Below are 72,089 nucleotides of genomic sequence, written 5' to 3' on the forward strand. Positions count from 1 at the left end.
ATTGTCACTGTACTGATATTGATTGCCATGCAGAACATGAATTGCCAGGCCATCAAATTGGTTATGGTTGGATGTGCATCAAAGAGATAACAATATTTCCATAAACTCCACAATAATTCAAATTCTTTGCAATAAACAGATTTTTACTAATAATGAATTGATTGATCCACCGTTTAGTTTCAGACCTTGATGAAGCATCGACTGGTAGTGGGTTTCACTTTCAAGAGGTCACGCTTGAATGCCGTTATGACGAACACATTTATTGCAACTTACGTTGGAACTGAACTACAGACCTTCAAACATTGAAGAAATCTAAATAAAATGCAAACACAGTAATGTCACGGTGATGACGTAACAGCTAATCTTATCATGACGTCACAATAAAAGTCTTCATCTTGTTGAGTCCTCACGTTACGACTGTGATGTCATTTCACGAACGAAGTCATCAAACTGTTTGAGCACTTGCAGTCTTATGACGTCAACAAAACGTAAGTAACTTCTTATCTTTGGTACTCTCCCCTGCTTTCTTGAAGATCATTGCACAATGATGACGTCATAGTGACGTTATTGCATCACAGACTCCTGTTGAAACACAGCTCTGCGTAAGTAAGAGAAATGTGCAAATTAATTAACATTAGTCTGTACGTTAAAAAGTAGTTTAGGATTTGTTTCATATGTTAACAACTTTCGTTACGTCACAATGGCTTCATACGTCACAACTTACGTTATAAGCGGAAAACTTCATTCTCTTCTGCTTCTGTCTCTGGTTGCAAAACCAGACTCGAACCACGTTCTTCTTCAGATCCAACTTCCCGGCAATGGCCGCGATCTTCTCTGACGACGGTCGAGGCTGGAAAACAATCAGATTGTCAATCGCCATTTGCACCAAGTGTTATTATGATCAAAATGAATCACACCAGTCTGTGACGTCACACTGGAGATTATGATTGACAGGTCAACAACCAAAATAATTCAAAATGTTGAAGCAGAATATAATATCGCACTAAAACATAACCAAGTTTTAATGTCGGCAATGGAAAGTTTAGCCTCTTACAAGCACTTTTATAAGCCTGCTCGTTGGTGTGGCCTGCACGTTTGTCATTTATTGATTCCAGCAGCGATACGTCGAAGTCTATTTCGTTCAAGTTCTATTCGCTGTAGCTAGTGTCGTTGGTAATCATGGTTTTGCTAAAGTAAATTTCTTGTCTTCGCTTTCAAAGCACATCAATATGTCTTTGCTGTTTATATTGAAGTGCACATAGGCTACCGAGTATTGCTCGCTGCACATAAGAAATCCCATTTTTAATTTATGTTTGGAAATTCTATTTTGCTTGGAAAAGTCTTTGTTGATTGAAATCGTAATATATGAAACTAAATATTATTTATTTCAAAATACCTGCACTAGAAAATATGCTTCTAGCGACCGCTTTTCAGGAGCAGCTATTGATGTCCTTTTCCGCTTTTTATCCCCAAGAGCGGCACTTTCCATCTTCCGCCTGTGTTCTTCTTCCGCTTGCTCCAACCACGTGATCAGAATTGGCTTCAGTGCCACCATGTTGTTGTGGCTTAATGTCAAAGACTCAAACCTAAAAGAAAATTTTGATTAAAGAAGTTGGCAATACCAGTTATGAGCTGCTGTTGTTACACCACATCCATTATTTGCTTTCACTATTTTTCACTCTGAGTTATTTTAAATTTTTACTCAAGAACACAGCTGGTTATTCTGTCATAAAGTGACAAGAAATACGTTACAGTATGAGATTATACTAAAGGTTCTCATCTTGTCTCATTGATGGGACATTGGTTGTGCGGACAAGAAAATACAAAAGTTTGATTTTTCCAACTGTTTCATATTCTCTTCATTTAACTTCGGACTAAGAAAGCTTGCGATGTTTTCTTTTTGAAAGCTTTCCATACTTGGGAAAGCATTCCAAACAACTCAAAATAACTTTTAAATGGTTTATTCAAACTAATGTTTAATGTAATTATTATATGATGTTTCTTAGTTTATATCAGACACCATATTAGTTAAGGTCGGTTAAACGAACCAGCACGCCCCACCTGCAAATTGTGCTTTGACTTAACGAGCCAACTCCAGGCAGTTTGAGATTAGCTAATGCTTGTCCAACGTCATTCTGTGTGACTCCAAGTTTGATTCGTCTTTGTTTGAACCTGAAGCAAAAGTTTGAAATTTCACATTGTTTTGTAAAAACTAGTGTTCTGTCCAAACTAAAGACACAGCATATGAGGTTTTACAACATCTGAAAGTGTTTTGATTATTTTGCGCTTTTATGTTTTAAACACGCAAAACAGTTTCTAATCGTTTCCATTAAACACGATTGTATTTCAATTGCATCTGGCCAACCAATGGTTACTGTTGGCCCCCAACAACGTTGAACATGGCAAAGGTGCCAGAGATGTGTCTTTCATGATCCTATATTGCTGTATAAGAAGTCACAAATTTTAGGACTGCGCACAGTCTGTTTACAACATCATTGAAAGAGACCACATCACTGAAATAAGAAGTAACTCGATACGAATCCGACATGTTATGATTATAATTCACAACATACAACTCTCACAAAAGAAAATTATAACTTTTACCAGACGATGGTACAAGAGAAAGTTAATTTTATTCAAACTTTTATATATCAATAAATATTACCTTTCTGCAAATGCTTCCAGCTCTCTTGGGTCGGCCTCAATATCGCTTGGGTTGAAGGGGGGAAGATTTAATGGAGGAGAACCTAGAAATACAGTACATGACAAAGTTGTTATAGTATTATTATGTTATTATCAGTTTCCACGTATATGTTACCGCCATCAAACCTTCTAGTATATTACAGTTTCAGTATTCCACATTTTAATTGTGTTCAACAAATATCATCAAAAAATTGATTGTAAAAAGTTAGTCAGCTTCAAATTCAACTTGAAAATGTTGTTGCTACATAAGAACAATCAAACGATCCCGAATATTTATGTTGCAAATAAATGCTCTATAATAAAAATTGATTTTAAATATGAGTTTTCCTTAGACAGTATTGAAAATGATTGCTGGTACAATCGTGTTCTTGATTTATTGTTTTTGAATATTCTTGTTCAGTTGGACACAATTTCAAAACTCACTTGAGCTTGTGCTGTTTGGTACTGAGGCTGGGGGCGGTGGGATAGAAGGGTGTATTGCTGACGTCACTGGGTGGAAATGATTGGTAGGGTTGTAAGTAGGGGTGGGGTGGGTGATGTAGTGGGGCTGTGAGTCTGATGAAGGCATGACAGGAGAATTGAATGCTGGCGGTTGGTAGGTGGTCAGTGAGCTAGTGAAAATAAATTGATAAATTCATTTTCAATACATCAACCAATTAGTGCCAATTACTATTGCATAATAATAATAATAACAGCATTTATATAGCCACAGCCAAATATGCTGCTGGGTGCTGTACATGACAAGCAAAGCAATTGAAGAAAAAAAAAAACACAATTAACGGCGAGCTTCCAAGTCTCTTCCATCTGCGATCCATCTGCGATCTAGGTTGCAAGTTATGAAATTATTAAACTTCATCACCACAGCTTCTTATTCACATGAGTGGTCTCGGTAGAATAGAGGGATTCACTCACTTGTCAATATGTTGTACCAGGGCCTGATTAAGGCTCACGGGGGCTCGAGGCACAGCTAAGTGTAGGGGACCCTATTGGCAATCGTTTTCGATGCAGAGCAGCAGTGCTCAACTTTTGCCTAGCATAGCCAATAACTTCGCCAAAGCGTGACGATTCGGAATCGTTATTCTATTTAGCAATCGTTACACAATTTGAAATCGTTTCTCAAAAATAACAGCTGTGCACACACTGGCACAACAGCGTTCACTACCTACGCCTACGGTAATAATGTAAAAAAATTATGAGGCCTGTGCCTCCTATGCCTCATGGTTAATTGGGCCCTGTGTTGTACAATTAGTTAGACAGCAGAGATATGCAACAAAATCCTCAAAGTTGTTTGGATGTAATATTGGGAAAACAGGCTTTTTAATGTTCTCTATATATCATTAAAAAAATGTACCCGGAATTTGTTTTTAGTTTTACGTGAAACAACTTTGCTTTGGACATTTAGCTTCAAGACATTTTATGAAAAAACTTGGATTTTGCATTAAAAAATTTTGAATCATATTTTTCAATGACTACCTGTGTGATGACCCCAGCTGATCGATGACGTCATTGACTTCCAAGGAGTTTTGTAGCGCGGCCGTGTGGTGGAATGGGGCTGGTGGGTGCATTGTGCTGTAGACTGAAGTAGAGGTAACAATGAGCCATTTCATGCATTTTTTAAATTTTAAAGATATTGTTTGGCAATCGTGTGATTGTGATGTCACAACTGCATATCTACATAACACAAGTGACATTGGACTTGCGAAGTGCAGCCAAGTTAAATAAAACATTACTTAGGTTCAAGCAGTTTAGACTTTGTCAAATAAGGAATTTTATATTAAACATACATGGTTCATGAAAAGCTACCATTTCTTCAGTTATTTTTTACACTTTATAAAATCTCTATTTAATAGTTCTTATGCCACAACAAGCACTCAGTGTTTTACAAAAATCAAAATCCCTCTAATTAAATGCCCTTTACCTGGAGGAGGTACAGGTGGGGCAGGGTGCTGTTGGTAGTGGGACACTGAAGAAGGGTAGTAACTGCTGCTGGGTTCCGGTTTAAACTGGTTCTTGCCAGTATAATCTACCGCCGCTAAAAGTTCCGTTCTGGCAAGAAAAGACTCTTCGAACCCACCGAAGATATTGCCCTGAAATAAAAAAAAAACAGTGAGCATGCAAGATTTTGGTGAAACATAACAACTGCGTCACCTCAAGTCAATCAAAGTCTAAAAACAATGTTCAAGTAAAGTCATCATTTCCAGCCATGCTTGGATCTCCATTCCAACCTCATCGAGCCTGAATGGCATTTGAAAGGTCTGAATGTCTATGACGTAATAATATTGTTGTCGTTTTATGGCAGTTATTTTTACAACACTATATCTTCTCCCTTATCATTAATTATTAAGGTTTATACAGGAAGAAGAAAATATTTATCGATTGTGGACAGTTCTTCAAACAAAAATATCCATTCAGAGCTGTCTTCATGCATCAGAAAGTCTTCAAAAAATTGAAAACGTCATAAAAACTAAATTGAAAGAAGAATAGTGAAGTGGCCGCCATTGTCAAGTAACAATTGCACGATATGCAAAAGCATGTTAGCTAAAGCAAAATTTTAATAAAGTTTGAATCTTGTCAATATGTTACCAATGAACGATTTAGAGATATGGTTTGAAGATTTTTGTTAGTTAAGACTTTAGAAAATAAAATTTAGCTTGATTTAAAAGCGCTGAGGCAAAGAAAAATTTCCAACATCATGGAAATATCTAAATCGCGTAAAACGACGTTGAAACGATTTAAAATGGCGCCCAATCACGATATTATGCAGCGCCGCGGCGATAGTAACGAAATTACACGGTGGGCGGCCATTTTGTGACTGAACAAGCGACAGATGTTGCAAAAATTAGCGTAGTAATGGACAGCATTATCTAATTATAATGCCTTGTGATTTATAGAAATATTTCTATATTCGCTTTAATGTAAAATCGAACCTTGGCGAAACGCAACATATTGAACTAAATGTTTTTAATGCGCTTCTTGTGACACGAAAATATCTTTTGTTATTTGCAAATTTGAAGATTGACAAATAAGTATCTGAATGCTTTCACGTATTTTTCAAGTAAAGTGCAGATTGTCAGAAGTCTTTTGATAAAATTTTCATCTCGATTGTCGCATCACAAACTGTTTTTTTTTTAAAACAAAGGGTTTTGACGAAAACAATTTTATTGTTTCTTGAATTGATCTATCAACAAAAAACGCTAAACCGCCACAATGACGTCTTTTTGCTGATTAGATTCATAAAGTGGCGTTGTGATATTTAAAAAAGATGCAAACAAATTTTCTGTACCATAAAAATACAAACAAAAACACCAGAAAAATCCATCACTTTACCAACAATTTGTACAAACTTTCACTCGCATCATCAGATGGGATATAAGCTACCAAACCACCCAGACAAGAAGTCAGTCGTTTTTTTACATTGATTCAACGTTTAGACGTTGAATCAATGTAAAAAACAACTGATTTGTTGTCTTGGTGATAGAAAATCATAATTTTTGAAGCAAAAACTATTTAATTACCGAATAAGGTGACGTCATTCTTCGCATTGCGTCTGCGGCGTTGTGCAGCGGTGCATATTTCTGCTCGGTGCTGTAGTTGCTGCTGCTCAATGACGTCATGGATGACGGTGGGGAGGGGGGGCGGTGATGGGGGTGGTGGGAAGCTAACATGTTTGTGAACATTTTGAAGTTTTTGCAACTGTTCAAAACTTAAAACGATGAAATGTCTGAAAACTATTTTTACAAATTTTAGAAAAATGCAGCAATAATGGAAAAGTTAATGATGAAATAAACTGAAATGATAATATACAGAAATATACAGAATTAATGTTTCAATACGAATCATGTTAGCAGCAAAGAAAAGAGACTGCCACCGCATTGTTTAACCAGAGGTTCATGCAAAGAGTAGTGAGTCCCAGAAACCAAAGTTTAAATATTTTATCACATAATGCAATATTTACTATGAACGCTGTTCTTGGCTTTAATTCTTTCTGGATCTAAATCGAAATTAAGACTAAAATAAATAATTAATCTCAGCTTTACCCTTTCTTAGCTTAACAAATTAACTTTTAAACAAATTCATTAATTTCCAAGACTTTATTGAAATATGAATATTTTATAAAATCACTGAATTCTCAACGGGCTAAAAATATAATGAATAATTCAACCGACCGGCCTGGCTATCTGCGCTGAATGAGAATAGACGAATGCATCTTCACCAGTTAACTTTTGCTTTCTTCTTCGCCCCTCTTTTGTGACGTCACACGGGCGACGGCTCTGTCATCTGTCTTGTCAAGGTCACGTGATCTTCCACCAGGTGTTTTGTGAGGAAAAAAGTTCAAAGTTTTTTCGAACAGTTTTTAGGTCTTCAAAAGAATCGTTGTTGTTTCTTTGAACTCTTTGCACAAAACGTCTCATTTCGTGGATAGAATAATTTACATTCAATTGGAGTAGAGATAGATTAGTAGCGGACACTTCACTCTTTCAATCACGGTGTCTAAACCTCCGTCCCTGGTTCAAACCCCTGTACACTCCACAAGTATGCGGAGTTATGAGCCTTACGCTCAGAAAAGGCTTCCGCGTTCCTGAGGTAAAGCACTTAACCAAGCAATAAAGTCTATTGTGGCATGCGCAAGACTTTAGATTTTACGATGTGGGAGCAACCCCTTTTTTGGGAAAGCACCTTCCCAATACCTTATTTACCATTGCGCTGTGACCGCTGCGAAATAGTGAAAGCATAGCGGAGTTTCTTGAGGTCTGTATCCTGCTTGTGATGTCACAGTCATATTCAGACATTGCCATTTTGCATTTTCAGAACATATGTGTTCATGTGTGTTTTGTGAAGGAAGCCCCATTGTTACTTGACAATCGCGAATTAAAAGCAAATCTGACAATCAAAACCCATTCTTCTTGTTTGCAGCATATGCCTCTTGTCCTCAACATTATGACGTTATTAGGAAACTTTGCAAATGCATTGTGACGTGATCAGATTAGTGTGACCATATGTGACGTAATCTCTTTTCATAGTAACGTCACAAGGCAATGCTGACATTAGATTTGTTCATCAAAAGAAATTCATTAAAAATTAAGGACCGTGTGAAAACAGAATATTTAATAGCACCATTCATAAAACATTAATTATTCCAATACCAAAGACAGCTCCAAACTCAATAGGGGTTTCACCAGGTAGGTTACTACAGGTCGTGAAAACTTTGCTCGGTGTTCTGCTACGATTCCTTGTTAAAAATTATTTGAAATTTTTAGATATTTTAACTTTCAGAAGTCTATCAATTTAATACCAGGGTTGTTCGAAGCAGGCCCTTTTGATCGAAGCAGGTTTCTTTGCAACGAATTTAAAACTTCGAAAAGAAACAAAACTCAAGACAAGGAACTTTGTACAAACGAAACGAAATATTTTTGCTTCGACCAATTATACTCAAAGCATTTGGTTCTGATGTAGGTTTCTAGTCTATGATTGTATAAATTGAAAGCTTTTCTCTTTAATGTTTTGTATCTGAATTAGTTTTACTTTTGTTGTTGCTCGTTCATGTAATAGAGTGATAGACAAAAACCTTGCCACGAGATAAGGAATGAAATGGTGGAAGATTGAAGCCGGAGAGACAGCGGATCTTTACCTGACGACAATCAACTTAAAGAAGATGACAGGAGCCAGGGACCTCAATTAGAGAGAGTTTTGGGGTTGTTTACAAGTTTTAAATGGGATTTAGTTCGCTGCCTTCTAGAAGGTCAGTTGCTCTCACCCTGATCTCCTGCTCTTTTTTTTTTATTCACGTCACAAAGACATTGTTTGATCACAATGAGTCGACAACCGATTTCTATAGAGACTACTTCTACCAAGCCGTAAAGAAGAATTATTTTTGAGTCGGGGACGCAATGTACGTTTTGTATCTTAAAGAATGTGTTTATGTGTTTGAAGGGAATAAAATCTTTGGAAAATATTGAAACAAACTGGCCAGAAAACAGAACAAATTCTGATGAGGATTAAAATCTTACTGTTCTGGAGCAGGAGAGTGAGAAACCCCTATGGTAGTCATTGTGTCTACAGTTGTTGAACTTTTTTGATTCTAACAAAACAGCTTGATTTTAATTTGCGGAAGGATCCAGGGTGCTGAGCCACTGTGACATGGCGCTCGATTCTCTTGTACTGTAATTATGACGTCAAAAATTCCAACTGAAATAAATTATTTATAAAGTCACGTGCGTAGGCTAATAATAAAAATGCTTTGTTGTGTTGTTCGAGAGATATGTCCTTATAAACCATTAGTGTGGAAAAATTAAACAAAAATTATGTTCTGTCAAAAAAAGTTTTAAGAGACGCTTTGTAAACAGTTTAATTGTTCTTGCATAAATAATAGTTTTAATTCCAAAGTAAGTTAATCGATAAAACTTCTCTAAAATGTGGCTTTGCTCAACATCCGGGACTGTAGTTCTACTACACACTATCCGGGACTCTGAAAAAATTACTCTGCTTAATATCATTATAACCTACTGTAGTGACGCACTGATTATAACGAATTGTTGTCACAACAACCGAACAAAAGTGTTTGTTTATGTTTAACCCCCATCGTTGATTTGCGAATAAAACTTGAATAATCTACAACAACTGGGTGGTAAAGACCTACAAAGAAAAGATGATTTGACATTTCATCAGATTTGTACTTTTCCAATTGAAGTTTAAGAACTACACGATTATTTTTAACCCCATGCCAAGGAGCAAGGTCGTTATGATAATTCATGGGCAGTATCAATGAGATCTCGTGCTCCAAATCACTTCTAAGTGGCATTATATTCAAAGAATAGGTAGCAATTATCCTGGCTCTTTGTGAAGGTTACTAGCTCCTAAATTCATCTCTGGTCCGGGTCCTAATGTATCCCCCTGAAAACGCTACTGTCAAGGAGTGCTGGTTTGTTTGCGAATGGATCAAAACTGGCCACAATTTAAAATAGATTAGCATCATTCCTTCTACAATCTTGAAAACGAGTTCAGAATAAATGAGGTATTGATTTTTTGTTCCATCTAACGCGATCCATTCGCTTCGTGGCGCCCTGATGATTGATTGGTGAGCTGCTGCGGGCCTTCTAATCATCATTGACTGTACGCTGCTGATTTATGAAACTTAGGGAACGTTCAAATATTACGTAACGCCTTCGAGGGGGAGGGGGGGGTTATGCAAAGCGTTACGTTAGCGTCACATCGGGGGGGAGGGGCTTCAAGCAAAACGTTACGTAACGCTTTCGAGTACGGAATGGTAGTTTTTTGTGCTGAATTTGTAGTGAAAAAGCGTTACATGGGGGAGGGGGGGATTGAAAAAAGCGTTACGTTGGCGTTACATGGGGGAGGGGGGGGGTCAAAAATTCGGAAAAAAAGCGTTACATAATATTTGAACGTTCCCTTAGACCGGAAAAAAGAAAGTACCATGCAATCTTTCTCTATTAAGTTTTTATGTTTAAGTGTCTACCGTACAATCAACAGAGCCCAAGCTGTCACAGAATGCTTCTCTCCTTTTTTATGCAACTTCGTTATTTAAAAAAGTCCAAAAGCGAAACCGCATCGCGTGAGCCATCGCCAGCTTGTTAGAAAGTATAGCCTAAATTAGCACAGTTACAGAAGCTAGGGGCTCAAACAGATGTCTACCCCCCAAGCATCACCGTATTCCGAGAGTTTGAAACGACATCTTTTCAATGTGATCCCGAGGGGAATAATTGACATAATTTTAAAATGTTTGACTCTTCCGTATTTCAAAAGTAACATAATAAAATGAATTAATTTCGAAATGGAATTTGTGTCTTAGAAACATCAGGTTTTGGTTTCAGTATCATGAAGCTTTGTGATGTTTATAGAACTCTTCAAAATGTAGGCGATGCGCGCGTGTTCAGGAGTGGACCAATCGCCAACTCACTGAGAGCTAACCTCGCTGTGTCTATGACAAGGTACTCTTGCCCTATGCGCTTCACGAAATCGCAAATTCCTCAATATCTTTATGGATTGAATGTTTATCCTCGGACTGAGAAAGCTTATTCCTGGCACTTTCGCATACTTGTAGATACTTTAAACCACTGACTCAGCGTCGGTTACCGAGATTGACAGAGAAAAGTTTTCGATTGCCGTTGTCTGTAATTTATTCCGTTCACTAGGTGCCGTTGAATGGAGAGCAGTCCTGACCTGCGTTGCTCAAGTGTAGGCTACACCCAGAGAGTCGAATAAGCGCCGCGTGATTTTGAAAGTTCTTCATTGATGAATGAAGAAGTTAGGCGCTGAACCAACAGAGCTACTGATTCACGTGGGAACTGGCTGCTGAGGAGAACAAAGTGGTGGCGATATCTCAGGGGGGATCTGCAGGGTGTTGGTTCGACACCTGTCTCAAGCGCTTGGCTGTGTTTTAGGAAGATACGCCATGCCAAAATGAGAACAAAGCAGCTCACTCGATGACCGTATGGTTTATCGCTGCTTCTACTTGATCGTTATGTCTGCCAGTGCGCGATTGCATTGTATTAGTATTACGTTGTACAAACAATGACCTCACTTTCTTGTCAAAAAAGCAACTGCTCAATAACATCTTCAAAACAATCCTCTTGTACCATCTAGTGGAAGTAAATACCGAAATATATAAACACTTGGAGTCCTTTGCTGGTGGACAAAAGGCATATAATTTGCTACTGATCACATTATTATACAGCTTCGAAAATAAATTAAAAAATGTAATGACGAACAACATCTGAAAGATTCAATGCGAGAAATGACTGCAAAGCAGAGTTGCCAGATGCGCGAGTTTACTCCAAATAGTTGGTGAAAAGTGAAGCAGTCGCGAATAACGAGTTATTAACCAACAAAAATTTTATGTTGCATATGGACTACTAAGAATCTCTGTGGATCATTGAAAATTTCAGGTGGACCACCTGGACTACGTTGAGAATCACTGCTACGAAGATACTTGAAAGTTACAAACAGATTTGATGAGCTAAGCCATTTTGTAAATTTCAGGTTCAACACAAATTCATGGCAAATGCCTGGAAGTTGGTGGAAAATCTGGCAACACAAGTGGATTGGTTACGTAATCTGGATTGGCTGCAAAAGTGCAACAAAACATCAAAAAGATGAATAACCGCTTTTATGACGTGTACATGACGCAAAAAAAACGTCATAATACAGGGGTGTGTAGTGGTGCATCGAAGGGCCTTACTTTGAACATAAAATACAAAAAAATCCACTGCATAAAATTTCTTGCTCAAAACATTATGTAGACAGAGTTTTAAGACGTAAGCAAAAAGTTCCCAGAATGATTGCGCATGCAACACACCCCTGTGCTGTTCACCTGCACAATAGGGCTTCTGTGTATGAGGATAGTATAAAAACAATCTTGAGCTTCACATACAAATACATCATACAACAGTAGCACCCCACCAACGTCTCCAATGGTTGTCGGAACGATATGCTACGTTGAAACAGCGTAGAAAAATACAACGATAAGCCACTAAGTTTGTCAGTTAAATATACCAAGCGCTTGGTTAATAGAATCTATATGCTTCTATACACAAAAATAAATAAAAATCGTTTAGAAATATAACGGGGCATTTTTACAGAGCGACTCCAGTCTACCACCAACCTGGGCCGATACAAACGACGTCTAGTAATCAGGGATAGCCAGGAGGAGAGAATAAGGCGGGTATTAAACCACAATACGAGCCCCCTATCCCAGTAGCTACAAATCTCATAGCAGCACCATTCCAACAAGGTCCTCAGTCATTGAGCCTCATGATCGAACCGGCAAGGTCGGTGTCTCAGGTACAACTTAATTTTCCTGTCAATGTTTCCTTGGATTATTTTGTCACTCTTGATATACACTATCGTGTGAAGCGACTTGGGCTGTATAGAAACTGAACATGAAAATACACTAATAAAATATTATCACAGCACGCATGACCCATCCAGTGACGCATTTTGGCGACTAACTTGGTTGACATTATCAGCCAGGCAACTGGTAAACACCTCCCCGACCTTGTTGGAGATCAGTAAATAATAAAATTTCTACAAGGGGGAAATAGAAGTGGCGGATAGATGTGATCACCCAGCAGCAAACCAGTTCTTTTTACGTCGAATCAATGTCTGTGGACGTTGAATCAACGTTAAAAATGATTTGCTGGATCAAAAACACAAAAACAGCAATGTAAAACATTAGAACCACAAAATAAAACAAGAATATAAATATCCCTCTGACAAAGTCACAATACAAAAACTTTACCACGTACAAATCTCACGAAAGCTTTTGAAATCAACATAAAACATAGCAAGGCATCTACTGCGTTGTAAAACTGCGTTGGGTTGTAGATATCCCATACATGACTACAGCTGTCCTTTCCTATCGCCTCACTTGACTCCATACGTCAATGGGTTGCATTTTGACGATCATTAATAGATTTTAATCCCTGAAAAGCAACACATTCAACGTATGGAAAACAAATGCACAATAATCTGTAATTATCTTACAAGGCAACATGCGTTGCCTTATTTGCAGCCCCCAGTCAGTGCAGTGCGTAAACTCTCATCCAACAAGATGAGCCCTTTACGTGATAACAACATGTGCTACACATAGAGCTACAGCAACAATACAGATTACACTCCAATAAAAATGATAAAGATAAATAAAATATAATTTGCATTAAGAGGCCACCTCCCTAAGAGCATGCGAGTAATGACCTTCGTGGATCACATTGGGAGTTTTGCATATGGAAAAAAGTTATTTAAATGTAAATCTTTCAAAAAGAAATCACCATGTGGCTCATCAGAGAATGGCCCACAAACGAAATAAGCCACGGTTTGTTACAAATGAGCTGCGCAAGGCTGAAATTCAGCTAGAAGCGGAAAGAAAAGCACCGATTGAGAGAAGACCTTCTCTTTTAACAAAGGAAAACTTAACTATTCATTTAGTCTACGTCAATGGAGGTAAGTCATTGCCCTTGGAAGCTTTTTGCATCCAGGAGCGCACAGTCTGCATGATGCATCCTCCTAGAAGCATCTGAGTAGGATGATAGATGAGGAGTGGGATGGAGAGAAGAGACAAATAATCTGACCCCAAATAGATGATCTTAATCATTGGGATGCCTGAAAGAACATCAAAAGAAAAAACGTTATTGTTGTGAGCAAATGGGGATGCGAAACTAGATCCGCTTTTGGCTTATCCGCAACACTAGAAGGGTTACGTTTTTATTTCTAATTTACAAAATAATGTACTTTTTATTGGTTATATAAAAAGAGTGAAGTTGGTTTTGCAGTAAATTAAGGCTTTTAGTTGAAAGCAAGTCAGTAGCAAAGCGTAAAAAATGTCAAATTGACAGTTGACCCTTCCAATGTAGCCAGAACAGCGGAGTTGCGCGTCCCGTAATGTACTGTTCCTATTGCAAAGAAATGGCTTAAAATATTTCATAAATGCCACTGTACGTACTGTAGGTATCACCATCGTATCCCCAAGAAATGCGGTGGCATAATTACGCTTCAGAATCAGAGATAATGAACAGCAATAACATGGGATCGATACCTACCCAAAGTGAGGGACTTGTGGGTGGAACAGAACATGGCGGCGACCGTGTCCTGAGGACGGAAGTTGAGCCACTTCCATCGCGTCGTGATGAAGAACACCAATGAAATGTTGAACATTTGGATGCACAGCACTGAGGGAACAGAGAATTAATTAGCAGTGACACTAAGCGCTAACTTAATTTAAAACAAAAATTCCTTACACGCATATAAAATATTATCAATCAAAAAGTCTTCCATAGCACTGCCTTGCACTAAAGACAGCAAAAAGTCGTACTCACACCCTGGGTTTTTTTTTTCGCTGAGACTTTTCCGTCATTTGTCCAAAATGACTATAATAAATTTGGTCATTTTTTATTTATTTCGGTCATTTTTTCTAATGAAAATCTTTCCTTTCAAGTAGCTGATACCAAGCCTCAAAATTCGTTTTTGTTGACGGCGGACAAACGTGTTTGGTCTGAGCAGCTATCTTGGCGGACAAATGAAGTTTCACGGCGGACACACCAGTTTTAGCGTCGATCGTCATGTTTAATCACTTTATCTTGATAATTTTTCGCCATTCGAAAACTAAACCTATGGTTTAGAAGGCTTTTTAAAATATCAGTGAAGTCACTCGGAAAGGCTTTCATCAGACCAACGACGTGCGCTTGAAGAGTCACAGCGCCGTGTATCTGCTTAAGCTGCATAACTCATTAACTTCCACCGAACGAGGTCGTGTGGCTTCTTGCGTCACAATGCTCTGGGCACGAGTCGAAAAACTTATACACTAACGCCACTATTTTCTGCTGTGCAAAGTTTCATTAGGCTTTTTTCTTTAGGTTTATTTTTTGCGTGTCTTGTGAGCGAAAGTGAATTTTCCATGGGACTTTTCTTTTTTATTGTACCGGTAGTACCAAAACTTAACAAATTTTGCTGCATCTTGCTGTAATATAGCCTACTCGTATAATCTAATTTTGTAATCAACCTTGTCTAATCAATATTACTGGGAGATCAAAGCCAGACACAGACATTGTGACGTAAAACTTGAACTAAGTTCCGCGTGATTAGTGCAGAAGTACCGGTATTCCCATCGATTCTTAGCAAATAATTTGCCTTTGTTACACTGATTCAATGTCATCAATCGTTGAAGCAACGTAAAAATCAAAAGTTTTCTTTCTTGAATGGAAGCTAAGAGATACAGTATTCACATTTTCTAGATGCGCGGGAAATTATATTCTCGCAACAATTGTTTGTGCTATGCAATGACGATTTGTATCCGTAGTTCCTGTGTTATTTCTCGGCGGACAAATATGACCGATCTAGACCAAAGGGTACTTCCCGCGGACATCACATGCTGTGACGGCGGACATGTCCGCCGTGAATTTCGAGCCCTGCGATACAAACCAAAATTTGCACTTCCTGACTAGCTACAACATTAAGTTTCGCTGAGAAACGTTGTTGTGTTTTATCTGAGAAAAGTTAGAACAGACAAACGTTTTTTCAACGTTCATCAGCAATACTCAAACCTTTGACATTTTGACCGAATTGACTATATATTTTTTCGGACATTTTGACCGAATCGACTATATTTTTTTCGGACATTTTGCTAAAAAATCGGTCAATGACCGATAAATGACCGAAAAAAAAAAACCCAGCTCACACCTTAATTCTTCAAAACCTGCACTTTAAACAAAAAGGGCGCAAACTTGACATTTGGACATTCGCTTGCTAGAATGTTCCGACATGACCTACCAGTAGGGCCGTGGTTCCGGCATATGATTTTTGAGCAACCAGAAGCAAGAGAATATTTGTTGGCAAATGTCACATCGATGGATTTAGCATTTTCTGTTCGACACTTTCGCATCAGCAGTGAGCAAGTTTGTGGTTGTTTTGGTTTGATTTGTTTTCACCGCAGGTGGAAATTGTTTTGAATATCAACAAATTGCCAACGTTTTCAAATTAATCGCGCGGTCCGATTAACGATAAACCTCAAAACAAAGATAAAAAGCCAAATGTGAAAAAGTAAACAAAAACACAACTAGAGATTGAACTCTGCTTGTAGCAACATGATCTTTGTTTGTTTCGCAAATATAGATGCAAACAACCTGATGCATCAGGCCATGGACTTCTAAATAGTAGCATCTGGACTGGAAACGCAGTGACCAACAAAAGGCCAAACAGTTGGTACAACAGTTTGCCAACAGGGTTAGTTACTTGGCTGTTGGCCCACTGTTGGCCAACTGTTGTACCAACTGTTTGGCCTTTTGTTGGTCACTGCGTTTCCAGTCCAGATGCTACTATTTAGAAGTCCATGATCAGGCTGACCAGGTCGTTCGTATCTGTATCTGAGAAAAGAATTTATCAAAACCTGTCAAAGCAGATCACTTCGTTAGTATCATTAAAAAGTAGACTAGGTTTGCAGTCTGGATAACCCCGACCACCAGACAGATGGAGCTCCACCACTAAGATGCAACAAGCACGGGTAAGGGTGAAAGCGAAGGCGATGAAATCGATGTGAAGTTGTAACTAACCTATTACGGCCACAGAGAGTAAACTGAACTTGTCGATGTTCAGTTGGGTGTTGGAGAAAGTATCACAGAACGTTGTGTAAATGATAAGGAGAAGGATGAAGCTTCCAACAGTCCCGAATGGAGGTTTGGTGCGTTCTAAGAAGCCCTTGATGAACTGGCGGACAATCTACCAAAGCAACGTTGAGGATGAGTTTATGCATACTCAGATTATAATAATACGCTACAATGAAGCCATCTGAGCGGCAAACACAAACACTTTTGAGTAGAGGCGATGGCGTTTAATGAACTTTCAGCAACTTTTTATAGTGCTTTTGTATGAAAGACTGAAGAGCTATTAACCGATAACCATTACATAGTTAATAACACAAATTCTTTAGCTTATTCTGAAACACAAATAGACTACAGCATCTTCTAATGGCAAGATGGGCTGATACCAGCACTGCAGCAGGCAAGGTTTGGTATGTTAAGACAAGAACAGAAATGCTAACCTGGCCGCAAATGATGGGAACAACAACAGTGATGAACAAACTTGTGAATATATCGATGAATGGGACCGTGGAAGTGGAGCCCATCTGTAATGTTGGCAGTGATCATGTTGTAGTTATTGAAGTCAGTTGGCTAGATGCTTTGACAATTTATAAACGAATAAGCAAATTACACTAAACACAGAGTCTTACACGTATAATCTTATCACAGAAATAAAACATGCAAGCAGTCTTCCAAGCAGAAACTTTATCTTAGCGTGGCTAGAAGGAATTGTCGTTGTCAATTGTGCCCGACCCGACAATGAATATGGGATATTAGCCACGTTTTGATATGGAATAATCTGCGATCATACCAAAGACTGCCCTGGAGCAACAGATCAAACAGGAAATCTCGTTGTTTGCAATCACCGCATGAACGTCTAGATTTTTCACCTTGTTTAAAAAAATAGTTAAACGGAAGTTTTTCTAATAAAGGAAAAACTCACAAACAAGAAAACCAACGCAGGCGAAACGAATATCCCGAGGAAGCTGCCAAACGCCGAATTAAAAATGGCGGCCGCATCATTGCCTCCGACTGTCTTTGTGAATATCACAGCAGAAGACACAGGGGGAGGCATGCAGCTCACGATTTGCAACCTGAAGAGGCAACCTTGTTATTCTACGGAAGCTTGTTCACTTTGGCGACCACCGCAGAGGTGACGATCATAAGCATAACTGTTGCAATTTTAAACAATTCTGTTGTTTGTTTATTGAAGAACCTCAATCAAATGCTGTTTTGTTCAATACAATGTTCATTCACCCCCGACGCCGACACACGCCCCATCGGCCTGACACTACAGAGACAGGCATGGGTGCGCCTCAACCGTCTCCGTACGGGCGTCGGGCTTTTCCGCTCAACCATGCACCAATGGGGAATGGCTTCTTCCTCCTCCTGTGAATGTGGTGCCGAGGAACAGACCGCAGACCACATCATCAATGACTGTACCATCTTCAAGCCACCTAACGGAGTGGAAGGTCTGCGCGTCATGGATGATGAAACTAAAGACTGGCTGCTCTCTAGCAGCCTTCCAGTGTAGTCCGGGAACATCGTGAATCTGGGGTGGTAAAAGGATAGACCCTCGGCCCCAGAAGCTCAGACGACGACCGATATGTGGGTCAGACGGAGATGATGTTATTGTTTTAACTGAAATAACAACTCTCCTAAACAACTCCCCTGAATGTACGGTTGATAAACATATATATATGTAATAAACATAAAGCACAATTGGAATTTCTACAAATTGCTCGACACGATGCGGCTGAGTGTCGAGCCAAGGACTGGAGACTCAAGTGCTAGGAATTTGTTGACTGAATCATTTGCTGATCATTGTGAAGTAATTGACAGCATGTTTGCCAGCAACGACATACGAGAACAGCATATACCCAACCTGCTTATATCTGAGAAGTGCCTGTATTATGCTTACCCCTGCAACAGGTATACATTGATGGACGTCTTCATTAGAAAGCGAAGAATCGACCACATGAAGCACGGTGTGAATAAGAGGGTGAATGATTGAATAAACACGTGCAGTCGCACCTAAACAGTTGAGAAATGTGGTTGCAGACAGACAAACGGATAATACTTTTGTGTACAGTATATTGCCCATAGAACAGTATTTCTCAAACGTCATTTCGACAAGATTTAAATTTCATTTATTTTTGTAAAAACAACGTTTGCAGCCCACTTGTGATCTCAAATTGCTTTTAGTTTCTTGCAATTAGCACCTTTGTCATTAAAATCGATTCCTCTGTAGCCACAGAGTAAAAACTAGGTTCCTAAGCGGACTAGAAGATTCGGTCTTACAAATTCTTTGTATTATCTAGTAAACTAAAACACTGTTCCAAAAATATGTTGCTTCTTCCTAACAAACAACTCCAGCAGTGAGTAACGATCAAATCACATTCCGGTCAAACCTGCATGAGAGCTTTCTTTAACTCTTCAGTTTTCAAAGAGAGTCCACTATTGAAAAATATTGTCGAAACCGCTATGTATTTGACCGTGATCTCTGGCTTCAATGGACCTTCAATAGAATAATGATGCAGTTTAGTTTTGCATCAAGTATTCTGGTATAAGGTAACACATCTTTCCAGTTATTTTCAGTAAGAAATAGTGGTCAATACTCAATAAATTATTCTGCACAGTTTGTAAAATTAACGCACATGTCATGTTTCTGTGAAAAACTTTCCTCTTAAAAAACATAATTTTGCAAGGTTTAAGAAAAAGCGATGGATTTATTGAGGATTTGAGGAGTGGCAATGTAATGGGCATAGTTGCATCAGAGCTACGCATCCAACCGTAGCCTTCCTCTTCTAAGAAAAGTAACTCCAGTGCTTTGCAGCTCTGCGCAATGATTGCAATGGGCGTGAAGACGGAATGATATCTCACAATTATTAAAAGTTTATCTGTTTTTGACAAACCGTTTCTTTGGGAAAGACTATATATAGTGTTTTTATAGTTATTGGTGGACGTGATAGTCCATCTCAACAAGACGCTTGCATAACTGGTCAGTGGTCGCCTTGTACATACCAAGGTGGAACTCATGAGAAACTTTATTTAGCCAGCAGACACAACAGATTTAAAAAAAATATGCAGATAATTATGTTTTTACTCACAAAACAAAAAACTTAGCTATAAAAAATTACCTCCTTTGATGCCTAAACTGGGATTGAGTCGGGCCAACATAATGACTGTTACAATACCCAAAATGAACCAATTCTGTAGCAATTTATCCCGGATTGTTGATAAAATTCCAGTTCCTGCCGCCATTTCCTTAACGTAAGGCCGTTCCTTTGTCCACAGCATGAAGGTTTTAAATCTACAGCAATGTTATATTTTGTTACTTGAGAAGGGCTAACTTGAGTATGGCCGAAAACGTTCGTAGTTTATAGTTTTATGTTCACTCTAATTGTAGGATGTTAAATGCTGTGTGGTTGCTTGGTTTTATCTGTCTATGGTTAAAGAAAGTCACCTCTCGACCAAAATTGTACAATACAATAAGACAAACAAAAAAGTTTTTGAAAATCATAAAAACATAGGAGTTCAACACAAGCAATGGTTGGCCTATTGGATAGGTTTAATAAAATCGCTCTCTCAGAAAATACTCACTAATTAAATAAATTCGTTAAAACATTGTTTCACTGCCAGCTACAAAGTAAGTGTAGTTCATCTGAAGTTTCCAGTATAGTAAATTATGTTCAACACCCAAATAGATGTGATTTGAATGGTTGTATGTAGCACTTGAAGTAATGACTATTTAATGGTTTTGAAGCTGTGAATATAAATTTTTTATCAGTTAATAATATAGCCTAGGCCCTTAGTGCTATACTTATTCCAAAAAATAGTATACACAGAATAAAGTTTATAAAATATAACCTAGATTTTGACATCCAACAAATGCTGGTAAAATATCACAAACTTCTAGATTTACATCAAATACCTTTTCAATAGAACGTCCTTTGACTGAAGCTTAATACGAACTACACCAAACTGCAGCATAGAACAAAGAATCAGGCGAAGATATTTTGAATTGGCAGAGAATAGGGAATACAGGAAGCATTAAACTAGGAAGCAATTATTCAAGCATTAGATGCATCACAAAATGTATGCAAACACTTCCTTACAACAAATCTATGATTGATTAATGAAAAAAAAGCTTTAAAGAATTAGATCAAGTGTTCTAGGTGTGATAGGTTAGGTGTCATACACTATCAAAAATGCTTTTTCTGGAATGTGGACCTTTTTGCAGATGTTATTTGCATAACTACCTTATGTTTTGAACATGGTAATACGTATGATTGTAGCATTTATAAGATATTTTGAGCCATGATTTCACGAGCAAACTAAATTTCTGTGCTAGTCAAATCTAGTTAATTCTTGGCTATAAAGCTAATGAAAAAGCAAAAAGTGGAACATCTCTGTTTAACAGTTAAAATTTCTAGAAAGCGGGTACCTGCCTAACAAAGTCAAACTCATTTGAAACAATTTAACAACAAAGCAGAAACAAACATTCACATAACATGGAAGAAGACAATGGAAGAAAAATACAAGATTCAGGTCTCTAAGCTCCTGACGGCCATTGCCGCTGTAAAGTTATAAATGGCCTCTACTGCTACTGCGCCGGTAGGCCATATTTGGTCGCTGGCTTTCGCTAGCTAACATTTCTCACTTTGTTGATATTTCAAACTTGTTTTTTTCCATTTGTGTTCGTATTTTAAATTTTAAACCTTTTTCCCCACTTATATTTGGATGGCAAACTTTTTTTTGTTTAACTTGCATTTGTAACTATTTTTCACAAAACAAGGCAAAGTCCCTCGCACGCCGATGAGAAATAATGATGTTAAAAATTTCGCAAAAGTTTGAGTGTCCACCTGTAAAACCTCAAAGACTAGCTCTACAATTATATACTTAGGAAACAGTTTATTTAAATACAACTGCAAATATGTTTCAGGCTCTTTTTGCATTGATCTTATCTGAGTGAACACAAAAACTCAATATTAATCAACAAGTTTTTAAAACTACAAATTCTTTGAAAAAAAGAGAATTTCGACACTTTAAACCCTGATTAACGTAAAGTCAATAGAGGATCCGCGTAAAGCAGATACAAAAGCATCTAATTTAGTGAAAAAAATTGAATGCAGTAATATTGACATTTGACAACCTTTTAAAGTACATGTAGTTCAAACAGAAATAGAAAATGTTGGGTGGAAATTTAATGTTCATGACAAAGTCCAAATTGAAATTCTTCTGTTGCAGATCGCGATTTCGGGTATTGAACCCTCTTCAGTACAAATATATTAGCTCATAGTATCAGTAAAATTTACAGCAGTTCACTTAAGTGAACTGCTGTAAACTTTTTCTAAGTGAACTGCTGTAAATTTTACTGATACTATGAGCTAATGATACTATGATACTAATGATACTATGATACTAACTATACTAATGATACTATGAGCTACTGAAGAGGGTTCAATACCCGAAATCGCGATCTGCAACAGAAGAATTTCAATTTGGACTTTGTCATGAACATTGAATTTCCACCCAACATTTTCTATTTCTGTTTAAACTACATGTACTTTAAAAGGTTGTCAATATTACTGCATTCAATTTTTTTCACTCTACAAATTCTTTTACTGACATTTTGTTTTGGCAGCCGGGAAGGAGCAGTGGTAGGTCTTAGGTGGCAGGAGCTACACGGCCTGATGATTAAATGCAATAATCAAGATAACCTTTCAAACCCCAAAGTCTAACCTGTATTTAGTTTGGCTTAAACACATAACACAGCCAATTTCATAAAGTTCAATAGAAAAACCTATGTTCACAATTGGATCAGTAGGACCAGTAACTTATGTCACCATTATTTGATCCAAAAACATATGTTAAGTAAGAAGCAGGCCAGTTGCAGTCTTCAGTGGGCCTATTGTTAGTACTGTAGGCTACCTAGAAAAATGTTCTACAAAACTACTGTAGCTTATATTCTCAGATTTTGAAAGTTCGATAAGGTAACTCGACAAGGGTGCAACCTAATTCGTACCATGAACAATTCATACCGTCTGTTCATACCTTGAAAAGATCGAGAGAAAAAAATAAAAAAAGCCGAAGTCGTTGATCGAAGTTTCCGCAAGGTTAGGGTATCGGAGTATCGGTATCCGCAAACATACAAACTAAAAAGATCGAGAGAAAAAATCGACATTGCTGATTGCAGTTTCTGTTTATCCGCAAACATTTTAAAATTTCCGGTAATGATCCTAAGAGTTTGCCGAAGTCGCTGATTGCAGTTTCCGCAAGCATTTTAAAAGGGTTAGGGTGTTTCTGCAAACAAACTGAAAATCTTAATCGAGAGAAAAAAATAAAACAAAGCCGAAGTCGCTGATCGCAGTTTCCGTTTTTCCGCAGTTTTCGCAAACATTTCAAAATTTTCGGTAATGATCCTAAAGAGTTTGCCAAAGTCGCTGATTGCAGTTTCTGCAAACATTTTAAAATGGTTAGGGTTGATCGGAGTTTCCGCAAATATTTTAAAAGGGTTAGGGTTGATCGGAGTTTCCGCAAACATTTTAAAATTTCTAGTAATGATCCTGAAAGTTTTTGTTTGTTTGTGGAAAATTTTAAAATGTTTGCGGAAACTGCAGTCAGCGACTTCGGCTTTTTTTATTTTTTCTCTCAATCTTTACGAGGTACGAACTGACAGTACGAATTGTCCATGGTACAAATTAGGTTGCATCCACTTGACAATAATAACAATAGTTTTAATCACTGAGTTGTTTTTATCATTGTTCCAATGTATATACATATCGCAGTTGCTGTTCAACTGATGCTGTTGCTGAATTGCTAACAGCTACTTTTTCTGAACTAGAAACTGCCTACCAACATCTATCAACCGGAGCTAGTGTACAAGTCTCTGCCCTGGTCATAAATGCTATGACGTTTATATAGATTAAACATTGGAATCAACCATGACATATAGAATAAAGTGTATAAACAGTAAACCAAAGGTAAAGTAGTTTTATCCTATATTTTTGGTTGATTCCAATGTATGACGCTGTGGTATTTTTGACCAGGGTGAAAACTTGTATAGTCAAGTGGGGCAAAAAAATGCAAAATTGACAAACTTTTGATTTTCTCGCTGAAAAATCGGTCAAAAACTCAAATTTTACCCTCTATTGATCAATATTGATGTATCCAAAAAATTGGAGCATTATGTTTATTCTTTTTATTTTTATCGAATATTTTGTGTTGTTTTTTTTTTCCCCAGTGTTTGGGGCAATAAAAACCATGCATGGGGTAAAAAAAACAATCAATTTTCACAGAAAAATTTTGTTTGTTAAAAGCAACACAAAGCAGAAGAAATAGGTAAGTCTGTATAATAAGATAAGGATGAAATTGTAACATCTTGTTCAAACAAACAAAGAAGTTTATGCATTATGAAGTCCATATTTGCTTAGGAACACATTCAACACAAGTTTTTCTTTTACTTCTTTGGCAAAACCAAAATATGATTTTGCACGTCCGGCAGCAGTTAACACTGCAGTTGAAAGGCCCCAAAAACAATTTTCAACATTTGAGGATATCTGTCCTCCTTTGCTGGCCAGTCCCAGTACACTGCATCTTCTAAAGTTGATTTCTTGTGCAAAAACTGAAATTCAGCTTGCTCAATTTTTCCATCAACCTCGTCTCTAAAGACCTTCAGAAGTTTTTCCCAATAATATGTTCTTGGCTTCTCCCAAAACACTGCAAAGTACTTTCCAACTTGCTTTTTGCTTATTTCCAATTTAATTGTTCTCTTTTCTTTCCTCTGTTTATTTACACTTTCTTCAGTTAGATCTTTTCTCTCTTCCTCTACATCTTCCATTCCAACAACTATGTCATCTCTTGTTTCGTCATTCATTTCTTCATGTTCATTGTCAGACTCTTCTACCATCTTATCCTTTGTATCTACTCTCCTCCTGTCTTCATCCATTTGTCTTTAAATTTCTCTCTCTTTCCTATTTCTTCCTCCTCCTCCAGGTCTTATCTTATTTATTTTTAACTTTCTTATCTTCGCAAATTTATTTCTTATCTTCGTCTGCGTTCCTTTTCCTTCTCCCAGCTTTTCTCTTTTTTGCAATTGTTCCATCTGCTTCAAAGTTTTCAACTTGCACTTTATATTCTTCATTTGTTAAAATGCTTGCATTCATCTTCACTCTTCTTCTTGTCGTTTGTATGTGTCCCCTTGATGTTAACACACTTTCTATCAAAACCGATTCATCTTTTGGCATGTCATGTGAGTACTTTAGGATTTATCTAATCAGAAATTATCCTGAAATGACACTACATTGCTCAATGAGACGACCTCAAAGCTAATCATATTGATGAAGGGCAAGTCAAGTTAAAGCATTTTATTTGCCTCAACGAAATTTCCTATTTGCCTATATATACTATATGAAACATAATGCTACCAGGACTGGTTAAACTAACACTGAACTGAGACTTCTGAAACTGGTAAATGCTTAGAAGAAGGTTAAGCTTTTGAATGGCTACTTGGCAGGAGTTCAACTAGTAGAATGGTACACAAATCAATTAACTACAAAGAACAACACAAAATGATTGGAGCATGAAACCTCACGCTTAACTTCACTTTTCCTGTCATGAATCATCAGTACATTAGGATCAATGTATTTACTAGAGATCAGGAAACTGAAACAATGCAAGTAAAACATTATAAAATGTTAGTTTAATTCCTTATCATATATAGCAACCAAAATCGTTTTAAAATGAAATTTATTAAAGATGGGGTAAAAAAAACAAGCACAGGGAAAATAAAAACAACTGTTTTTTTTTGCCCCAACACATTGTGTAGTTTTGGGGTAAAAAAAGACAACATAGAATAGAATGAAAGGTTAACAGCAATCAAAATTGAAGTACTGGAGTACAATCACACTGAAATATCATGTAAATACACATAAAAACATTGTGATTGTCAACAATCGTTTTCGATCCACAAAAAGTTTAGTAAAGAGCAAAAAAAGTTTTTTTGGACAGTTTTTAGGTCAATTTAGTGATTTGCATAGTACTTGAAGATTACTTACCTCTAAACCTGTATTGTATGCTAAAAAACTACGCAAATAAATGATGTTTCTAACCATGCAAAGTTTAAAAAAAAAATCATTCTTAGGGGGAGTTGGGGGGGTTGTCCTTTTTTACCCCAAGTACCCCTATGTTTTTTTTGCCCCAACTGACTATATAATATACCAGCTCCAATGCACCCTTAGGAAAAGAAACAGTAATGAAATGTCGACTCTGATAGCTCAGTTGGTTAGCGCGTGACTTCTTGAATGAAGAAGCTTCAAGATCAAGCGGGGCTGGTTTAACTCTTGGGTTGTGCGCTTGAGCATTGAGCAACGCACGTTAAGAACTGCTCTCCATTCAGAGGCACCTAATGGATAGAATAATTCCCGCCAACAACACTTCAACAATCGAAAACTTCACTCTGTCAATCTCAGTGACCGGGCGTTTGTCAGTGGTTCTAGGCCTCTACAAGTATATATATTAGGCTGGCGCAAAATCTCGAAAAAAAAAATTTTTTTTTTAAAATTTTTTGTCAGTTTGGAATATTGTTCCTTTTGGTAAATGTATCTCCTACACCAAATTTCACAAAAAAATATTAACGTTTGACCCTGGTTCACCTGGTTTGAATTTTTTCAAAATATCGAGTTTTCGCTTATCCCTGAAACTGCTCACTCGCTATGTTCTAATGCACTCTAGCATCTTAATGGACACAATAAGAGGCAGTAACACAAACTTGTAGCAAGCAAAGTGGTTTAATTAGTAACACTGACACGTGTATTACTCTCAAAATGTCGAATTCTACTACATTTCAGACATGATTTTCTTTGTGCACCCTTCACGTAGTAAATATCTACTGCTTTCAGTTTCTTGAATCATTTGACGATGTTTATCGATTTTCATAGGCCAACAAAACTTTTTTTTATATAAAGGCAGGACATGTGAGAGTCATTTTAAGGTATTTCGAGGCCCCTGATTCTGAAAATGCACTAATTTTTCTCGAATTGGCTTTAGTTTTTGAGTTACAGCAAAAATATTTTTTTCGCAATTTTGAGCCCCTCTCGATTTAACGTCGTGTCGTTTACTACATAGACAAAACTGGAAGTAATCCCAGGCACATTTCTGAGTTGTATAAACGCTATTTGGAACCAATCACGTTGATTACAACCTAAACAAACAGCTATTTAACGTTTACTGGCCTAGTAACAATCAAAATATGATGTGAAGTAAGCCTGAGGATACAAGATGTAGAATATGTAACTTGTGTTTTGCATTAATATATTTGTTGACTTCAACAGTCTCAGACTTACTAAGTAAGCTACTAAGTACAAACAAAATGCATACATTGTTTTGCTTACCGTAACAAACTAGACAAATAAGCAAAACAAAGCTATCGATGAACAAACGCAACTCTTGGCCTACTGAGCAACACCCATCAAGGTACGAAGGCCATTTATATAATTACAGAATACAAAGTTATGTTCTTCAGTAAAGTAGCTGCTTAGAATTTTATCCTTGCTGCGGAAGAACGTAATCTTGGCCTTGGAGTCAAGAATGCCATGTTGATCGAGATGAGGAGCCAAGATTGCAGCTACCACTTTTGATAACTAAATCTTTAACTACTACAGTAGGTGGTAGTAATGGTTTTGAGAAAAAAACTTGACCTTGCTCCAAAAACATTACTAAAGGTATTGAGGTTACTCTCAGTCATGCCCGTTTTCCTATTGTTTCAAGAAAATCACCACTTGAAACTAGAGAGGGCAAACAAAAAACAGAAACAGCAACGTCCAATCGTCCATGCAATGACTGCCTTGCACACTTCATGTAAACATGATGTTCCAATTTCCTTCGAACATCCTCACCGTGCAGAAGTATCAATTTTCATGGTGATTCCACGGCTCTCTTTATGCCATGGCACTCTGAACTTCTTAGCCTTGAGCCCAGAAACGGGTTTGAGTGCAATGTTTGCATACTTTAGGAGGAACCCAGCTTCATGTCAAAGTAATAATAATGCTTGTTTTTATGTAGCGCTGTATCTATCGCAGAATGCGTTGGTCCTCTGCGTTGCCTCATGCAGCAAAATATATCTGGGTTGTTTGTACAGCATCCTACTTGTCAAAGGCATATTTTATTAGCCTATATGCAATTTATTTAGCCTATAGACCAGAAAAAACTTCTTGCAGCAAAGACTTGGCCTTAGCAAAGGCTTAGAATAAAACTTCATTTGTACAAGTATCCAGTTCAGTAGGACTACCTTTTCAATATAAAGCTGCATTCATAAGCACATGACTTTCGGGATATTTTTCTTGTGATGTAGGCCTACTGATTCACAACTGTTTTCATTGTGTATTTATGTCTCCCTTACGTTAAACACAGTTCATTTCAACCTTTGCTTGCGTTTTGAACTTTCGTGCAATATGAACCAATTGAACTAGACAAGTGCAATTATGACATCATAATGGTAAACAGGGCTGAAAATAAGTAATTTGCTAATTGAAAGCTTTTGAGAAACGATTTTAAAAATATTTTCATTGTCGAATATCTCGAAAACTAGAGCCAATTCGAAAAAACTAAGTGCATTTTCGGAATCAGGGGCCCTGAAATACTCTAAAATGACTCTCATGTTTTGTGCCAAAAGTTTTTTGTTGGTCTATGTTATAGATTCACTGATTGCGAAAAGACTGTAAAATTAACTAAAATGACACTAAAAGCATGCACTATTAGTGACTCTCAGACTTGGAGTAGGGTGAAGATGTTCCACGTGGAAGTTAACAGAGGAACTGACGTCAAAATCACGTAATCAAATTTTGAGAAATCCTCTCTTCAGATACTGCTAAACCACTTCGAAATTTACTAATTTTTCAGAAAAAGTCAGAATTTCTCCTTGGGTGAACCAGGGTCAAAGGTCAAAACCCAACAAAAATTTTTGGTTTACAAATATCAGTGAGCAAAATGGAACATTATTCCAAACTGACAAAAAATTTAAAGAATATCAAGGAATATGAGCCACCCTAATATATATACTATATAGATGCGAAACTGCCAGGATAAAACTCTTAAAAAAGCTTTTCCAGATCCAGGATAATGATTCAATCAATTAATCGAACAACATATAGTCAAGTGGGGTAAAAAAAAATAGTGGGGTTATTGGGGTAAAAAAAAACACTTACCATCTCACATTTAAAATGAGTAGATATTCACTCAACTTTTTTAGTGTCTGTTTAAGTGGTCTTTGGAGATTACTTTGAGGGGTAGAGGAAAAAAATTGGATTTGACAAAGAAGAGCTATGTTAAATAGAGTAAATATGGCCAGCGAAGGGTGCAAAAAAAGGTTCGGAGGAGTTTATTAAAGGTTTTTGCTAAATTTTAGTGATAGGTAGTATGAATGTTTTAATGTTATATTGTGAGTACTATGTTGTGAGGCTACTAGATGCAACAAAGACTGGGGCCTACAAATGTTTGTGTAAATTATTATTGAGGTGTTTTTTTTCCCCCCATAAAATTCGTTGATTTGGGGTAAAAAAAAACAGTGCATTTTATGGAATGTTTTGGCTTTGTATTGGTGTTATGTCAACTGCCAAGCAGTATATCACCAAAAAATACAAAAACAAACTTCTGGATGCATCAGTGCCAATGTATGCATGTGTTATGCACAATCAATTGATGTTTTCTGGAGTTGGGGGTCCGAGGTTAAGGTTAGTGTTGCGGGTTAGTCGATCAATAGCGCAGATTGAGAGTACAGAGTAATCCATTGATTGATAGTGCACAACACATACAATCATACATACACAAACTGTTGTTTTATTTCCTGTCTGTTGTTTTTTAGTTGTATGTTCATTCACAAACTGCTGGTTGACTTTTTAGGATTCACGATCTGCAAAATTTAATCGCCCACTGGCATGTTCAAGCCAGAGCTGCAGATAACATTCAGGATGGCGTGCATAAGTATACTAGACACAATTTTTTGTCTTGCTGCTGTTTTTATTACAGTAATGAGACTTTGCAATTTCACAATGTGTATTTTTAATAAAAAGTGCATACAAAAATTGTGGGCAAAATCATTTACATCATCATCATGACCCATCCAGTCAGTTCCGAGTATGGGTTCAGCATCTCTCACAGTCCTTGATTTATGAGTTTCACAAAGCTTCTTTCCTCTGGTGGAGAATCATTTACATTACATATGAAATCAATAGCAAAACATATGAAAGCAATATTATAATAATAAAGAAGAAGCTGCTATACTAACACGTGTTTTTTTTTACCCCATGAAATTTTTTTTTTACCCCAAACCTGGGGTAAAAAAAAATTCAGGTATTTTGGGCATAATTTCCAAACCAGTTAATGGATTTAAAAAATTTCATTGGGGGGTGATAGACATACATGGTCTACATATTGTGACCAACTTTAGTGGTCATACTTGATAAGCTAAAAAATCTAGGACAACCTTTCTGAAAAAAATTTTTTTTTACCTCACTTGACTATACGGTACGGTACCTGGCTGAAATCAAGAAAAAGTTTCCCAATACACGTTCAGACACTAATCTTAACAAAAAAAGAAACAAAGCTAAAGAAATGGCAACAACAATTCAAAAATGATCCATTATACATTGAAATCAAGGTTCCATCACCAAAGTTCCTTTCCCCAGGAGTAAACACCCCTTGGGCAAAGTGAATAACCTTGTGAAGCAGTGTTGGCTGTACTAAATCTGCCATGGTAAAGTGGGGTTACAACATGGGCCCAGTTATATGTATCTGTGGTACCATGCCCCAAACATCAAACCATCTTTTTGTGTCACCCCAGCTTACCACTTCAGCCCTCGAAATTAGCTTCCATCTACGACGGCAAAAACATTGCCGTCGCCAAATCAACAAACCTTGGGTTGCGCGGCAATTGCCGTATGCTTTAATCAAACGAAATTTTATGCGCTTCTTCTTCATCGTGTGTCACATGGCGGTAGCCCAGAGCATCACGCACGTTATTTTATACGCTGACAATGCTCTTGTGAACTGTAAAAAGTTTGCAACCTTATAAATACTGGCTTAATTGTTACGCAAAAGTTATTCTTTCATCAAATGCTTATTTTTGACCGGTGTCGTTGCAAATATAAAAAGTGGTACAAAATTGGATAAATGGTTCTTTGGCAGTAAAGAAAAGTAATGCTTCCGATTATATGGCATCGCGCGTTCATGAACGGGCAGTTTTGCGTCTTCAAGTATTCCAGTGACGACGCGACAACCTCATCATCCGATGATTCCGATTCTAACTAGTTCTTTATCTAACAGACTTTGTGTTGCTCGCAGTATCCTAATTGTGCCGAAATTATGTTAGTGTACTGTATACGTAAATCGAGGCAATCTTCTCGCAGGGAGCTATTGATTTGTTATCGGTACCTGATTGAGCAATTAACATTATTTCATGATAATTTAACGTCGCTAGAAGTCGAATTAATGTAAAACAAACGTAAATATCATATTGGGCATTGTAGTTACGCGATATAACTTGCCGGGAAAATTAAATTGATTTGTGCTGACGCGAACGTTGAATCAACCCAAAATTAACTTACTTTCCCCCCAATGAGTTACAACGTGAATCACCGTAACAGCGTGCGTATCGCATTGATCGCTTTATCGCTACTTTTGGTATTATTACATCACAACAAATCAAACAGTGCGGTCGTGATAGACTATTCGATTATTTTTTTCTCTTCTCGTTTTGCATGTTTTGGTACAATTTTTTCGTAATAAACGTTCACAGCAATTGCCAAGGCAATTTCAACTTTTGCCGTTTGGCCTCGTCAACGTTTTTGCGAAGTAAAAATATGCTAATTTTGAAGACTGTGTGAGTGTTCACAGGCTCACAGCAAGTAAAACAGTCCGAGGTGAGGTCTTGGTGCGATGTTTCTGCTGATTAAACTCACGCTGCGAGTAAATCAAACAGAAAGAAATTTTAAACAATTTTTGTCCGAATTAAATGCTCATTTTGCGACGGCATTTTTATTGCCGTAGCAGAATGGCCATTATGACGTTTGCGGCGGCATTTACCACGGCAATTGCCGTGTGCCGCCGCTAATTTCGAGGACTGCCACTTAGTAAAGGAAGAGAGACCTTTCAATATACAACTCTGTTACACAAGAATGTGTCGATCTATAAATATAGTGAATCAACCAAATTTAGAAGACTCCATAGAAAAACTAACTTATATATATATATCCAACAACCTTGCATGAATCATACCCTCTATATCAGTGGTTCTCAAACTGGGGCCCGCGGTCCTTTTGTGGTCCGCGAGACCATTTTCTGAGACCGCAAAGCACCTTCCAAAAAAATTAGCACAATCCCAAAGAAAAACATTTTGTGGAAAGTAAAAATTTTCAGGCAACTTATTTTCCAAACCAAAGTTAAAAGATATATTTTAGTAAGCTGACTTGGCATCCTTCCACCACATAGTTTTTGAAGCTTGGCCTTTCGTTTCATTGTGATAGCTTTTGTTACATCAAGGAGTGCATAGTGGTAACACACTCTTGGAAACTACACATTTGATAACACATCATCCAGATTATCAAAACAAAGACACAGATTTTTTTAAACGGCAAGCTAATAGTTTAGTTAGGTTAAGATTTGATAGCACTAGTGATCAATGGAAGGAAAATACTGCAGGGTTCAAGGGCCTCCTACAAAGTTGCAAGAAAAATAGCTATCACTATGAAGCCTCACACCATCAGAGAACAACTGATCTTGCCTTGTTACCAAGTTATTGTATCAGGGTCTGCTACTATTCGGTGAGTCCGATTCGGTGAGAGCCTTTTCGGTGAGAGCATTTTTCGGTGACAGCCCTATTCGGTGATTTTTTTGAAATTTTAAATTATCGGGTACCGTAGCCAAATTATCAATGCCGCTTTTACATCGTTTTAACGTCGCTAAACGTTAAAATAAGACCCTAACCCGTAACCCATAACCCCTAACCTCTACCCCTATAATGGCAATGATAATTAGGCTATGGTACCCAATAATTCAAAAAAAAATCACCGAATAGGGCTCTCATCGAATAGGGAACTCACTGAATCGGACTCACTGAAACGGGCCATTCCGATCGTATCAAAGCTTTTGGGAGACTCTGAAGCTCAAAAGCTGAAGCAAGCGTCTCTGTCAAACGACACTGTGAGTAGGAAAATATCTCAGCTATCGGAAAACAATTTGTTGCAGGTGGAGTCTAAGATACAGAAGTCAATGTCACATGGATACCTAGCTCAAAACATGTTGGATGTGATGCATAATATTAAGATCATATTGAACCAAACAGAACCAATCATAGAACTGATAACACCCTTGAAGCAGGTGCACCCATTTTACTGATGTATGCAATAATGTGCATTTTTAATTGCATGTAACAAATAAATTATTATTTACCGTTTTTGCGCTAATTTGCCTTAAGTTTTTGGTGGACCTTAAGTCGTTGAAAAAATCGCAAGGGGACCGTAAAACAAATTTTTTGAAAAAGTTTGAGAACCACCGCTCTATATGGACAAGCTAGATAAAATATATCACAAAGCAAGCTCTCCTCTGCTAGCCTAGTGGTATAGGGAGACAATTTTTTTGGTGTTCATTTATTTCTGAAAACTTTAGGTTACGGTACTAGAAAGCCCAGGGTGCGGTTCAACCAAGTCAACTCCACTGTTTGTTTTTTCTTGTTTTTAAATACAAGTAGACCAGATAATTAGTTTACTGAAGTGAAAAAGTAAACACCCAAAAATGGTCATGCTCAATGTTGCCACTCTCTTGTCATGGGAAAGTACTAGATTTGACTGAAAAAAAAACACTAGATTTACAAAAAAAACACTAGTATCATAAATACACGATCATTTACATGCACAATGTATATACATTGTACAAAAATGACAGCCAATGGCGTTAGGAGAGTAAAACATTTTGGGGGAGCGAACAAAATTTGCCCAAATTTGGCCTTTGCAAATATATTGTCAAAAACGCAATATTACTCAGTTACTCACAATCTTTGAGGTACTGTAATCTAAGAACTCTACACTCATCAACTTGGCAGTGTATGATATTAAGAGTACGGTACACTCTTTGATTATGCTATACTGTAGGCTATAGTACCTACTGTTATACACAAGTGTAAACTGGTGCCTCGTCTTCTACCATTATAATCCACAGCCGAAACGCAAGCGACTAACGTAAGCCTACCATGTAAGCTTTACTTAATGTAAGCCGACAAAATGTAAGCCACCAAAAGTACGTTACGCTACCTACTTTAGTCTACTTTGAACACTTTTCACAGTCATTTGTGTGTAGTTTTTAAAGTATTTATGGTAAATATTTCAAATTTGGTCATCCTTGGGTGTAAATAGACAAAAACCTCGCTGTCCACTTTGAAAAGCACTACAAACACATTGATGCAGCCAAACAAAAAATAGGCTACTTTGAACACTGTCCAAACTTATGCGAACCAACATAACGCTAAAGCGCTAAAACAACACTAGATAGCAAAAAAAAACACTAGATGCAACCCAAAAACACCGGTACCTCTAAATACCCATTGTCAGGCATTGTCGGGCATTGTCAGGCATTGTCAGGCATTGTCGGGCATTGTCAGGCATTGTCAGGCATTGTCGGGCATTGTCAGGCATTGTCGGGCATTGTCAGGCATTGTCGGCTTTTCGGGGGGTTGTGGAGCATTTCTAGGGGTTGTCGAGCATATTCAGGGGTTGTCGGGCAATGTAGAGTAACTACCTTCAGGCATTGTTGGGAATTTCCAGGCATTGTCGAGGATTGCCAGGCATTATCGATCATTATCAGTGGTTGACGGGTTTGTTAGTCATTGCCGAACATTTTCAGGGGTAGTCGAGCATTTTCAGGGGTTGTTAGGCTTGGTAGAGTAGGCCTAGCTACTTTCAGGCATTGTCCATAATTTCCAGGCATCGTCTAGGATTTCCAGGCATTGTCGATCATTATCAGTGGTTGACGGGTTTGTTAGGCATTATAGAATATTTTCAGGCATTTTCGAACATTTTCAGGGGTCGTCGAGCAGTTTCAGGGGTTGTCAGGCATTGCAGAGTAGCTACTTTCAGGCATTGTAGAGTAGCTACTTCCAGGCATTGTCTAGGATTTCCAGGCATGTCGATCGATCATTATTAATGGTTGATGGGTTTGTTTGGCATTATACAACATTTTCGGGCATTGTCGCACATACGCAGGGGTTGTCGAGCATTTTCAGGGTTTGTCAGGCATTGTAGAGTAGCTACTTTCAGGCATTGTTGGGAATTTCCAGGCATTGTCTAGGATTTCCAGGCAGTGTCGATCAATATCAGTGATTGACAGGTTTGGTAGTCGTTATAGCACATTTTCAGGCATTGTCGAACATATTCAGGGATTGTTGAGCATTTTCAAGTGTCAGGGGTTCTCAGGCATTGTAAAGTACTTTAGATTCTTTCTGGCAGGCATTGTCGGACATCTTCAGGCATTGTCTAGGATTTCCAGGCATTGTCGAACATATTCAGTGGTTGATAAGTTTGTTAGGCGTTGTCGAACGTTTTCTTGGGTTGTCGATCATTACCAAGTTTTGACAGGTTTGTCAGGCATTGTCGATGTTACACACTATCCACAATATACAGCAAAAAACAAACATTAACACATGTTTTTGATAACAAATAGTCATACAAGGAAGAAAAACACTCCTAAAAAGCATGTTTTTCATCAATATTCGGGAGAGAAAAATTCTCGATCGACTCACATAATTTGCTTGGTAGATAAATCCAGTCAGAGCTTTAGTAAGTAGCCCATAGAAACAAAATATCTATTGCTGAATGGTTTTTTGATGATTTTGAATTTCGATTTAGTGTTTTTCATGAAATCGAAGAAATAGTCGACTACGTTATAGCCTACCCGTTCAAGTCGGATTTAAATGTGTCTACTCTCTACTAATTTCTCTCAAAATAAATGAAATATTTTTGTTGGAAACAGGTACGTAGGTACGATTGAAGTGGAAATGTACACATTGAAGGTTCGAGCATCCGAAGATGATTTCTGGTGGTTTGTTGTTGATGCAAAATAGAGCAATATCACAAGATGTGCGGAACACATCCATTCTTGTTTTGGTTCAACTTATTTATGTCAATCTGCATTTTCATTTGTGAACGTAATCAAAACAAAGCAACGTGCTGTGCTAACCGCCCGCCACCTGGACGATTGCTTTAGACACCTGATGTCCTGATAACGGCAAGCTGAAGTATCTACAACATGATGGCTCTAATATCTCACTGACTCATTAGAAGAAATTTAAAGTACATTTAGTTATAGAACATAATTATTCTTTTTGTGTTTTATTGTAAAGAACCAAATTAACTGAAACATGAATAGACTGCTCTGTGCTGACGATGGTGAATGTGTGATAAATGTAAATGCATTTACAGTAAAGGTGTCACTGGAAAAAAATTGTTTAGTGACTGTATCACCGACCGGTCGATCGCTAGTGACTAAAAAATTTTCTAGTCGATCACAAAAGTTGGCCATCCCTGGCCTAGTGTATAACAGGAGCGGAATTACAATAACAGCTTTCGAAGTTTGCTTTTATCTTCTTCAACAGGAATTCAAAAACAGTCAAATGGTATAGCGTATTGAAACAACTTTAATCCTTGAGTTCCGTCAGTTCAACAAAGATAACCTGACAAACCTTGCCTCGGAATTTTAGTATAAGGCTCAAATGAAACTTAAGCCTAATCTTTTTGTTCTTCAATAATGGTGAAAACGTCTGCCCCGAATGGTCTGTGGATAAATATCATACTTTAGTAAAATAAACAAAAAAACAGCAAGATCAAACAAAAGTATTTTTTTAATTTTTAGAGTAGGCTATGTAACTATATGTGCTTGAGCAATGTAGGCTACTTCAAGGCAGTTCTCCATATTCAAATCTGCAACACAAACAGTAGGCCCATAAAGAACTAACTTCATAGGACCTCCGACCGACAATTTATGCTGACGTCTAAAAATCAAATCATCCTCTCAAATCACTAGTCTGCCTTCAAATTGGGAGTCGCTTTTATAAAAGTATGTTCAGATTGCGGTCCGTCCCGATAGCTCAGTTGGTTAAGCGCCCCCTCCCCCCTTTATGCACGAGAGAAACCGCAAGGTTCTCTGATTCAGCTCACGAGATGTACGTACGAGCAACGCATTTTAAGGACAGTTTGTTTTTATTTCTGACCATCGCAGCGAATAACAATATATGCCAAACTTAACAAAGGTCTAGAAAAAGTAGAAGCGACAAAACGCGAAAGTTATAACGTGCTTGACACCAAAATAGAATAATCAAATTAAAATATGACACAAAGGTAAGCAACACCTTCGAAGAATTTCAAAATTTAGAAAAACGAGAAAGAAAAAAGAGCAAGGAAAATTTTTTAAATTTATATTGGTAAAAACAAAAAATAATAAACAGTTGCTATGTTGATCGGCCTTGGTGCGTTATCAAGAGTGCTGATGGTCTGGAGGTGTGCGTTATAGTCATGGGGTGGATGTCTCATCATGGAGGAGAGCAAGCTATTGAAGGTATTGTATCATGAAGAAGAGCTCCATTCAGCTACACTTACTGGATGGAATAATAACAACACTTCAGCAAACGGAAACTTATCTTTGCCAATCTAGGTTACCGGGCCAGCGGCAGTGGTTCAAAACCTCTACAAGTATGCCATGGGAAACTACAAGAATTAACCTTTCAAAAAAGGTTTCTTAGTCCAAGAATAGAAACATCTCAAAATCAATTTATCATTCTGTTGGCTGCACCTAGTGCTGCCACTCGGCACACTACTGTGCCACGGCATGCTGGTTACAAAGTAGCCCACTGGGCTATAATGATGTTTCTGAAGAAAGGAATTTGAAAACCATTTTTTTGTAGTTGGTGCATATAGGGCCTAGGCTTTATGTGCCGCACTCGCATTCTGATGGAGGAACCAGGCCCCAATTGGGCATGTCCAAACGAAAGTGGCCGACGCCAGTTCGCAGGCGGTTAAGCCTGACCCACGCGAGGGACATCCTCGGTGGACGGGGATCGGCGTCGGGTATGAAGTCACGGAGCGTGGAGGTATGGTTTTGCCACTCCGTGTTTCACATGTGGTTCGTCCAGTGTTCCCCACTTAACCCAAGTTCTTCTTCGTTCTTAAGTAGTTGTTGTGCAGGCATTGTTGTGCAGACGCAGGCATCCAGTCACAGTACGCAGCGCATCGTTGATGGCGGTATTAATATGGTGGGTGTGAGAACTACGGCACCAGACTGGTGCGCACTACTCAGCAGTGGAATGAACAAGGGTTAGGGTAGTTGTACGAAGAGTTTTGGCACCAGCTCCCCAGCCGGAACCCGCCAATCGCCTCAAAAGTGCGACGTGTGTAGATATTTTTTGCGCAGTGACTCTAAGTGTCGGCCGTACGTAAGTGAACTGTCCAGGGTTATGCCGAGATATGTAGGTTCTGCAAGTATATAGGGAAGGCGTTCCCCGTCAATGTTGATGTTTATCTCGCGCTGTGCTTCCCGGTTGTTAAGGTGGAAGGCCGCCGACACTGTCTTAGCCTTGCTGAGCTGTAGCTTCCATTTCTGGAGGTATGGTGATAGTGTTTGCATGTCTTGGCTGAGGTTCCTCTCCACTGACTGCCAATTTTCCGCTGAGTGCAGGAGTGCCAGGTTGTCTGCGTAAGCATATTTCGTGGAGATGGTGGGGGCATGTCGTAGGTGTAGGCTATGTGTTGAACAGAACAGGAGCCAAGACTGAGCCCTGTCGGACGTCGATTTTGAGTTGACATAGTCTGCTTAGACGACCGCTACCGGTTGTGAGGGTAAAACTGCGGTTTTGCACAAGTTCCATTATCATATGAACCATGCGTTTGTCAGGGAACAGATGGAGTAACTTGTAAGTAAGGCCGCTATGCCATACGGTATCATAGGCATTAGGCAGCCGTGAGATCGACAAACACGGCGCCAGCTTTCTTCTTAGTCTAACTTTTATAAGCTAATGTCTTTCTCATTCCAATTTTTCAGTTCGCAATTTGAAAAATCGCACCTCGAGTTGGCCCATGTATAGTCAAAACACCAAGTAAAATGCAGAGCTTTTTATGATTATATGACGATTCAAGATAATGGAAATAAAAAACACGATAATCGTGGATGCGCAGTGTGAAACATGGCTTTGGAGTCGGAATCTGGCGTATTCAGGAAAGGAGTGGGCTACGTCTCTTCAAAATTTGCAACTGCATAGCTAAGAAGTGTTTTTGGTCTAGGTTTGTGAATCCGTTCGTATAAGATTGTAGAGTTCAAGCAGTAGCGGATCAGGAACAAAAATTGACAAAAGTTTCAGATCACCAAAGGACAATTTTTTCAAAGGAAATTTTGGAATACAAAATAGACAATTGTCGGTTTTAACAACATAACCTATTATCGCAAGCGTCTTATCACAATAAGCAAATTCACGCCGCTATTTTCTTTTCAAGTCGGGGCACTTAGCGAAAGTTCGTCAATAAAACTCAATCAAACATACTACAGTTAACTTTATAATGATTTTTAAACACAAACTGCTAAGTTTACGCATACGAATGCTGATTTTTTAACTTTCAAAAGTAGCATTATTTTTGGCTAACTTTACTCTCTCTTGCGTCAAGTATGCTACTGATTCAGAATACGCGTGGGTTACGCTAATGCAAGCTCAATGTAATGGAGCGAGCGAAGCGAGCTAGAAAGTTCGGAAAAAGTGAAAAAAAATGTACTGTATCGGTTTTTGAAGTGATGGGACCAACTGCCCCTTAGGCCTACTGTAGGACAAGATACAGTGATAGAAAGTTATGGTGGAATTGGGTGAAATTGTAAAAGACAAATCTTCTATCCCATTATCTAATTCTAAATCTTCCATACTTGACTTTTTCCATCCCGCACCCTACGGCCAGTAGACTTGGCTGGTTGCTTTGAATCTTTATCCTCGGACTGACAAAGCCTTGATAGGTTATTCCTGGTAGTTTCGCATACTTGCAGAGGCTTTGAACCACTGACGGAGGGTCATTTACCGAGATTGACAGAGTGGAGTTTCCGATTGTTGAAGTGTTGTTGTGGGGAATTGTACCATCCACTAGGTGCCGCTGAATGGAGAGCAGTCCTGAAATACGTTGCTCAAGTGCGTACCCCGAGAGCCGAACCAGCGCGCGAGAATTTGAGTCGGACGCTTAACCACTGAGCTAACCAGGTAGACTGCGGACTTATGTGCTAAAAAAGCATAGCTACTTGTCTTACGGCGTGCAAAAAAATATGTAGCCTACTTTGTCTGATAAGTAAAATACAATTTAATAAAATTATAAGTCCATGTGCAAATAATGTCAGAATTAATGTATTCTGAAGCTCTTTTCAATGGTGGTACGCTACTGCTATTTTGCATTCATCGAATACTGGCATTTGCACAACAATGTTGGGGAAACCAGGGTAATTTGCACCACTTAGCCTAAGGTAAAAACTGTAGTCTATAACTCCAAAGCGACATGTTCAATCATTTCTTTTTTTGGTATTTATGACAATAGGCCTATAACATAGCAAATAGCCCACACAGGATTTTTTTTTTTTAAATAATCAAAATGTTCAAGAATTTATTTATCAAATTTAGCTAAATGAGGTTCAAATTACACATGCTGTGTGTGTAAAATAAATAAAATAGTTGCTACCCGTTAAAATCTGTTTCATTGTAGGAGGGATCCTCAAGAGATTCTTATTCAGATATTCAATTCAAACAAAGCAGTAAAAAAATAATATGTATTTTAAACCAATTAAAACAAAATTCAGGACACGGCGTCTCCATATAACTTTTGAGCAGCTTATAATTAGCCCAGGGTAGTCCAAGACTGCGAGTATGAAAGAAGGGCCACAGTGAGGTTTGAGGAAAATTTTGCGGGCCGTAAAAACAAAAATTTCAGCTAGTAAAGAAGATACAATACGTAACATATCAACACAATAGCAAGCCAAAACAATTTGTTGTTTCTTGCATGGCCACCTAAAGATACGGCCTTATTTGTCACATTTTGCAGAAATTTTCCGGTTTTTCTAACTTTGGGCGAAATTTAAATAAATTTTTCTAAAAATTAGATTTTTACGCTGTCTTTTCTCTTTTCCCAGGAAGACACAATAGGTTTTAACATCCTCACATGTTGAAAAACAAAGAAAATTTGATTTCGAAGATTTAGTCAGACTGTTAATTTTTCAATAACAGTCTGATTTAGCGTTTTTGAACTTACTTTTTCTCATTTGCTGCTGCTTCCCCAAAGCAACAAAAAAGTTTTATGTCATTAGGAAACCGCAAAAAGTAAAAACATCTCAAAAAATATCAGTCAAGCACTAGCAGTAGCTGTAATCAAAATCTGCAAAATGTGACAAATCAGGCCGCATCTCCAGGTGGCCATGTTTCTTGCTTTTAGATATTGTTTCAATCTGTGCTTTCAATTCGGTGGTCGACAGACGTAAGCAGGCATCCAGGGTTTCATCAGCCATTCTGTTTAATGTGTGTCTTTTCAATCGCTTCATAATTGAGAAAGTGCTTTCGCAAATGTATGTGATACCGAACATTGAGCACATCTTCAGTACAAAGTCTTTTAAATTAAACTCCCTGGGAACGAATATTCCTGGCAAGCACACCAGACACTGTGGTTTACCATTGTTATTGGCAAAAAATACCTATTCTGTCAAGCAGAATTGAACTCTCCGTTTTCCTCTGCCACTTTTCTTTTGACACTCATTTTATTAATAAATTACTTTACTTGACTAAATAGATTTGTAAGCAGCCAACGTACGATTGAATTGGTGAGTCTGTGCTAACGATACAGAGTAAAAATCAACGCAAGTCTGCGTCGTTCCAAACCGTAAAAAATACATTGTTACCCCATCATAATTACAGTACCTAATGACCTGCACTTCGATGACGTGCGACTTATTTAGGGCTGTGGCTAATGCAATGCATTTACAGTATGTAAAATATATTTTATATTTTAATAGGTGTTAAATATACAAATATATTTTAACACTTGTAGATCTTCCACTAGAAAATCCAGCATGCAGGAAGTGATCGCGGGCCGCATGTGGCCCGCATGTGTCCGCATGGTGAATCTTGTTTCTGCCCAACACACGTACAGGGATATAAAACTTCGGCATTTTTTTAAAGTAAATTGAGATGATAAGAAAGAACGACTGAAAGATATTAATGACATAAAGAGTTGTAAAATTAGATAAGCGGTTGCAATACCATTAGACTAACTTTTTTCCAGACGTTCAAAATAAATCTATCAGAGCTAGACTTTAAACATTAAAGGGAAGCCGCTCCTGGCGGATAGCCTTTGATTACACTTGTAAAGCAACACAACAAACATTAACCTTGTGTTGTGTATCATGAAGATAACTGGATAGGCTACATAAAAGCTACCATCAGCATATAAAAACTGATTCGGTCAAACACATACTTCTATTCTTAGAACTCCTTCGCTCTGTTCATTATTTCAGGTGGAGTTATCGTCATTACTGTAGCAAAATCTTCACCTAGTTTAATGAGCAATGTTTAGGGTTTTATTACAGTGCAAATTGTGCATCTAGATTTTAGAAGCAAAGTGAGGAATGCAGATCAGCAGTGGCCTACCTCTTTTAATAATTTTGATTATATAATGTTTGTAATTATGTTTTATTTCTCTGAACGACGTAAACTTTTCATAATAGTGAAGTTGTTCTTTCTAGGTTTTAGATCAAAAAACTTTTCCTAAAGTGCGTATCATGTTGAAGAGGAACAAATTCTGGCCTTGTGGCTTATGCAATAAAAGTTGTAGCCTACTGATCGGTGTATTTACTGTGAATTATGCAATAGCTGGTTCCACTGGAAGTGTGAAAATATCGATGATCAGCAATGGAAAAAGATTGAAGAGGAGGATTTTTTATGTACGAAGTGCTGCTCAACAGCTGTAGGAGTGTTTAACTTCAAACAATCGCTTCAGCGATTAGAAAATGTAAGTATCCGCTTGGCGCTTGTTATGATATAGACCAGTGGTTCTTAACCGCGGCTACTTTTGGTTTGGTCAGCCAACAAGTTGGCTTTATCTGTTCAGTTTGATCGATGAATCACCTTTCGTTTTTTGTTTCGGCATTTCTCTTATTTAGGTACAATTCGATACTATTTTTAATGTTTTCCTGTGAGACTAGCTAGGCTTATTTCTAGAAGTGGTGTTGTTCAAATTGATCGTACAAACAATAGCGGTCCAGCAAGGGGTGGGGTGCTTGGTCACGTGGAAAACCTTAGTCAAAGATACGCTATTAAAATGATGTTGCCATGAAAAAATTGATTTGAAACATAATTTCAATTTTAAACCAAACTTTGTGGCTCTAATTCTATACAAATCTAGTTTTTAGTTGGATGAGTTTAGTCAACTAGGCTACTACAAAGAGTGAGTCTTAGGCAAAAAGACAGAATATCGGAGCATAAAATAGCCTACACAAAAAGTATTTTGCTGGCGCCAGGAAGATCGCTCCTTCTAAACAAAACAATTAAGGTAAACATTTGGATTTCAAAAGTTACATTGTTCATTTCTCTAAAAATTTTTGGGTCATTTAAATTCTGGTTAAATTCATTTAATTTCCCAAACTTTTCTTTCTGGATTCGCTGTTGCGCACAAACCAGCACTTTGAATTTCAATCTCAAAAGTATTTTATTATCCTGTTTTATACAAGCAAGCTTAAAGTGATTTCGGTCCCAGCACGCACTAAAATATTTCAGTACCTTACACTGCATATTTGGGCATAGTTTTGTGTAAGTTTGTTTTATAATTCCGCAAAAGGATTTTTATATTTTTACCCTCCGGCATTGTTGAAAGGTTAAGAACCACTGATATAGACTATACAGTAGTATCGGATATCGTTTGTATATCTTTGTTTATACGCCTATAGGCCAACCGATAGAGGCAATACAGTTACCTATTGAAATACTATTATAAGCGGAAACTTTGCATGGTCAGAGGCAAATTCTTCTTCCGGTGAGTGTCGCACTGAAAACAAATCCTAACTTGTCCCATTGGTCATGTATGTAAGCAACCTATGGGACAGTTGAGTGACACTTTTTAATGATAACAAAACAAAAAAAAACAATAAAGAATGTTACATTCGTCACTGTTTTGATTTCATGTTATGAAACAATGACTAAACTTTACAATAAAATTGCTCAAGTTCATAATTTGCTTTAAAATAGCGTTTTATTAGAAATAATGTCATTTTTGTCCCATAGGCGGCACATCTACCCTACTACAACGAGTATTTAAAATACTCTTTTGCTACGAGATGCAATCTTAACGTAACTTGCATGAAAAACGTCTTCGTACTCGATAGAAAATACCGCCAAATATCGAGTGCAATGTTTGTGGACAGATGATCACATTCATAATTTTGCATTGGCCACTTGAGACTTAGCTTAACTAACAAATGTACAAATTTGTAACGAAAAAACAGATGCTAATGAAGCTTGCTCGGCCATCTTGTAGCCCTCATCATTAGCACAACCACAAGCCTACGTTTTGTGACCTATCATGAATCTATTTTTGTTGCTACCGTGAAGTAAATGTAAGTTACCATAGCTTAATATGGTCTAATGCAAATTTTTACCTCTGTCCCCCATGAAAACTTTCTGCGTACGCCACTGTATACAACAGTAAAAAAAAAATAAGAAGACAACAGTAGCCAACTGGACTTGATTCTTCGAATAGATGCTGATATATGACGATCATTCCACCGAAAATACCTTACAAATCCTCGTATTGCAAAAAGAAATGAGAATATCTTGAAATGTGTAAGCCTTTACATCTTATTTTTAAAACGAAACAACATTAGGGTAAGAAAATGCGCAGCATTCGACCGAAATTGCTTATAGAAAATTTTCTCAAGAGCAACCGCTTCGTTTCCTCTTACCTAAATATTCTTTTTCTTTCGGGCTCACTTTTTTTTTGTATTTCCCATCATTTTCAAGATTGGAAATATGGATTAAAGGTCGTTATTTACTGCTTGTTTAGTATCCAAAGTTTGAACGTCCTGCTTTTAATATAAATATTGAATGCTTGTACCTGCTTCTTTATTTTCAGGTTGAATCGTTTTTGAAATAATTGATAATTTAAAAAAGGTTATGTCTTGGACGTTTGACAACTCTTCTGTGAATTAGTTCCAACAAACGTTGATAAAACACTCACCCGAGTAAAAAATTCTTGTAGCTTTCGGGGAAATATTTCGTTTTAAAGTAGACTAAAGTTTATACTTTCTATTCGAACTTTGATTAATGATTGTATCTTCTTTGTGTCTCATCACAGCAAAGCGAATTTGATAAATTAAATTGGTAGGAATGTATTCTACTCCAAGTAGGTACCAAATGCACAAAAGTGCAAAATACAGGTCGCTCGTGTTTTTCAGCGCAGTCTAAGCCCCTATTTATGACATAATTCAAATAAAACATAAGACTTTTAGTGTTGCAACTGCAAACGAGGAATGAGTTTGCGTCAATATCGATGATCATCTTGCAGTAGAATGTTGTTTCTCGAAGCAGCAAACATATTTTAAAAAATGAGAATTTGTTTTGTTTGTGATAAGAAAAAGTCTACAAAAACAATTCATTTATTTTCAGTGTGGTTTCTGTGACAAAGACAAGTTGATAAAAAGAGCGCAAAGAGAAAATCTCCTGCTGCAGAACTTTTCAAGTTTAAGAATTCTTTCAAGCCAAAGTCAATCAAAGAGCAAATTACAGTTGGATGACTACACCAACAAACTTTTGGAACAACTCCCACATTTAAAATCAAAACAAGCAGTTAAAACAACTCCAGATGGAAACTGTTTGTTTAATGCTGTTTCTATAGCTATGTGTGGAAACGAATCATTATCAACTGAGCTTCGACTAAGATGCAGTTTAAATATGATATTAAATGCAGAGGTGTATCAAAACCATGAGTTTGCAAAATCATTTAAGATAGTGTCTCCCGATTATTGGATTTCTGTACGCGATTGTATCCTCGAAGGGGGATATTCTTCTTCTTGGACCCTTCTAGCTATTGCGGAATCAATACAGCGGGACACATACTCTGTGTATCCAAAATGTAATGGACCATGCGATCTCGTGTACGGCATTTTAAACAAAAAAATATCACCATCCATCCAATCGTCTCTTTCGCCTGTCTATCTCATATGGACAAGGGTGTCCGAACACAAGCCAGAAAGCGTTTGGATACCCAATCATTTTAGTGCTTTACTGGAAGGTGACCACAGCGATTTCAATGTACCTTGTAGTCCTAGCTGTTCTTCAACCCTAATTTTCAATACAACCGACTTAGATGATGACGAAGAAGATGAAAAACATGCGAATTTGCCTGATAATGTCCAACCACAAAGAAATAATGAGAAACCAGGCGCTAAGGCATCGGGACCTCAATTGAACTCAAAGAAGAAACAAAAAGGTCTACCACTAGACAACAAGTTTCTGGAAAGTAGGCAAATTATTGAAACATTAAGTAACAAGGAAACTAAAGGATTGGAGAATATTCCACTGGGCAAAAAAGAAAATATCTACTTTGTGACAAAAAATATGAAAAACATCCAAAGACGAAAAATTGGGCAAACGCGGCAATTTTATGATGATTGCGGCAGTTGGAAAAAAGGGTCTTACTATTCAACCTTCTACAAAAAAGATAGCCTACGACAGATATATGTATTCAAAAATAAGTTTTCGTTTCGAAAAGCTACACAAAATGAATACACAACCATGGATCCACAGCCAAACCAGAGCGAAATTGTAAAAATGACAAAATACACATCGTTTCATGCAGCAGATTGTAATTACAAGCGGAGAGTAACGTGGCTGAACTATTTTGGAGAATGTAACATTCAAACCCTGTGCATATTTGAATATCTCGGTTTATCCCCTGGCCATATTCCACATGGAAATAGTAAACTCAATACTAATGACTACATCAGAGTAAAACCAGACATCTTTAACGATTTTCGAAAACAGGTTCCTTTGAAAACAGCCAAAAATGTATATGATGAAGCCATGCAAACAAATGATATGTCTCGTGTTCCCAGAAACTTACAACAGCTCCATAATTTAAAATATAATACGAAAAAAAATATTGATTACAAACCGACAGTTTACGGCCAAAATTACAGCGACGATATTCTAAAAGTCATAGACATGACTCAAACACATACATTTGTCCAAAAAGTATCTCATTCTAAAGGAATGCCAATTTCCATCATTTTGTTCGTTCAGGATCAAATTTTGGACATCGAACGATTTTGCTGCAACCAAAATGTGGTATTGTGTGTTGACAAGACGTATAATTTGGGGAAAACATTTCTCACCACAACGGTATATCAAAACGTGTCAGTGGTGAGAAGTACATCAGGAAAGGCTCCTCTTTTTTTAGGACCATCGTTTCTGCATGCCAAATCTGATTTGCAGACGTTTACAGAGTTTTTTTCGTATCTTAAGTTTTCTTTGAAAGGTGATCGCTTGATATTTGGAACCGACGATGAGAGGGCGATGCATCAAGCAATCTTGAATGCTTTTCCAAATGCTACTCATGTGTTGTGCTGTCGCCATTTGAGACAAAATCTGCAAAAGTATTTAGCTGATAAGATTGGTTTAGGCACATTCTACAGAAATAAAGTATTGAATGGTGCATTTTCATTATTGCAATCAAAAGATCACGTAGAATACGAAGAAGAAGAGAAGAATTTTTTGGAATATTGCACATTGCACTGTTCTACTGTCACACCATATTTGAAAGGGAGATTTCTACCACTGTTGAAAGACAAAGTGTGGCAAAACAGACATACAGTGGACATGGAATGGAGCAACAACTACGCTGAAAGCATGAATAACGTAATCAAAATCAAAACAAATTGGAAACAAATGAAATTATCTGACCTAATACAAGTAATTCATGAACAAGTGGCATCACAATTTAAAGAAATTGAAAAAGCAGTGATTGGTCTTGGGCCTTATAGTTTACGTGAACCTTATATGACATATAAAACGTCATACGAAAACTGGTGTTCTTGGTCGTTGGCAGATCGAAGAAGTCATTTTCAACGCTTCATGGCATTTGCTCCAAAAACGGAAAAACCGTGCATTTCGACAGATGGAAGGTTGCATACAGTGCCTCCTCCCAATTCATGTGGTAAAAAGCCAGGGCAGAGAAAACGTAAAAGGCCTGAAAAATGTCATTATCGTTCTTAGACAGTTCATGTGCAGAATGATATAGCCTATGCCTGATTATAAATGTTGTTCTGTAATTCTTTGAGTTCACATTTTCTGCGTAAACTGGCTTTTTGCAAAATGTGTTTCAATATTGAAGGCCTAACCTGTTTACGTATATTGCATTTTCGTTGTTATTTCACCGAATGATTATCACATTTATATTTTATTTTTAAACCATTTTTATTTTAATCTCACATTAAGTTTTTTGGATTATTTTTTCAATCTTGATTAGCCTACAATACTTTCACAAAGGAAATCTACCTATCACGTTAAGTAGAAATCGTCATCGTTTAATTCGTCAGTTCGCCTTATTCGTCACATTTTATTCGGTCCCGGCAGAATTCTTATCTTTTTCAGTAGCCTACATGATAGTTCGTTTAATTTGTCGTCGTCTAACTCGCTCAACTCGTCAACTATATTTATATCTCCGAAAAGCATTTTGTTGGGGTAATTCGCCATTCGATTAATGCTTTCAAGTGCTTACGTGCTTAGATCGTTTGTTTGGCATTGACTTCGCTCTGACTATAATCCTGAAATGAAACGCAGAAAACGCAACTCCGATTCGTGGCCTACTGTCAAGTGAGGAAGCTTTTTTTAAAGCTAAAAACCTGTTTAATTTACTTCTTATATTTTATGTCGCTCTATTTAAAATTAACACTTCTCAAATGTTTACTAAACTTACACATTTTCTACCTGCTTCACAGTAAGGATTTAGAACGCGTCTCACACTTCGTCCTTCGCTTAATCCTATAAAGTCACAGCTTTGTTAGTTACAGCAACATAGATTATTTCACGCAGTCTCGTTAGTTAGATCAACACGCGTGCGGTCCCAAATGAACAAAAGGTCATTTATAAATACAAATAAATACGCCATGTATACGATTCGTTATAGTTTTGACCTGTTTGCATAATTCGTCAGTTCGCCTAATTTGTTAAATTTTTCTAATCCACTTGAGGTGACAAATTAGGCAAATGCTAGTCTTATGATTTATTGTTTTGATGCTTCGGCAAGATTTTGCGAGTCACTGGTGCAACAAAAAACGCAGAAACTAATGTATTCCTGTTCGGTAGCCTTGTTTTTCTTCGTCCAGTTCCCTGGTACAGGCATGAGAGCCAATGCACAATGACATTTCCAGTGTTGCAGAAGATTTGCTATGACAGACTAATCCTACATGGACAGCCACTTTATCTGGTCCAGATATGGTCAAATCCGTACCCGATCTGGTAAAGATCTGAACCAGATAAAGTGATTGTCTGGGTATAGGCCTACATTGCAGGTAAATGTTGATTTCGAAAGTATTTTATTATTTTGACAGAATCTGCAATCGAATAAGCTCTATCAAAGAGGTTTGGTTGATTTAACAGATCGAAATTTTGCAACCATGCTCAAATAAATTGTAGTTGCAGTCCACTACAACACATGCAACCGAATTGTTCATATCAAGCATTCTTGTAAGTTTGACAGCCGACAAAACAAAAAAGTATTTACAAGAAAAGTTGGAATAAAAACACCTATTTAAAAAAAGTTTGGCCTACACGTAGGCGTGGATGTTTTACTGAAGTAAGGGAATTCCAGGGGGATCAGAATTCCCACTAATCCTGAAAGTGATTTTTCAAGTTGCCGATTTTCAGTCTAAACGATTGTTATGCACTATTTGAGAAACCAAATGTCGCGATTGTCGTGCAACATTTTGTGCACCATGTAGTTTGGCTGTAATTGCGTAACTTTGACTAAACACCTTTGAAGACAAGCAGCGAAACCCTCGCATGCTTAGGACTGGGTTAATAAATACTACAACCCAATGAATGTCTTTCGTTCAGGTTTAAATAGCCTATGTCGGTCAAAACGAAGATATATTATAAAGATGGCCGAGATGGCCGGCAGCCGTGGCCGAGTGGTTAGCGCGTTGGGCTCGCAGTCGAGAGCCTGCATGTTCGACTCCAGCCACCCGCACTTGCTGTTGTTTCTCTGGGCAAGAAACTTAACGATAATTGCCTCTACCTAGTGATCGATTTCGAGTAATGGGTAGTACCAAATTTAAGTCATAAATAAAGTAGACAACCGGAAAACAGACATTGCCGTCGGCTGCAGCGTGGGTCAGGTGTATGTCGGAAGGCGTACATCGATGCATAGCGCTCAAGTCCGCTTTCCCGCAATGCAGGATAAAGATAAACAAACAAACAAAAAGATAGAATGACAACAGTGCACAACAGTTTTGGTTACTACATGTCTGAATACCTACTATTGGCAATTTTCCCTTCACACAATCTTGATATATAGGCTAGACTAGCTTGAACAGTTTTTGCATTCTATTTGTGAAATGAAGTCACAAACTTGATCCAAATTTTTTGCGACGGGTTTGACTTCTGGAAACAAACTCATCTACAGTTTCGATGAGATCGAGGGCTTCCACATGATCTCAATATGTACTTATGAAATGATAGCCAGGTCATTTAAACGTTGCTGTGTACCATAAATACGTTTACAACCTACGCAAAATAAAAAGGGATCATTCTGCTGCGCATGGAAAATGTTCGACAATGCCTGACAAACGTGTCAAAAACCAATAATGATCGACAATGCCTGGAAATCCTAGACAATGCTAGGAAATGCCCAACAATGCCTGAAAGTACCTTAATCTAGAATGCCTGACTCCCCTTGAAAATGCTAGACAACCCCTGAAACTGTTTGACAATGCCTGACAAACCCGTCAACCACTAATAATGATCAACAATGCCTGGAAATCCTAGACAATACCTTGAAATGCCCAACAATGTCTGAAAGTATAGCTACACTACAATGCCTGACAACCCCTGAAAATGCTCAACAATCCCTGAATATGTTCGACAATGCCTGAAAATGTGCTATAACGACTACCAAACCTGTCAATCACTGATATTGATCGACACTGCCTGGAAATCCTAGACAATGCCTGGAAATTCCCAACAATGCCTGAAAGTAGCTACTCTACAGTGCCTTGCAACCCCTGAAAAAGCTTGACAACCCCTGAATATGTTCGATAATGCCTGAAAATGTTCGACAATGCCTCATAAGCCTGTCAACTATTGATAATGATCAACAATGTCTGGAAATCCTAGACAATGCCTTAAAATTCCCAACAATGCCTGAAAGTAGCTACTCTACAATGGCTGACAACCCTTGGAAATGCTCGACAAACCCTGAAAATAAATGTTTGATAAAGCCTGAAAATGTTCCATAATCACTACCAAACCAGTAAACCACTGATAATGATCGACAATGCCTGGAAATCCTAGACAATGCCTGGAAATTATCAACAATGCCTGAAAGTAGCTATTCTCTACAATGGCTGACAACTCCTGAAAATGCTTGACAGCCCCTGAAAATGTTCGACAATGCCTGAAAATGTTCGATAATGACTAAAAAATCTATCAACCACTGATAATGATGGACAATGCCTGGAAATCCTAGACAATGCCTTTAAATTATAGACAATGCCTGAAAGTAGTTACTCTACAATGCCTGACAACCCCTAGAAATGCTCGACAACCCCTGAAAATGCTCCACAACCCCCCAAAAAGCCGACAATGCACGACAATAGCTGACAATGCCCGACAATGCCTGACAATGCCCGACAATACCCGACAATGCCTGACAATGGGAATTTAGACGTACCCCCTGAGAACCCCTGACACTTGAAAATGCTCGACAACCCCTGAATATGTTCGACAATGCTTGAAAATTTCCGACAATGCATAATAAGCCTGTCAACCATTGATAATGATCGACAATGCCTGGAAATAAATGTTCGACAATGCCTGAAAATGTTCCATAATGACTACCAAACCTGTCAACCACCGACAATGCCTGGAAATTATCAACAATGCCTGTAAGTAGCTACTCTACAATGCCTGACAACCCCTGAAAATGTTCGACAATGCCTGAAAATGTTCTATAATAACTAAAAAATGTGTCAACCACTGACAATGATCGACAATGCCTGGAAATCCTAGACAATGTCTTTAAATTATAGACAATGCCTGAAAGTATAGCTACTCTACAATGCCTGACAACCCCTGAAAATGCTCGACAACCCCTGAAAATGTTCGACAATGCCTGAAAATGTTCTATAATGCCCAACAAACCAGTCAACCACTGATAATGATCGATAATGCCTGGCAATCCTCGATAATGCCTGGAAATTCCCAACAATTCCTGAAGGTAGTTACTCTACAATGCCTGACAACCCCTGAATATGCTCGACAACCCCTAGAAATGCTCCACAACCCCCCGAAAAGCCGACAATGCCCGACAATGCCTGACAATGCCTGACAATGCCCGACAATGCCCGACAATGCCTGACAATGCCTGACAATGCCCGACAATGCCTGACAATGCCTGACAATGCCCGACAATGCCTGACAATGGGTATTTAGAGGTACCCCAAAAACACTAGGAGTGGCACCACTGGTCATGCTATACCGGTACCCCTGAGCCTCACAGTAGGCCTCTTTACCAATATCACCAGCCTGAGCTAAATTCTACACAGGCCAGTTAATTCCGACTGTCGTTAGCATTCGTTCAGTAAGATAGGCTAATATGCGCACAAGTTGGGACTGCAAATTATTTGTGTTTACCTCCTTGTTGTGCGAATTATTTGTGTTTATGCTTTTTGTGTCTTTCTTTTTCGCCAACAAAACAAAAATAAACTGAACTGCTCAAAAGAAACTGCAAACGCAGCATTATTATTGTAACTGTCTCCGCCGCCAGTGTAGCCAAATCGTTTGGCATCCGCTGGCTTCGATCAGTCTTTCAACAAGGTTGATAGGATCTCCATTCTGTTTTGTCCTTTGCGATGTTTTGCAATCGATGGAGATGTGGTGTGCTGAGCAAGGATCCCAGGCCAGCTTTTCTGATGTCAGATCTCAGCAGTTGTAATAAATTGGTACGGTGACGTCCAAACGCAGCATCAAATGCTAAAAAGAAGCAAAAAACTGAAATACTGTGTCGGCAAGCCTGGCTATAGCCCACTTAGGCTAACCCACATGACCAAATGTGAATCGACTTATTGAATTGTACAAATGCTAGTAAATACCGTCTTGTCTGCTCATATCGTAAACATTAGTAATTTACTTTAAAACTACTGTTAGTGCTGAGGTCAAGTGAAGTCTTAATTTCCAAACACCCAGTTTTGATCATGATTTTTTCAATCATCAAACCAGGGTTGCCAGATTGATAAAACAAAAAAGGCCAAATGCATCCCCAAAAAAGGCCAAATTATAGAAAAAAAGGCCAAACCTGAGGTTCTGTTCTCTTTGTTGAAATCAGTGGTGTTTTTGCACTTACTTTCAACAACAAATTAGATAATATTTACCCAGTTTCTATTGTTCTACATGTTATCTGTTAAAGAAGAATTGCTCAGTAAAATTCCTGAAAAAATGCAATCCATAAAATACAAACAGATAGGTATGGAAACAATTACAATACAACTGAAATATGTATATAACATTAGGCTAAGCATCATCCTGTAGACTAAAAAGCCAATAACGTCCACCAGTGAGACCCTGGTGACTAGTGAGCAGAGGAAAAGGAGTTAATATTGGCATATCACTTAATGCAATATGAATATATTTCTATTTGAATAAGACCTTCTGATGATCCGTTAGGTGAAACAATTTGTAAAGGCTTCAGATAGTAATAACTATATTTGATTTAATTTGCTCTGCTTTGCTTTTTTGCTTAGCATTGAGCACTTTTTTGTAGTATTGATAGTTTTCATTGTTTTAATGCAATATGATGTATATAAGTATATATACCAAATATAGTTATTACTATCTGAAGCCTTTACAAATTGTTTCACCTAACGGATCATCAGAAGGTCTGCAAAAACATGCAAAAAAAGTAAAGAATCGATAATTCCTGAAAAGATATTAAATAATTACAACTGTAATTTAATCTGCAAAAAAAACCTTTTAAACCTGTACTTCCTGAAAAGATATTAAATATTATAACCGTAATCCAATCTGCAGTAAAAAAACCTCAGAATTACTAAGGGCTACCTTCATCCATTACTACAAAGTTTCAATGGATTTGTCCATCTGAAAACCAAGCAACATTGATGGCAACCTCTATGACATCACAAAAAAGCAAATGCAGTTTGATGATCAATGCAACCCGTAGTAATCTGAAAAAAATAAATGGAAATTGTTTGTTTAAAAACCTGTAAAAACTAAATGAGATTTATAACCTGTAAGAATCAAATGAAATTTAATTTTTTCAAAACTATAACCTGTGAAAATCACAAGGAACTGTGATGATGCAACCTGTAGCAACCTGAATAAATGAAATAAAATCTGTTTATAAACCTGTAAAAATTAAATGAGATTTATAACCTGTAAAAATCAAATGAAATTTTTTTTAAAAATAACCTGTGAAAATCAAAAGGAATTTATTTTATTTTGAAGTACTTGAGTTTAAATTTGTTTCTATGACGACATTTACCCACCAGTTCGGAACGCTTGTTCAAAAGGTGGCCACTATCAGCCTTCAGAATGGCCAGCTTTTCAGCCAAACATAGGCCACAATTATTACGACCACCTCCACTGTAAGGTCGAGCATAGCTGTGGATGGACCAAGATATTTTAGGATCAACACCCTTGTCCTTAAGGTCCCAAACTGCCTTAGATAGTTCGGTGCTGTTTCGTTTAGAACTATCATTAAAGGTACATTTATGGTTGGAAAAACGTTTTTTAAAAGTAGTTTCACAACAACCAATGTAATTAAGGACCTTCGGGCCGTTATCAATGGTAGCTTTGTAAACAACGGCCTTCTGCAAGCATTGCCCATTCAAAGGACAATCTGTCTTCACCCTGCAATTGCAACCAGGCTGCGATGGTTCATTATCAGTCTGCAATATTGCTTTATTGTGGGAGGATATGATGCTTGCAACATTCGGAGTACAACTATAGCTCAGCTTAATAGTGTTACGGTTGAATATTTTATGCAATCTATGATGGGGCGGAAAGTGTATGGAAACAAGTTTGAAAAATTCCTTACCAATATTGCTATCAACCTGCAAGCTAAAAGGAGGGTTAAACCATAAAATTTTTCGACTCCTTTTCCTAGATGTTCGTAAGTTATTAGCAGGGTTGTAGCAAACTCTCTCCGCAAAACCACTTTTCAATAGGGCATCATTATAAACAGATGCGGTCTTATCAAATTCATATTGGCCAAATGATGTGGCGGACAATCGCTTAGCAATCATAGTCGGGATTTGTTTCTTAATGTTGGGTGGGTGATTGGACTGGGCATGGATGTAAATGGGATCATTATTGGGTTTTCGATAAGGCCAGAATTTACCAGATAGCAAATTCAAAGTAACGTCAAGAAAATCAGTTTCAATTAGACCAGTATCCACAGTAATATTTAAGCCATGTTGTTTAAATAATTGAATGACATTTTTTCTCAAACTATTAACTTTAGGGCCAGATAAATTACGCAAAATAGCCAGCCCATCATCACGATATAACCCAAGCATGTCTCTGTCAACAATAGCAGAAAGTTCGTTCAAAAGAAACAAGCCGACCAACTCACAAATCTCAGCACCATCAAATGAGCCCATTGTAACATCGAACAAACCATCTTTCTTAGCCCAAGTTTCACCACCATCAAAAAGCAACGATTTCCTAGCATGGAAAATTGTTTGTATGATACAATCATCCAAATCCACAAATGGTTTGGCAAACTCAATTGCTTTACACAAAAGCTCCTCCGTAATGGATGGGTAAAAATCAACAATGTCAAATTTCAAAAAGGTGCATTGACGTTTAGATGGAATAGCCTTAAACCAGGATAACACAGAGTCTGTGTTTTTCCATTGATTCAGTCGTGATGCATACAGATTTTATTTCATTTATTCAGGTTGCTACAGGTTGCATCATCACAGTTCCTTGTGATTTTCACAGGTTATAGTTTTGAAAAAATTAAATTTCATTTGATTCTTACAGGTTATAAATCTCATTTAGTTTTTACAGGTTTTTAAACAAACAATTTCCATTTATTTTTTTCAGATTACTACGGGTTGCATTGATCATCAAACTGCATTTGCTTTTTTGTGATGTCATAGAGGTTGCCATCAATGTTGCTTGGTTTTCAGATGGACAAATCCATTGAAACTTTGTAGTAATGGATGAAGGTAGCCCTTAGTAATTCTGAGGTTTTTTTACTGCAGATTGGATTACGGTTATAATATTTAATATCTTTTCAGGAAGTACAGGTTTAAAAGGTTTTTTTTGCAGATTAAATTACAGTTGTAATTATTTAATATCTTTTCAGGAATTATCGATTCTTTACTTTTTTTGCATGTTTTTGCAGACCTTCTGATGATCCGTTAGGTGAAACAATTTGTAAAGGCTTCAGATAGTAATAACTATATTTGATTTAATTTGCTCTGCTTTGCTTTTTTGCTTAGCATTGAGCACTTTTTTGTAGTATTGATAGTTTTCATTGTTTTAATTCTGCTCCTGGCACTGAGTCAGTTGAGCACTTTATTTTGATACTACCATCCAGTTATTATGAATCTGGAAAAGATTAACTACGGTTATTCTTTAAAAAACATTGCTATCCCAAGTAAGGATCGATATTTGAAGACGATGTTAGGTAAGATTGAAAATTTTATTAAACGTTTACGTTGGAAGGCCTATTTTTTCGATCTTAACCAGCAGGATGTTTCTCAGTCTGAGCATTTTAATAACTTTGGCTTTACGACTGAAAGAACACCTCCACAGCATGGTGCTTTGATACCATTTGAGAATGGTCTATACGAGATGGTTCGTAAGATTAAGTTCAAACCCATTTACAATTCTTTTCAGAGAAAACTAACTAATGACATTAAGAACATTATTAACTCTCCGGATCTGTTGATATCAGCAGATAAAACTACTAACTTGTACAAAGTTAAAACCCAGGATTATAAAAAATTACTTAATGATAATGTATCGGCAAAATACAAAAAGGTGAATCCTGCTATCAGTGACACAATCAATACTGAGGCTAAAAAGATTGCCAAGGCGTTAAAGGTTGATGATCGGGTTGAAAAAGTATCAAGCAACCCAGCGTTTATTACGCTAAAAGATCATAAACCTAACTTTACATCGAACCCTAAATGCAGGTTGATTAACCCTTCCAAGTCCCAGATTGGCCGTATAAGTAAACAATACTTGGACTCTATTAACGTAACCATCCGTGATGCATCACGACTGAATCAATGGAAAAACACAGACTCTGTGTTATCCTGGTTTAAGGCTATTCCATCTAAACGTCAATGCACCTTTTTGAAATTTGACATTGTTGATTTTTACCCATCCATTACGGAGGAGCTTTTGTGTAAAGCAATTGAGTTTGCCAAACCATTTGTGGATTTGGATGATTGTATCATACAAACAATTTTCCATGCTAGGAAATCGTTGCTTTTTGATGGTGGTGAAACTTGGGCTAAGAAAGATGGTTTGTTCGATGTTACAATGGGCTCATTTGATGGTGCTGAGATTTGTGAGTTGGTCGGCTTGTTTCTTTTGAACGAACTTTCTGCTATTGTTGACAGAGACATGCTTGGGTTATATCGTGATGATGGGCTGGCTATTTTGCGTAATTTATCTGGCCCTAAAGTTAATAGTTTGAGAAAAAATGTCATTCAATTATTTAAACAACATGGCTTAAATATTACTGTGGATACTGGTCTAATTGAAACTGATTTTCTTGACGTTACTTTGAATTTGCTATCTGGTAAATTCTGGCCTTATCGAAAACCCAATAATGATCCCATTTACATCCATGCCCAGTCCAATCACCCACCCAACATTAAGAAACAAATCCCGACTATGATTGCTAAGCGATTGTCCGCCACATCATTTGGCCAATATGAATTTGATAAGACCGCATCTGTTTATAATGATGCCCTATTGAAAAGTGGTTTTGCGGAGAGAGTTTGCTACAACCCTGCTAATAACTTACGAACATCTAGGAAAAGGAGTCGAAAAATTTTATGGTTTAACCCTCCTTTTAGCTTGCAGGTTGATAGCAATATTGGTAAGGAATTTTTCAAACTTGTTTCCATACACTTTCCGCCCCATCATAGATTGCATAAAATATTCAACCGTAACACTATTAAGCTGAGCTATAGTTGTACTCCGAATGTTGCAAGCATCATATCCTCCCACAATAAAGCAATATTGCAGACTGATAATGAACCATCGCAGCCTGGTTGCAATTGCAGGGTGAAGACAGATTGTCCTTTGAATGGGCAATGCTTGCAGAAGGCCGTTGTTTACAAAGCTACCATTGATAACGGCCCGAAGGTCCTTAATTACATTGGTTGTTGTGAAACTACTTTTAAAAAACGTTTTTCCAACCATAAATGTACCTTTAATGATAGTTCTAAACGAAACAGCACCGAACTATCTAAGGCAGTTTGGGACCTTAAGGACAAGGGTGTTGATCCTAAAATATCTTGGTCCATCCACAGCTATGCTCGACCTTACAGTGGAGGTGGTCGTAATAATTGTGGCCTATGTTTGGCTGAAAAGCTGGCCATTCTGAAGGCTGATAGTGGCCACCTTTTGAACAAGCGTTCCGAACTGGTGGGTAAATGTCGTCATAGAAACAAATTTAAACTCAAGTACTTCAAAATAAAATAAATTCCTTTTGATTTTCACAGGTTATTTTTAAAAAAAATTTCATTTGATTTTTACAGGTTATAAATCTCATTTAATTTTTACAGGTTTATAAACAGATTTTATTTCATTTATTCAGGTTGCTACAGGTTGCATCATCACAGTTCCTTGTGATTTTCACAGGTTATAGTTTTGAAAAATTAAATTTCATTTGATTCTTACAGGTTATAAATCTCATTTAGTTTTTACAGGTTTTTAAACAAACAATTTCCATTTATTTTTTTCAGATTACTACGGGTTGCATTGATCATCAAACTGCATTTGCTTTTTTGTGATGTCATAGAGGTTGCCATCAATGTTGCTTGGTTTTCAGATGGACAAATCCATTGAAACTTTGTAGTAATGGATGAAGGTAGCCCTTAGTAATTCTGAGGTTTTTTTACTGCAGATTGGATTACGGTTATAATATTTAATATCTTTTCAGGAAGTACAGGTTTAAAAGGTTTTTTTTGCAGATTAAATTACAGTTGTAATTATTTAATATCTTTTCAGGAATTATCGATTCTTTACTTTTTTTGCATGTTTTTGCAGACCTTCTGATGATCCGTTAGGTGAAACAATTTGTAAAGGCTTCAGATAGTAATAACTATATTTGATTTAATTTGCTCTGCTTTGCTTTTTTGCTTAGCATTGAGCACTTTTTTGTAGTATTGATAGTTTTCATTGTTTTAAGTATATATACCGGTATATAATATTTAGACACATTACAATTACTTGTAGGCTACATTAAACACCCAATACTGCAAAATCAGAGAAGTCAATTGCATTTATGTCCAACATCCTTCCACAATGAACACTCTTTATTCTAGGAATGTTAGCGCCTCTGCCATTTCGTTACTGCTAGTTTCACTATAAACAATATCAGATGTGAAACGCCTTGTCATTATGGCACTAGCATCAAAGTTTGTGCAACATTTTCCATTCAGCAGCATGTCCGTTCGTATTCGCAAAATCACTTCCAAAAGCTCAGTCTGCATTTTGTTTCGTGGTTTTGTTTTCACTGCAGTAAGTAATGAAAAAATCCTCTCTACTACTGCATTACTGACAGGGATGCAGAGACATGTTAAAGCATAGCTAGCAAGGTCTTTGAAATGGGCATGATGTAAAAAGCTACACCAAAACTTTTCACTGTTGCTAGGGATAACCAAAAGAACTATCAAAACCAAGTAAAAAAAGGCCAAACAAATGCCAATCAGAAAACTACAAAAGGCCAAAAAAAGGCCAAGCGGCCAAACAAAAATTGTCCGACCAAACACTTTTCAAAAAGGCCAAATTTCTGAAATTTGGCCGTAAAAAGGCCAATCTGGCAACCCTGCATCAAACTTGAAGTGCGTTGTTGTGGGAACTAGTCGCTGAGACACGTTACACATGTCACCGGTAGGTGACGTCATATGTCAACAACTTTCTCCAAACAGCGACAGCGCAACTCACAAAAAGTTTCAAAACATGAAGGCAAAAATTTCAGTCAGTCAGTTTTGTGTCAGAGTGGAAAAATATTTTGGTCAAAGATGTTTTGCATCAACCTCCGAATTTTTCTCCTTTTTATTACAGAAGGTGTATATTGCTCATCCTAGTGGCAAAAAAATAGTAGTTGTGTTGGTCTTTGTAAAAACCTGCATTTGTTCGACATGTCTGGCGGGAAATTATTGCAATCCTCTGTGTCCTTCACTTTACCAATATCATGTCAAATTTGTCTTGAAAAGGTATTATTTTCATGTTTTGTAGTAAAATTACTTTCCATATAGCTTTGTTTTAAAGAACATACATGCTGTGTATGAGCTCACTAGTGTATTTTACTTTATTTATTTCTTGCCATATATACCAATTTTTTACGGCCGCATTTCATAGCTAGTCCATTCATGGCGTCCCATTACACAATATTTAAGAATGCTTACTTGTGAAGTAAAAATACCATTAAAAAGTGTTTTATACCATGTAAATAAACAAACAATACTGCCATTAATTGAAACAATCTGCTTTGATTTCTTATCCTTCATTATTAGTTGTGTGTCTGATTAATGTGTAGCCTATGCTCATCACTACACATAACTGGAATACATACTAACTCCCATGTGTCTCTTTTTTCTTGACAGAAATAGCTGTTTATTTTTGTATATGCATGCTAGTGAGTAGTATGGCACTGATTTAAGTTTTATTTTGGAATGTTCAATTTAATATCAAAACAGTACCGTAACTCTAAAGTATGGTATCACAGGATTTCAGATGAATTCTCAATAATATTCATCTGTGATCAGGAGTGCAGTACTAGTAGCTCAGAACAAGCTTGGAGTTTTCTTGGAAGGTCTCTTACTCCAGTCCACTCTATAGGCTAACTTTTTATTTAGCAAAAAGTCTGGTTTGGGCCAAGATTTGAGGTTGCAACCAGACTAACATCATGGGAGTCTTAGACTATTCAGTAATTGCACAAATAAAGTAGCCTATGGGGCATCATCAATTGCTGAAGCTTTTTGTCTCCTCTGGTTAGCTACAGCCTTTTACTCATTAATTTTCTGTAGCAAGTTCCTTAGAGCACTTTTCTCAAACAAATCTAGCAAAATATGCCTCTTTCTCTGAGAACGCTTTGAAATTGTGTATTTTAAGTTGTTGTAAGTGTTAAACGATTTGCAAGATGTTATATTCTGGTATCTGATTAGTCATATTTGAAAACTAACTTTTTATTTGCAGGTGAAAGAGCCAGTGACATGCTCCAACCAACACGTCTTCTGCAGCAGATGCATGAATGTTTGGCTTGATAGGAACAGTCGTTGCCCAACATGTCGGGTTGAGATTACATCACAGAGTCCTCTGAAAAAAATTATTGGTAAAATATTTTGTTGTGACTTTTTATGCGGCTAGAGTTAATTGTTCTTATTTTCATAGTTGCCTTGTCTTTTTCTATGATTTGTATTTTGTTTGTTAATCTATGTTTGCTTAATGTTTATGAAGCTTTTTCATATGGAATTTTGCTCTTGGTTAGTATTTGGGGGTGCATAATTGTGGTGCTTTCTCAGTTGAAGTGGTGAAAGTGCTTAAAAGTAATTCATTTCTTATGGTACGGTACTGACTTAATAGACTGATGCACTGGATGTGAACTATGATCCTGCATGAGGTGATCCATACTGACACAATACTTTTCAATTGGTCTACTATGTTTCAGTTAGGTTGACAGCTGGAACATGCTAGCCCAAACCTTGTGCGAAATCGGTTAGCTACTGCCAGGGTTGCCAGATCCAAAATAGCTTTGCCTGCCAAATGTTTCATAAAAACCGCCAAAAAACTGCCAAATTTTTCAGGGTTTCAAAAAAAACTGCCAAAAGAAATGCCAAACTGTTAGTGTTAGTAGTTACTTGTCCTGTTAATCAGAAAGGACATATACGGTACCATACTATTTGGTGCTACATATAGCTCTGTCTGATTGTATATTGTCTTAATTTAACTTGATAGACCACTTAGTATGAATAATGAAACACAAACTACATGTATCAAGCTAAATTAAAACAAACTTTCAAAGCAGGCGCGGATTTATGGGGGGGCCCGGGCCCCCCCCCGAAATTTTGTGAAAAATTGTAGAAATTGTATGTTTCCGCATCAAATGGTTTGATAAGCTTCTAAACAGCTGATATTAGTCCCTCGGCATCACAATTGATGAAAATGGTTCTTTTAATGTCTATTTTATAGCATATCGTATATGTCGTAGTATCATTGTTCATATCTGTTTAGCCTTTTCTTTCTTTTTAATTGATTTTCAAATTTTCTGGCCCCCCCCGAAAAAAACTCTTAGATTCGCGCCTGTTTCAAAGGTTGTACGCAGCCACATAGTTGGAGCTATCAAGCATCAACCAAGCGCAATCAGAGGAAGGTGATAAAGACCAATTGGCCTTGTAGTGCATGTTTTTACAAGTGGATGTGGAGCTATTCTGGCATCCGATGGGTTTTCACATGCATTCATAATATCAAACAGCTGTCTGAAACTTTTGCATCGCAAATATTCTGTTTGAATAAGCTTAACTGAAGGTGATCTACAGTGGCGTATCTAGGGGGGGGGGGGGGGGGGGCGGACCGCCCCGGGCGGCACGTCTGGGGGCGGCACTTGCAGACAACAATTTTAGATTTTGATTATAATCTGATAAAAAAACGCATTTCATTTTCACATGCTTTTTCACATGCCATATATAATAGACTGCATGTACGGTACTGGTGAGGAACTTCCGGTACCAATTCAGCAGCTCAAGTCAACGAAATTCCTGGTAGGCTGCACAGTGACCGTGTGCTCTTCGAGACAGTAGCCTCCCGTATAGGTTTATAGCCTACCTGTATGTCAACGTGTTCAGCCCAGCCAGCCATTCATACACAGTACAGCATACCGGTAGGCCAAATACGTTCCGGTTCAAATTTCTACAATCTCTGGCCTAAGCTATGCTTTCAACTCAAACGGTGCGACTGCGCATCATTAACCATACCCTGTTAACACTTACTATTGGCAAGAAAATAAATGTCAAAACTGCATCCCTCCAGCTGCCCAGTCCAACTCCAACTTTGGTTGGTGAGTGGTAACTGGCCAGTGGCCTCTGGTCTGGAGCTTCCATTTCAATAAATTAGGAATTCGGAGTTTCCAGTCCATAAATTAAAGTTTTTTGATGGACTTTCATTAATAAAAGTTTTTGAAAAAACTGTAGTGGTGAGTTGTACCGGTACCGTAATAACAACAAAAAAATGCCAGACACATCATCATAATCCATCGTCGGTTTGTTCCCCACTAGTGGGGGTGGCCGATTGTTTCCGCGCAGCAATTGTTTTAATCCCTTTTCTCCATTTCACCCTGTCCCTTGCATCTTCCTCCTTCAGTCCGACTTTTTTAAATTCATCTTTCACTTGTTGTTTCCACGTTCTTCTTGGACGACTGCGTATCCTCTTCCCATCCACCTTTAGATCTAGTGCCTTTCTAAGAAAACTTCCTTCCTCCCTCCTTATCACATGTCCATACCATCTTACTCCATTTGCCCTTGCCATTTGGTCTATGGTCTCTCTCATCTCAAGCATATCCAACAGTTCTTCAGTCCTTTTTTCCTTTCTCGTTTTCACCCCACACATTGCTCTCACCATTGACCTTTCCGTTCTTCTCAGGATTGCCAGTTCACTCTCTCTCAATACCCATGTCTCACTACCATATAGCATTGCAGGCCGCACACATATTGACACAAAAATAAAAAATGCCAAACTGCCAAACGTAATTTTCTCCTGCCAAACGCTTTCAAAAAACGCCAAATTTTTGGAATTTGGCAGGAAAAACGCCAATATGGCAACCCTGGCTACTGCTACTGTGTTGTGGGTTATTTCATGAATGACAGCATAGTTTTTTTTAATATTTGATCTTTGAAAATGGTGTAATGAAGAAATTGGATTGAAAGAGGACATGAAAGCAATAAGAATGTAGTGGAAGAAGTTGTAACAAAATCCATTTCACATCTCTTATACTACTTTATGACTCATGGTCTTGTTGCAGGAGGTGATTTACAAAGCCAGGAAGAACCAGCTCCAGATAGAAGCACATCTCGTGAATTGCGGCGGGCACGGCTTGAACTTGTTGGAAGGGAGTATGAGGTGGGTGGAACCTTCAAACAACTTTGCTAGTTTATGTCTTGTTCTGCAAAAAAGCACTGACCTATCGGTTAAGAGTAACATTATGATACGATACTGTAACTCAGGTAAAATTACTACTATTAGACACTTTTCGAGCTCAGCAAATGGCTTTGTGTTTACACTGATTTCTGTTTTGCCAAAACTGTCAAAATTGCTTTCTGGCTTTGCTTCTTGGAGCAATCTTAATGGAAAATCAACATCCATATGCAGTTATGCACATGCAGCTGTCGCAAAATAATAAAACACTTGTCATTATTCTCTCTTTCTGGGTCAAGCCTTGTTTCTTTCCATTTCAAACACAATCTTCAATCTCTTCCACAGCAACTCAATCCACTGAGTTTATTTTCCATCCAGCAGAAACAGCAGACCACGTGTACGAATTGGTCCTGCCTCAACTGCTTGAGAACTCATACTGGCTTATGCATGTCTGTGCACTCAGAGCGTGCACTGTGCAGTGTTTGGGCCACATCAGTAACCGCCCCATTTGTGATTGTGGTTACACAGTCACACCCTTGAAAAACTGTTTCGGAATACCATGGCTGATGTCAAGGTGTAGCGATTAACTCCTTCAGCAACCAATAAAATTTTTATACATCATTTTGGACATCTGCTGTTTTGCACACGTTGACTACTAGTAATAAGAAGGGTGGCATGCATTTACCTAGTTTACAAAAAAACAATTGCTTTTTTCTGTTTGATACTGCGGTTAGCAGACTGCATCACAGGGGCATAATAGCTAAAATAATGCCAGCAATTTAACTATCCATGCAAAGTATATCTAATGTAAGTAGACAGTTATTAGAATTTTAATTTACAAGGAGTTAGTTTAGTCTGTTGCACCCACGGCCGCGCTTTGTTGAGAACTGCTGGCTTGTAAGAAGTTCTTAACAAGAAGCTCTAAACATATATTTTAGAGCTTCTAAAGAAACGGCATACCAAGCAAAATGATTTCAAAATTCAAAGTGTTTGTTCAAAGTTCGATATTAAGTAAGGATGGGAACAAATAGAAAACGCCATTAATTCTTATCTAGCAAGCTTCAAGCTTTTGGTTGTTTTAATGGACGCCATTTTTAACAGGATGAAATCTTCCTTCTGGAGAGCAAATTGGAAAAGTATGAGAAAGAAAACAATTCACTGAAAAAGCAGCTGGACAGCAGCACTTCCAAGGACAACAGTGTGACGTCATCATCTTCTGATTCATTGGAAAGATTCAGTGACGTTTGTTCCCGGTGTGTGGATGTGAAGGACATTGACACCATGCTCAGCTTGACTAAAAAACTCCAAGAGGCCACGAAGACATATGCGAAGATGAAGGAAGAAGTTGCAGAGGTTAAGCAGGTACTTTGGTGTTGTCATGAAATAGAAATAGAAACGTGATAGCACAATAAATGAAGTTCTATGCTTACAAGTTAGTTGGTCATAGCTGGTATTGAGTTTTGTATTTGATACCGCAACTTTATTTTGTCTCGTGCAATACATGTGAAGAATGTTAATTTATTATGACGTCACAGTTTTATGACGATGTTTTTTAGCTGAACAGTTGCTTGATCAAGCGAAACGACGACTTGAAACGTGAAAACGAAAGAATACGGGAAGAAGTCGAGACAAGGTCCCCTATGAAGTTAGTAATATAATGAATTTGTATGCCCATCCATAATGTAATTGATTTCAGTTTTCGACTTTTGTTATTTGTTCAACTTCCTTACATATCCAACCCAAAGGCGGATCCAGCTTGAGAGAGGGGGACGATTGGAGCGTTCGCCCCATCTAAAACACGGAATAGAAACTTTATTCGTGGTGTTTTTGAGAGATCGAATTACTGTACACCTACACGGCATTGTGTTTTGTTAAATTCGTCCTCACCCTTAGGGACTTGTTGGATCCAACCTGTAGGCGATTGCACCTTTTTCATTTGGAAACTATTTCCAAATATAGCAAAAGTTTATGGCAAAGCAGGCATTGGAAAATACACACAATGCCGTTCGGTGAGAAAGATCATAAGCTCTGTTTGCAAAGGCCCAAGAAGCGTTGTAGACTGATGCAGTGACTGTTTTAATACACATGCTCTTCGCGTGATTAAAAGATGTGGTTGCATATCCTTGCAAGATCGGCGGGACTTCAAATAGTTAATTGCCAGCATTTAGGGAACGTTGTGGATTCCTTCAAAGTATGACGGTAGAGCTGTTTCCTTAATGTCATCATTAAGTCTTTTGCCTGTGACAAGTTTGTATCTCAACTAGAAACATATTTTACAAGAGCAAAAGAAACAGAATTGACCTGCGCAGCACGATTATCTGCGCAACGGTGTGGAATTCATCAAAACAAAATCTTATCGCATTAAAGTAATTCCATGTTAAGTTTTTCGCGTTGTGTAAAATTGGTAGATTAGTTTCAAGTTAGCACTGTTCATGACGATCAATTCTAATCATCCGCACGATTATTTGTTACAGATTTGGGAGACTTACTGTGGCCACATTGCAAACCCGGCTGCAATCTGCTGAGAAGCAGGTGGACCAGTTGAAGAAAGCATTCGAGAAAAACGACACTTACACAGAACAGCTGCAGAATGAGCTGAAAACATACAAGACAGCGGCTTCCGCTATTGCAGAGAACAGAACTGACAGTAGCTTTTATTCTTCCGCAGAAAATGAACAAAGCAAAGCTCTTTCTCAACTGTTTACCTCCGCTGTTGATAATTCTTTCTCTAAAAGCAAATCACTGCAATCGACGCTGTCTTCCACGGACCCTGACCTAACAACCAATCAGAACACTTGTTTGATCAACCTTGACGAGACGTCAAAGGCGTCGTCATACATCGAGCTACAAAGTTATGAGAATCTTTTTAATGAATCTTCTCAGTCTTCTATTCCGGATGTGAAGACATCGTTCAGCAGGAAGTTGAGATTTGACGAATCCAGTGAAAGGATGGCATCAAGCTTTCAGAGCAATGAATGTAAGTCAGACTTTGCTAAGTGGTGCCTAAAAGATTCTGAGTGGATTGCTGAGTGGTCTCAGTTTGCGCAAACGCGGTTTCGGTGACGCAGTGTTGCCATCCGATTGATCTAATCTACGAATTGTTTTAATGTGTCATGAGCAATAAACTCTACTGAAAATGTTGTATTTTTCATCATTGATTTGTCTTGACGAAAAAACTGCACTTAGTGCGATCAGTAACTTACCAGCCACCCTGGTTCGACACCGCCGTGGTGTGTCTTTGACAGGATACTTTATAACATGCCTGAAGGTGGACACAAAAATTACCTTTCTTGTTTTTCCGTTCACAATACAGATGTTCAATTACCGGGCGTAACCCTGGATACGACAAGAAGACAGGGCCTACTCTCAGTTGCTCACAGCACCAACCAAGACAGCAATATCCGTCATTTTTATATTGATTTAATGTCTGCAGACGTTGCATCAATGTAAAAATGAAGGATTTTGCTGTCTGGGAAGTGCTTTGCTTAAAACTTCTATGCAAAGAATAAAAGAATTAATTTGATGTTTTGTTTCATTTTCCAGATGACTTTGTTTCCATCGAAGACGCTTACAACAGTGCGATAGACGTGCCGGATTTTTCACAGAACAGTCAATGCATGACGTCACAATCGACGCTGAACGTCGTCAACCTACAGACGGATGACGTGCAGCCCCAGTCACGTGGTACGTCTGTGCACTCGATCCCTGATCAATGGACCAGACATTTAGCGTTTTCTCATTAATAAGCGATGTCCACAGTAAGTTGGATGATGCTGATCGCTATCAGCTTGACCTGGAGGCCTGTGATGAAACAATGTTCATTGCTCACGCCAAACAGCTTAATCACTTCATTATTTTCAATATCTCACAGCGGTGCGGACTAAGATTGACGCGGGCGGCTCTCGCATTACGACGTCACAAATAAGCACGGAAGAGCACGATGTCTTCTCGCGACCCAGTTCCGCCCCAAGCCGCACCTTCCTTCTCAGCGGATCTCGCTTTTCCGCCCTTCGTCCGCTTGATCCGCAACAGGACAACCACGAATTCCAACCCGTCAAATGGTGAGGAAGCGATTTGTTTGAAAACTGAAAAAACACTTTGATGTGTGTTCTTTCTTTTGTAACGTGTTTCATGAGATAAGCGTTGAGTAGTCGCATTCATTTTATAAATTTAATTCACTTTCCTGGGTGAGCGTTTGCTTAAATTTTTGCTCGCCTGGTTTTATGGCCGCCACCCATTGTTTGTAGTGAGCCCACAATGGCATGAGTACATACCTCATCAATGATTTAACCACTCTCCGTCCTAATGGAACGGGAGAGTTGAGTTTCTTTGATAATGAAACCAAAGACTGCTTCTAGTAACTTTTCAGTTCAAGCCTAGAAACATTGCCAACCTGGATTGATAAAAGGAAGACCTCATCCTTAGAGGCTCCGACAATAACGTATCTCTCCTGGCGGACCATGACCCAGCCCTGATTAGCTATTCATCTTCAATGTACTAAGCTTGATGTGGTAATATATCATTGCCATGGCAGGCTTGAAGGAGAAGCAGCAACCGTCTCCGTGGTTGCTGGACACAAGTTCCTCTATGTTAGCGGCGTAACGTATGTGACGTCATAAACCTTTCTATTTGCTAAAAGTGCAAGACAATGAAGTTTTCTTTTTGCTTTCAGTATTTCGCCGATGCATATGCTCAAGAATGTAGCGAAAGAATCTGAAACACCGCGGTTAGTTTAATAATGATAATATTTTTTAATTGTTGTGCTTGCAGAATTGTGATGAAAGTTGGTGGAATAATAGTAGTTTTATAAACGCAATCTTTCCATCTCTTTTCAGCTTACTAATGTACGAATTCTGTTAGTTAGTAGCACCGTGGACGTCGCTGGCAGCACATAAATTTTTTTAATAAGTTATTTGTAAGTGTCTTTCACACTTTCTTGAAGCGAAGAACCATCATGACAGGGCACAATGGGCACATGTCTCTGGCACTCCGTTGATAAATTGTTGCTATGTGCCACAAATGTTCAGTGAGACATGAACTTTTTGTTTTTTCAGGCCAAGCAGTCCGATGTTGCGGCTAGTATCACCAGATGACGTCATCAACCCGCAATGGCGTCATCACGGAGGTTTGGAAGTGGTTGGTGACAAATTTGTTGGTGGGTTCCGCCCAGAGTCTGTAGACGTGAAATCAATGTAAAAACGACGGATTTTTGCTGGCTGGGCTGTGACTACAACAGTGCACAGTTACCTCGCGTTCTTGTCCGTTGGTTTGTGTTGTTTACGTTGAATATTGCTTTGCTTAATGCCAAAGTGCTGACACTGTCTGCTTTGTAAAGCGCTGCATATCTGCAATGAGTACAGTTCTGCATAAAAAACACATTACTATTCATCGGGGAGTGGGCAAACAATTATTTCTGTCCATGTGAGTGAGCCTTGCAACGAGCTACTGAAGACGGACCACCCACAGGGGTGGTTTGGACTTTGGAGGGCGTCCCCCAGAAAAATTTTAAAAGAAAACTCCTTAAAATTGCGCATTTTGAGAATACTTGTCGGCATAAAGCAATAGTAAAACTTATTTAAATGATGCTTGCTATAACAGGGTGGAAAATTTTTTTATGAAATATTTTGAGGTGGGCAATTGCCCCCCCCCTGTGAATACACCCCTGCTATTCATTATGCTGGTATCCTGTGATGTCAAGAAATTCAACATTTGTGCATTCTCACTCGGCGAATAAAGCCAGCGCTATGTTGGTTGGTTGGTTGTGACCTTTGGTAGCTCAACAGTCAACATCTTCTGCGATGGCCACCTGCTTCCTCTCAGGCAACTTTGATGGTTGCTGCTTTGTCTCTGTTCATCCTATTTCATGTAAGCTTCGCAGCTGTCCAAATATTTCATCAATTCGTTGATGACAAGTAATGTTTGGTGTCCCTAGCGCTCGGTGCATTGATCGACGTCATGTTCGATTTAATTGTCTTGTTGTTATGACGTCACAAACATGTTGACAGGTTCGAAACCCGGCGAGGAGGTGCGTAGTCGAGATGCTTTGTCGAGAGTCAATATTTTAAAGAGGAAACAGACGTCCAAGGTGGGTGACTGCACTTGTTTAGAATGATCACTGCCATGGCATGGTCAAGTACTGCATAGTGCATGGTTAGACGTGGTGCATAACGCTTTTGCACTCGCACTGATTAACAAATCAAATGTTGAGGAATATTCATCCTCGGACTGAGAAAGCCTTTTCGGACTCTTATTCCCGGAAGTGTTGCATGCTCGTAGATCCTTATGTCTTTAAACCTCCGTTCTGGCTTCTCGATGCTAGGAGAATTGCCAGCCATAGATTTTACTAAGATCCATGTATTGTTGGAAGTAGATTCTTTGGTTGAACTGCTGATACAGGTCCCGAGCCTGAATTTAAAGTTTTTGTAACTTTGAAACCAAAATATTGCGAGATCGCGTTTAAAAAGTTTTTCTCCAGGTGCCCTCGACGCACAGCTCTCCTCTGACGTCATCGTCGCCCTTTAATGAAAGCAGGCGTAAGCAGAAGTTATCTCACAAACGTAGCAGTGACCTCACAATGCAAAGCCCGCTCAAGTCGCCCAAGTATGAACCCGGTTCCTTTACATCCGCCTTCCATTGACAGGGGTTGAGATCGAGCATCGAAGCGGTGTGAGGATAAGGAGACCATGTGATTGGTCAACGCTTAAAGCGACCGGTAGTTTGATGCCGTCTGCGCATGCGCACAAGATCGATATTTTTATATTGGTTCCTATACGTGATTTGAGTTGCTATGTTCTAATTTTACGCCATGTTCGTCTCGCACAAGTTTTTAACTAGTATCTAATCAAACCTGTCTTGACGGTAGCGTAATCTGGAAAGTATTTGTTTCCCATTCGAAAAGCAACCCATCATATTTTTTAACAGAAACAGTTCTGTTGGTAATTGGCTTACACGACGCAAGGCAACCAACCATCATCACAAGGTTCTATGAATGAAAACTTATTTGATCACGCGTTTGGTCAATCAGCACGATTAACTTCAAGAAAACATCATGTGATGGTTACATTCACAGCAGCAGGGTTCGAGTTACGGCAACTCAGCTATGTCTCGGTATGTTCATTGCTACGACGCTTCCACTGCCAACAAGTTCTATTCAAGACCCAGCTTGCGATTTCACCAACATAGTTTCTACTGCACCTTTAGTCTAATTGGTTACGATTTTAACTTGTTCAAAGATGGTTTTTGATCCATAATGCATCTTCATCATCAGTAAAAACGTTTTGATGGAAGTTTTCGAGTCGGATGCTCTCACCCTAACCACAGTTATAGACGGGGGCCTAGCCTTTACCATCATCATCTCCCCAATTCGGTTTCGGGGCGACCGATTCTTTTCTTGCAGCGATTGTCTTATTTCCTAATCTCTATCTCGTTCTGCCCGTCGCATCTTTACCTAAAAAGTATCTCCTGTGATGCAGCGGGATGTCTAACATGTTTTAGCCAGCTAGTCGAGGCTGTTGCCCGTGGGGTGGGACGTGGACCCACTTATAAGCCTTGTGTCTGATCAAGGCCAGAGTTCCCGAGATCCATGGTTTAGAACTTCATGATGGCTTCCCAAAGTGCTACTTGTGCCACACGCTAAGGCTTGGTAC

General features: G+C 38.1%; 3 protein-coding genes and 1 long non-coding RNA gene across 5 annotated transcripts in view; 1 reads left to right on the forward strand and 3 right to left on the reverse strand.

Moving 5' to 3' along the window:
- Positions 1-447: 447 nt before the first annotated feature.
- Positions 448-6,380, reverse strand: LOC145779582 (POU domain, class 4, transcription factor 3-like). The gene is made up of 9 exons (XM_082591208.1): positions 6,219-6,380; positions 4,622-4,790; positions 4,177-4,279; positions 3,127-3,314; positions 2,666-2,747; positions 2,062-2,172; positions 1,397-1,586; positions 725-850; positions 448-582 (listed from the first exon to the last, which is right to left on the reverse strand). Exons 1-9 carry the CDS (start codon positions 6,378-6,380, stop codon positions 565-567), a joined length of 1,149 nt encoding a protein of 382 aa, XP_082447334.1. The 3' UTR covers positions 448-564.
- A 4,912-nt stretch (positions 6,381-11,292) lies between these two features.
- On the reverse strand, positions 11,293-20,906 carry LOC145779324 (sodium/bile acid cotransporter 7-like). 2 transcript variants are annotated; one of them, XM_082590882.1, is made up of 9 exons: positions 20,722-20,906; positions 19,928-20,100; positions 19,199-19,305; positions 18,709-18,821; positions 17,731-17,881; positions 17,249-17,332; positions 16,761-16,926; positions 14,256-14,384; positions 11,293-13,818 (listed from the first exon to the last, which is right to left on the reverse strand). In XM_082590882.1, the coding sequence occupies exons 1-9, from the start codon at positions 20,778-20,780 to the stop codon at positions 13,646-13,648; spliced, it is 1,155 nt and encodes a 384-aa protein (XP_082447008.1). In that variant the 5' UTR covers positions 20,781-20,906; the 3' UTR covers positions 11,293-13,645. The 2 variants fall into 2 exon arrangements, with proteins under 2 accessions (XP_082447008.1, XP_082447009.1); XM_082590883.1 differs by lacking the exon at positions 20,722-20,906 and adding an exon at positions 20,391-20,478.
- A 25,638-nt stretch (positions 20,907-46,544) lies between these two features.
- Positions 46,545-48,674, reverse strand: LOC145780042 (uncharacterized). Its single transcript, XR_014290592.1, has 2 exons — positions 47,902-48,674; positions 46,545-47,469 (listed from the first exon to the last, which is right to left on the reverse strand). It is a non-coding gene; the product is annotated as an uncharacterized LOC145780042 (long non-coding RNA).
- An 11,731-nt stretch (positions 48,675-60,405) lies between these two features.
- The window catches only part of LOC145779575 (uncharacterized), a 12,453-nt gene continuing 769 nt past the window's right edge, over positions 60,406-72,089 (forward strand). The window contains exons 1-12 of the mRNA XM_082591195.1: positions 60,406-60,530; positions 61,513-61,648; positions 64,331-64,428; positions 65,545-65,805; positions 66,000-66,088; positions 66,918-67,420; positions 67,987-68,127; positions 68,315-68,504; positions 69,116-69,169; positions 69,498-69,598; positions 70,449-70,528; positions 70,919-72,089. The exon at positions 70,919-72,089 is cut by the window's right edge and continues 769 nt beyond it. Of these exons, the coding sequence (XP_082447321.1) occupies positions 60,456-60,530; positions 61,513-61,648; positions 64,331-64,428; positions 65,545-65,805; positions 66,000-66,088; positions 66,918-67,420; positions 67,987-68,127; positions 68,315-68,504; positions 69,116-69,169; positions 69,498-69,598; positions 70,449-70,528; positions 70,919-71,080 (1,890 nt within the window). The 5' untranslated portion in view covers positions 60,406-60,455 and the 3' untranslated portion in view covers positions 71,081-72,089. The remainder of the gene's footprint in view (positions 60,531-61,512; positions 61,649-64,330; positions 64,429-65,544; positions 65,806-65,999; positions 66,089-66,917; positions 67,421-67,986; positions 68,128-68,314; positions 68,505-69,115; positions 69,170-69,497; positions 69,599-70,448; positions 70,529-70,918) is intronic.

The sequence above is a fragment of the Aplidium turbinatum genome, chromosome 11 (genome assembly GCF_918807975.1).
Source record: "Aplidium turbinatum chromosome 11, kaAplTurb1.1, whole genome shotgun sequence".
Classification (NCBI taxonomy): Eukaryota; Metazoa; Chordata; class Ascidiacea; order Aplousobranchia; family Polyclinidae; genus Aplidium; species Aplidium turbinatum.

Bases quoted from the DNA above. Each gene is read 5' to 3' on its own strand.
- LOC145779582 (XM_082591208.1), bottom strand. From the start codon at position 6,380: ATGTTCACAAACATGTTAGCTTCCCACCACCCCCATCACCGCCCCCCC. The intron at 2,748-3,126 runs GTGAGTTTTGAA...CTGTATTTCTAG, and splicing joins ACCAAACAGCACAAGCTCAA to GTTCTCCTCCATTAAATCTT. The intron at 2,173-2,665 runs GTAATATTTATT...CTTTTGCTTCAG, and splicing joins CTGGAAGCATTTGCAGAAAG to GTTCAAACAAAGACGAATCA.
- LOC145779324 (XM_082590882.1), bottom strand. From the start codon at position 20,780: ATGCTGCAGTTTGGTGTAGTTCGTATTAAGCTTCAGTCAAAGGACGTT. The intron at 17,333-17,730 runs GTGAGTTTTTCC...CCAACATTACAG, and splicing joins CTGCGTTGGTTTTCTTGTTT to ATGGGCTCCACTTCCACGGT. The intron at 13,819-14,255 runs GTAGGTATCGAT...ATGTTCTTTCAG, and splicing joins CCACAAGTCCCTCACTTTGG to GCATCCCAATGATTAAGATC.